The sequence below is a fragment of the Solanum dulcamara genome, chromosome 8 (genome assembly GCF_947179165.1).
Source record: "Solanum dulcamara chromosome 8, daSolDulc1.2, whole genome shotgun sequence".
Classification (NCBI taxonomy): Eukaryota; Viridiplantae; Streptophyta; class Magnoliopsida; order Solanales; family Solanaceae; genus Solanum; species Solanum dulcamara.
In genome coordinates, this window is record NC_077244.1 from 57,806,836 (window position 1) to 57,878,326 (window position 71,491).

A 71,491-nucleotide genomic window follows, 5' to 3' on the forward strand; every position below is an offset into this window, starting at 1 on the left:
ACTCCACCGTCTGGAGGCTGTATATAGAAAATATCGTCCAAACTCCACCATATGGAGGATGTATATAGCAAAAATTGTCCAAACTCTGTCGTTGGAGGCTGTACATAGCAAACGTTATCCAAACTCTGCTGTCTGGAGGATATACATAGCAAACCTCATCAGACTCCACCGATCAGGATCATTCATACAATATTGTCGTACATCTACAGTTAAATTCCATATTACAAGCTTTACATCATCGGATACAGGCATTACATTACAAGCTTTATATCGCCAGATACAGGAGTTACATTACAAGTTTTACACCGTGGGATACAGGCGTTACATTACAAATTTTACACCGCCGGATACAGGAGTTACATTATAAGTTTTACACCACCAGATACAGACGTTGCATTACAAGTTTTACACCACCGGATAAAGGCATTACTGTCACATTCTGAGAGGGTACCCTAGGTATGGCCGACACTCAAAAACTATCTCTGGCCTCCAAGAGAACATCTTGGTCTCATCACTCATTCGTTCATCAGTAAAAGACTTAAGTGAAAATAAGAATACTAATGTGGGATTGCCATTATCAACATCAAAGGAAAAACAATAATCCTTAAAAGAAGTGGTTTCAAAGGAAAACTACTCCGAATGTTAGGCATTATTTTTTAAGAGACAATATTGAGAATGGAAATATTTCTATGAAGTTTTGTAAATCTGAGGATCAAATTGCTGATATATTCATCAAGGCTCTGAGCAGGGATCAATTTGAGAAGAACAAACTGAAGTTAGGGATACTGAAGCAGAACTGATCTGAGATTATCTAAAGCTTACAACCCTCATTGACTATGATTAGGATGCAGGTATCTTTGATCTTTGCATAACACTATTTTATAAAAGTCAGTCTTGTACCTAAGCAGATATACACTCACAAGAAATGAACTTGAATAAAAGGAGAATTAGAAGAGCAGGATAAATCATTCCTAACTTGTAGAGAGGGATCTGGTCCTATATCAAGGTTAGTATTCCTTACATTGCATTATTAACTACTTATGTGAACCGTTGTGATTGTCTCATGTCAGTGATATTGTTATAACCCATATTTTTCCACATTAGGACATTTTGAGGATAATGGTAACAAGGCTATGTTGGATTTTGTTGGATACAAAATTCTTATGACTAAATTAGGATGTGGAAATATTAGAAAAGTTTAAGGGTAAAATCGGAATCTCTCATGTGGAAATACTATAAAAGGTTAAGGACAAAATTGGAATTTCACATATGGAAATACTACAAAAGGTTAAGGACAAAATTGGAATTTCAACTTGGGAATATTAGAAAAGGTGAGGGGCAAAATGGTAATTTCACCTAGGGGTCTTATATCTTCCAACTCCTAGAATGTTCAAGAGAATTGGAAGAAGATAAAGGAGCCAAAAACACTAAGGAAAAATAAGAGAGAGTTCGGCCAAGGCAAGGAAAACATAACTTCTTGAAATTTCATCCCAAAAATTACTTTCTCTTAGTATTCCTATTATATCAAGGGTCCTTTATAACATGGTAAACTTATTTTGGAAGATAGGAAGCTTGTTTGGTTGATTTGAAGCTTTGGTTAAGTGAAGAAGTTAGAAGAAAAAGGTAAGAATTAATCCAATTTCTTTGTGTTATGAAGTTTGTTGATGTTGTAGTAAGTAGGGGTGTGTAGAATTTAAGGAAATATGAAAGTTTGTATGGTAATATGGTGCCATGTATACATGTTCTTATATGAGTAAGATTTACTCTATTTTTGTGTAGTATTTTTGGTGTAGTATTTGAATAGTAGTATGATAAATATTTGATGTTGAAAATGGAAGTTGGATGAAATTAATTGAAGTTGGAAATATGGGTTAGGTGATGAGATGGGAAAAATTAAGGTTGTATAGCTTGTTAATTATTGTTGTGATTCTTGGAACAAAAGGAAAGCTTAAATGGTTTAAGTTGGTATTAAAATGGATTGTAGGGAATTATGTATTTTTAGTATGATTTTATAATATTATGGAAGTAAAGTTGTTCAAGTATGGACTGTTGTTGTTGATTATGAAGTTGAAAGAAGGAAATGAATTTGAGTATGAAGTTGAAAGAAGAAAATGAATTTGAGTATGAAGTTGAAAGAAGAAAATGAATTATAATATTTTGTTGTATTTATGAAATTTTTGAGTGAAATATGGAATTGATGAAAATTGGATAGCTTACTTGGAATATTTTTCACCTATGTTGGAATGAGTTGAAATTAATTATGGACATGAAATATTCATATTTACTTGGAAATGCAAAGTTTGGTTGAAAGTTGTTGCACTAGTTGGAAAGAAACCAATTAATGTTATAGTGTGTTTAAATTGATTATTGATGGTATTGGTGTTGTTGTTGGCTTGGTTGTTGATATTGTAGCCGAGTTGTAATCTCGGGGTTGTCATATATATAGGGGAGATGCTGCCGAAATTTTTGTAGACAACTATTGGAAAAATTGAATTCTTAAAGTCTTGTGAATAGTAATTGGTAAATGTGACCAATTGTAGATTTTAATGAAAACGGAAATTGAAGTTGGACAACCGTAAAAAGCCGATAAGGTATGTAAAGCTTTACCTTTTCTTCACTTGGCATGTCCTAGATGTTATAGGAGTGGATACGAGCCTCGGGGATCACTCTATTCTTCGAAATTGACGCTCAAAATATCCCCTTTTCTATTCAGTAGAATTGAATTAGGCATTTATGAATATTTTTGGAAAAATTGTCTAAACTTCTAGATTTAGCACAAATGAATTCTGACTACCTTAAAACTCTTATAAATGACGTTATGAAGTTTAACGCACCTAATTTGTGTACGCCACCTCATTTGACCGAGGTGGGTCCCACTATTCTGAAATTTTCTTTGTTATTCCGTTTGGCTTATGTTAGGTAGTATTTGAGAGAATTTTTTTGCTACTCTTCCAAATATTATACGACTAATTATTCCGTTAAGTTCCGTAATATATTTTGAAATATGAAGACGATTCCAGAAACTATTTTGACATAGACTATCTTGATGTTGGAAAGATTTGCGCTACTATTAGTATTCAAGTTCTTTTATATATGACATGTTATCAAAACCATGCTATCGAGTTTGTATAAATATTTTAAATTTTAAATTGCATTTAGTTTCTCACTACTCCACTCGTGTATACTGTAACCACTCTTTCACTGAGCCTGGGCCAAGATATATTTTCGTGCGTATTTCTCTGCATTGTTCGTCGTGTCCCGACGTGAGGGGGCAGGTATGACATGTATATGGGGTGGTGTATGTTATGCCACGGAGTTATGTTGTGCCATGTACACCTATGTTTGGGATATGATATGATCTGATATGATATGATATGATCCGATATGTTATGATCTGATATGATTTGATATGATTTGATATGGCCATCTGATATGATATGATTTGTTATGGAGATATTTCCTACTCTGGTGTTATGCTGTGCCGTGGCATCGACGATGGAAGGGCGACCATATTTTGTTCACCGAGTCCCATAATGGGGCCGAATATGGCATATGTTTTTGCATATATGATTTGAGATTATGATAAGCATATTGAAATACTGAACATTTATTTTGTATTCTGTACATACTATTCAGATTATGATTTTATCTAGTATAGTCCATGCCTTACATATTCGGTATATTTTTTCGTACTGACCCCCTTTCTTCGGGGGCTGCATTATATGCCTGCAGGTACCGAAGTTTGATTTGCTGATCCGCCGGTTTAGAACATCTGTTGTGTTATTGACAGTGCTCCCTTGTTCGGAGCTTGTATTTTGGTACTGACTTTATCTTTGTATATTTGAATATGTTGGTCAGGGGTACGACGAGGCCCTGTCCCGTCTTATGACTATGCTATCATCTTTAGAGGTCTGTAGACAGAGTTATGTTATGGGTTTTGTACATATGTCTTGGATTTTGTTTGTTTCATGACGGTCTATCGGCCCTCGTGCCTATATCTATTTTTGTGATCTATTTAGTGATCTTTCCTAATTACTACCTATGTTTTCTTGACTAACATGCTAATTTGGGGTAAGGGTACATTTGGGTGCTCAAATTGAGCACCAGTCACAGCCTACGGGGTTGGGTCATGACAGATATGTCTTATGACCATTATCCCATCAGTTAAAACTCAATCGTTGTGATCTTTTCGAAGGGACATGACACACCTATTCTTTTTTTTTATATACCTTCACAAGTTCCTCATTTCCAAAAATCAAAACCCTATTATGTTCTAAACAATTTATCTCTCTCTCTAAAAAAACTTCATATTTTATTCTTTGTCTTCAAATCCTAAAAATGAATAACCCTAGTTTGAACACTCAGGATATGCCTGGTGCTCTTAAAGACATTGATCCCTCTGCATTTACAGGTAGTTCCAACATCCCTCCTTCTACTTCTCCTTCAACCCTTCTTGCGGGTGAAGTGACTGAAAATCTTGCTACTGATGTCTCTATTCTAGTAAGTGACCAAGGATCCCTCATTGTATCTCATACTCTGGACTTGAATGAGCCTTAGAACATGTCTCTAGAAGATTATATTCAGTCCAAACTTCCTTTTGAACCTGAGTTATCATTGTCTTTATCTGGTCTGCCTTCAACTAATGTTATAGAGCAACACTTTGAAGGGGATCTTCCTGAAATCAAAGGAAATGAGTCAAAAATTCTAGCAATGAGCGAGGAACTGGTAGCTAAAAACTTGGCTGCAAAGAGTCTTGCAACCATGAAGGACAAAGTTGTTCCTTCATTCTCAGAAGAAGAACCGGGTAATGCCAATCTTCCTCCTTCTGAAGAACTTTCTTCTAACTTGGAAGAAACTCCAGAACTTGCCCCACCCTCTATGAGTGTTATTGATGATGAAGATGATGAGTACAATGTGCCCCTGTCTTGGGAAATTAAAAGAAAAATGGTGCCTATATCAAGCAAATGGAAGGAAAAAGTGATTGAGACTACAGGATCTAAGCCAAAATCTCATCCTACTACAAGGAGCTCGTCAAAGAAACTGTTGAGTGATGCTATGAAAGTAAGAAAGGCAAGAACCACTGAGAGAAAGAGAAAAAGATTGTCAATGATTGATGAGACAGTCATACTTGATGAATGGGAAATCATTGAGGTGTCCAAAGGAAATAGTGACAGTAAGATTGAGTCATATAAGGTTGAGGAAACTGTAGACAAAAAACCAAGGAAGGCTCCTTTTAAGGGCAAAAGAGACACAAAGCTAAGGATAAGAAAGGTCTCTGCAAAAAGGTCGGTTAGCAAAAAGAGGAAAGGAAAAGAAGATGAAGAAAAAGAAGCAAACCAAACGAAAAAGAGATTCATCCCCAGAACAATCTCCAAAAAAGAGAGAATCATGAACTATATACAGATGAGTTGTTTGCTGCATCTGAACCTAAGCCTGACAAGGGACCAGGTTCTAATAATAAAAAGATAAAGATTGAGAAGGAACTGTCCAAATAAGAAAGAGTTAAAATTTTGAGGACTCAAAAAGTGTTAAATGGTAGGGTATTCGACACTGATATAATAGACAAACCAGGGATGAGTGAGTTAGTTGATGCATCGGAGCTTCAGGGGTGGACTCACCTATTTGTAGATCATGTTCTAGTGTTACATGAATCACAGGTCCGAGATTTTACTATAACACTACGATTAAGGATGATAGATGTCTTTACATCAAAGTTAAAGGTTTCGATATTTGTTTGAATGAATATGTTCTTGGTGAAATTATAAAAGTGAAATCAGAGGGGATCAGATCTGTCACAGGAATGGGTTATTCAAAGAAGTTTGTTCAGGAGTGTGGAGAACTCCAAAAACTGAATACAGCAGGCATTTTAAAAAAGTTTTTAAAGGGAGTATACCGGTTGTATTTTGAGTCTGTGAATAAGGTGATACTTCCCAGGTCTAAGAAGAGGAGAGTAGCATCTGCTGCTGATTTGCTTATCATGAAGCTTTGAGAAAGTTTGATGCTATTAATTTGCCAGCTTTTATCTTGGAGCACATGCACAAGATAGTCATTGCTAAGGATGGCAAACATGGAATGGGGTGCTGGTATTTTCTTACTTAAGTTTTTAATTATTTTAAGGTTCCTCTGAGTGCAGATGTAAGAGGAACTGTGAAACAGTCTTTCTCTATGAACACTTTAGTGGAATGTGAGTGTGTAGAGGGAAAGACAAATCGGTGGGCAAACTATCTAAACTCCTGATTGAGCAAAATCAGTTGAAGCTCCAATTATGACAACACTGCTGAGTGCTAAGGATGGGGAAATTGCTAGGCTCAAGGCACAGCTTGTTATGGCAAAAACAGAGGGACCAGATTCTTCTGAAAGATAGACCCTTAAGAAAGAAAATGTTAGGCTTGCTGCACAGGTCTCCATTCTTAAGGACAAATTGCTTCAACGCCATGAGAGATCTGTTGATCATCTGTCCCTTATTCTCAAGTCTCTCACTCAGAAACCCCCATCCTCTTAGTTTCAACTCCTGAAACTCCCTCGATTTCCTTGATCTAGTCACAATGGTTAACATTTGTAGTTATTTGTAATATGTTGAATACTGTCCTTTAACTTGTTTTGAATGAATGATTCTATTTTTTTAACTTCTTAATTCATTGCTGATTGGTTTGTGGTTGTGTTGCTTTTAGTGGCCTTGGCTTTTCTAAGAATGTGCATGCTCTTCTCTTAGTTTACTGCTTTTCCTTTTTATGATATCAAAAGGGGAATTTATTGTAAGCTGCAGAATGATCTTAAAATCAATATAATTGTTGAAAAAGAGAACTGGTTTTGGCTTATGAAGGATGTTGGTGATAGGGGAAATTGCTTATACAGGACCTGGATCTGGTCGAAAGGGGTAATGCTAGTGAAAGGGGGAATATTGGTGATAGGGGGAATTGCTTATGCATGCGACTGAACTGAACTGAAAAGAGTTTGTGTAAATAGAACTTGGGTTTGTCATCATCAAAAAGGGGAAATTGATAATGCTTGATATTTTTAGTTTTGATGATTTAACAAACTAAGGGAACAGGTAAGGGACTTGATCCCTTTGAGGACTCTAAGATTGATACAGACAATAGTACAAAAAGGATCTGCCAAATCTGCAGGTTTGTTGTGTGCATGCCCGAGTCCTTTTGCAGGAGGACAGTTGTCTATCCAATAGAAAACGTCCAACACAATGTATAACATCTATATATACATTCTCAACAACATTTCCTACTTGGCTTTTTGGGAATCACTGAAAAAAAGAAAATCTTGAAGCTCTTGTTCTCTGAAATCTACTCTCTAAGAAAACGAAGGACCTGGTAGAGTTATCAGTCGTTTGTTCTTGTTTTAGAGTCTTGATTTTGTGGTCTTAATCTTTGTAAGATCTATTCCTAATTCATAAAGGAATTAGATCAGTTATTTGTTTGCTTGTCGTGTCAAAGTAACTAGAGTTAGTTATGAAGACTACTTGAAGTCTAAATTAGCTAGGGTGTTGATTTAGTGAGCAATAGAGTTACTGCTTAGATCTGGTTGCAACGAAATTGTTGTAGTGAGGAAGTAGAGATTGGAAGTGCAATTCCTTGATTGCAAGAGTTTGTAATCTAAATCTTTGGCTCATTTGATTAGTAAAGTTGAAGGTAATATCCTATGAGACAAGTTGTGGTTTTCTCCCTTGAGCAAGGAGTTTTTCATGTAAAATCGTGTGTCTGATTTTACGTTCTTTTTCTTTAATTTTCTGTATTATTTTCTCATAAGGGGCCCTGTCCCTGACGTTTTGGTGGACGCATACTTTTTAACAATTATTAACTTGTAATGTTGCTAAATGATCGATTAATTCTATGGTTTTTGTTAAGGAAATCGCATTTGAGAACCTGAATTTTGTAGTGAACGTGTAATGAATTTGTTACAATTTGAAGCTTATGAAAGTATTGTTGATTTTCTTTTTAGTGCTAAGAGTTGAAGATAACTAGATGATAAGAATTTGAGAAAGTGCTACTAAAAATAAAACAAAAATGATAATCTTCTAATCGATACTAAAAGGGCAATTCGATGTACTAAAACTCTCGCTATGCGCAGAATTCAAAAAAAAGCCCAACCATAAAAATCTATTCTAATCGATACTAATTGGATAAAAAGACTTGATTCTTTTCAAATGCTTATAAAATAATACGAACAATTGCTTTAAAGTCTCCTCAGGAGAAATAAATTTAGTTCTAAATTCTTAAGATCAATAATGTCTCAACAGAGATTGAATAAATTATGCATATTATCAATTGAAAAAGAATTATCAGAGAAGTCGATTATAAACCAATTACTCATAAATTAGAAAGTCCAAATAAGTTGAAAACTGCATTTCAAATAAAATATATATATAAAAGATTCTTCTTCTCTTTCTTTTTTTCCTTGAGGAAAGAAATTAAAGCTTTTAATTAAATTTTGGTATTAGACCACCAATAATATTGAGCCGTCCGTGCCGAGATGTTAATTTTATGTATTCCTAGTTTCATCCAGCTCAAGAGACTTGGGAAGGAAAGTTGAGATATACTTATTTGGCATTACAAGGATGACTTGCTGGTAGAATGCAACTGCTGAATCACGATAGAATTAGCAAATCCAAGAAATGTAATCAACATTTGAAAGTAAAAACGTCTGCAAAGCTGCATTCAAAAGCAGAACTATACAAATATGCCACACTGGATTCCTTCACTTTTACACGTAGAGTTGAGAAATCAGAATTTTCATTGAGGAGATTCAATATATAGAAAAACGAACATACAAAAAAGTAAAATATATATATATATATTTTATTTTTGACCCATTTACATATTGTAATTTCCTGAAAGTGACAAAGGTTGCTCTGCCTCTGCCTGCAGCATGATACAAACCCAGCAAAGAGGATTCTCATACAGTAAAACTTTGAGTATTCCAGAAACATTCAAGAAAATAATCATTCTAAAAGCTAAACCAAACGAATAGATATATGGTCTTCCATAAACACTTAAAACCAAAAGTTCAACCATACAATATCATTAAAGAAGCTAAATCCGTGCTGGCACCTGAATATATAAGGAACTAAAATGTCATCTCTGCTGGCTCAACCTGTTGATGCATCAGGATTTTTCCTTTTCTATGACTGATGTCCAAGCCAACTTTCGCACACCTTGACTAATTCCACGGAGACATCTACCACCTCACCTCCCACCAACAACAAGTACCAGGTATTTTTGTTGGGTGATGCTTTCCTCATTTCCTTTTAGTTATAATAATAATCTATTTGGATTTCCAAAAAAAATTCATCGCCTATGTATTTTCTTGTTTTTTCTCAAGTATTTCATTCACGCAGCAAATGTCCACTCACTAGTAAAAATTAAAGGCAATCCATTGCTTTTAATGGAACGGGAATCCTCATTAGAATTAATAAGATAAGATCCTAATCTCTTTTATTTGTACTTATCCCTGTTGAGAATTTTTTCTTTATTAAAAAAACGAACATTCTATCTAGTGGTACTGCCTAGTGGTATCAATTCGCTAAAGAAAAAAGTAATGGAATGAGCAAGCTGCACAAACTTTCAACCCAGAGCATATTGAATATATTGTCATGACCCGCCACTTGATAACGAAGGAGGAAGAATCTAGAGGCAATGGGATGCCTCTCTTGCATTAATACCTGCTCTGTAAATTTCAAGAACACTATTAAGCCCTGAATGAAGAAAATAAACAAATGGCAACCATAAAAGTTTAAGATGGATGTTATGAATTTTTTCGAGAAAACCACTTTTTGACTATAAGAGGGAGATCATTCAAAATGCGTCGGCTCCTGAATGGGGGACCCTGAATGGGGGACGGGGAATCCAGAGGAGATGGCGCCCACTATTTTTGCGCCCTCATAGCCATAGACCAACCACAAAAGGATGATACACACATTGAAGGAAATGGGGTACTCTATACGAACAATAGTAAGTGCTTTCATAGACTCCAAATAAAACACTACAACCGGCGCCGACCCCCAACCACCCCTCCCAAAATAGTTTCTCGGGCACCAACCAGAAATGCTCTATTTGGAGAAGGTAACCGAAGGTCCAAAACCATCAAGAAATGGAACCATGCGAAGGCACATATACTTTCTAGCAAGGATTGTTCTCATCAACCTTAGGGTAGCCGACAAGTAGGTTAGTAAACTGGTGAATCAATAGACTTTGCTCCTGCCTTCGCTTCCAGGAGGAATTCTATCATCCATTGCGAAGATATCATATAATAAGAAAAGGCTGACTTTGGGCTGACTTTTCAGAGTGATCTTTCTCGATTTCGGAATGGAAAGGCGTGGTTGAAGGCAAAATTCGGTGTAATTCGCCATTTTTTAAGAAAAGAAAATCAGGGTAGAAAAGTCTCCAGACCTAAATGACAGCAATCAGACTATCAAAATTGAAACAAAAAGCCACCCAGTTCTTTCATCAACAGAGCAGAAGTTAATGGATCACTAAATAATACCCTGGAATGTCTATTTCATCAGAAGTGGTTTAGCGAATTTAAAAAGGAATTCAAACGATTCATGGCATGATCAAACAAGCAACTCTTCAAACTGCTAAGCAGCAAGTCCACTTAATATTAAACGGTCATTCTAACATGCTATACGCAAGATTCAAGTGATATCATCTCACGTCCATCCAGATTTGAAATTTAACAACGCATGGGGTCCAGTAAAGTTGAGGCAGATAATTGAGGTTGAAACGAAAGCTAAACACTTTGTTAGCAACTATCACTTACTCCCCCCAATAAAGTAAAACACAGCAATTTCAAGCTGATCCTAACGAAAGCACCCGATTAGAGAAACACGTCGCACACGAAACTCCAAAGCCGGCATAACATCTCTAAGTATTATAAATCTCCAAGCTTTTGGCAAGTCCTACATAGAAGTATAGTTCCACAATTTAGTTTGATTTATGAACTTTGTACCATATGTTATGGCCATCGATAATAAAGGGTCAAGCACACCGAAGTCTAGCATGTCACCTGTAAATATGCATAGTTTCAACGTTTTCGGTGATTCCCTCCACCTGACCTCGCACCAGGGTTGCGAGAAAATTGCAGCCTTAAGTTGACTGGATCACGCTCATGCTCGTCGAATTTATAACCTGCAAGATTTAGTTTTACTACTACATCGCAAATTTCTCTTTCACTGACGACTCGAATGTACACCAGCAACATGTGATACTGTATACATTGTCCGACAATTGGATCTAGGTTTGCTTTCAAGCAGAAAAGGTTCAGCATGCAACCAACTCATGAAATGACGAGGTATTCACCAGGCTAGTGACAGAGTCAAAGGCACATGCAGAGCTGCGCAAGAGAGCAGCTTGCAGATGTCTTTCAACTTCTATGAAAGTTTTTTCCCTTAATATTGCCAGAAGACCAACATTTTAACATGCAATTCACACCACTAAATAAGATGAAAGGGCTACAGAAGAAGTGAGAAATTAACCACTAGATGTGTGGAGGGAGTAAGCCTAGTTTCTACGATTGACCTTTGGAGACAGCACCGCCAAGACAAACTAATCTTGTTCAACGTGTATAAGCACTAGCCTTTGTCCAGAAACAGCTCCACATAGTAACTAAGGGTTCGGCAATTTACAGAGCTACTATTTCCCCAGCACTGCACCACCTTAAAGAATTTAGAATACTCACAGAACACTGATTTTATTTCGTGCTATCCTGATGATAAATTGAGGATTCGCCAAAACCAGCACTCAATAATGAGGTACCCATGTTAGCTCTAAAGAACACATGGAGAAGTTTTTTATCAAGAGCTCTGACAACAAAAAAGGAGAACTGGTCAAACCACAATTTGCACTTTGTGAGGAAGTAAACTACATTCAAAGGAGATCTACAGAAAATTCTGAAAAATGGTTTAAGGATCTCCATAAATTCAGGAGGTGGGTGTCACTTCCCACGTACAAATATTCCACAAAATACATTAGAGAACAAGTTGTAGAGGAGACAAGTTAGTCTGGCACTCAAAAGGCTGGAAAGAATAAGGTGAAAATGAAACCGAGTGCGAGGAACCAGCATCGTCAGGAAAACTACAAAGAGAATGTCCCTGGTAACCAAACTCGGGAAAAGAAAGATACCAATCTACTTAGACTTGCCAATAAAAGATATGTTCCTATTGTCCATACAAAATTTTCACTTTTTTTCAAAAGAAAATTTCAAAACAGTTGGTTATACATTTGGAACAATTTTTTGAAAAAGAATTTGAAGATGAGTTTCAAATTCAAAAAAGTGGTTTTGACCAGGTTTTTAAGAGAATCTTTTTTCCGCTCATAGAATTCCAACTTTTTTCAAGTCAAATGCATGTCCAAACACAACTCAATTTTTAGATACCCTTTTTCAACCTTTTTTCAACTATCACATTTTTTATGTCCAACCACCTACTTAGAGTTATACTTCTATGGATCGTCAATAAAGGGTGCGAGTGTAGGTGTGTGTAATCTATTCTAGAGTTTTGCAAGTAAGCACAACTTTGCGCACAATTTGACAGGATTGCATACGAATTATCACATTTTTTATGTCCAAATGCCTAAATAGAATTATAATTCTAATATTGCAACTTAGAAGCAAAAATATTTGTTCTTGCCCTCGTTTAAACTTTGAAAACCTCAATCTTATATCACTCTATCCCAATTTATATGGCACACTTCTCTTTTTCGGTGGCAAAAAGAATGTCACATTTTTACATTTACTAAAATTTAGAACTCTCATTTTACCATTAATGAGAACTTTGACTCAAGTCAAACAGTGCCACATAAATTGGGACCGAGGGAGTACTTTTTTCTGCAGGCTACCAAAAGGGGCAAGAATATGGAGGCTAACTGTATTACTAGCAGTCACAAAATAAGACTACAGAAGGGTATGTCCAGCTCACCTTGTAAGGCATCCATTGCAGTAGCTGCATGAGGCGGACTCGCGAAATCAACAAAGCAAAGAATCAAAGGATCGCCTCCAGCCTGCATAAGTCGATAGAGCAGTGAATCCAAAATAACAGTACACAGAACAAGACGTTGATAAGATGTGAAAGGTATTCTTACATGTCTTGATCCTTTTGTTACCAGCCTAACTTCTTTGTAACCTACAAAAGGGCGGAATATATCTGCAACAACTAAAGTCAAGGGAAAAACTAGAATGGACCATATAACAATAAGAACAGAAAAGCTTGCCACACAAGGATACGTGACACCTCTCTTCTTGTACAATCCGCAGGCAAACCCTCTACAAACAACGTACTGCTAGCATCCGGAGGAAGGGTAACTTCTGGTCTGCCACCTACCATTCCAACATTCCTGCTTTTAAAAGCTAGCAGGTCAGATCCCCCAATGCCCATAACACGTGGATCTTCAATAGAATGGCCATTAATTCCACTATTCATGGATCTTGCAGACTCACCAGCAACATGGGAGGAAATTTGCTAGAAATTTTACCACTATATTAGACCTATACAGTATAAAGGAACCAAGCTCAAAAGGAAATAAAAATTAAGTACCCCACTACGGAGATAGCGCTCATAGGATGCTTCGATAGGATCTGCGTCTCTGATGACTCGAGGCATTCCCCTTTCATCAGCACGGCCATAATAGCCAGGATATTCAGGACCACTTGGAGCATCTAAAAGGGGGAAAACACCAAAAGAAATTAATTGCAGAAAGAGAGAAGGAAGCGCTAAATTGTATGTCAGACTGCTAGCAACTTATATCTTTTTCTGGTAATATATGAGCACAAACAAACAAGAAAAGAATAGTAAACTTAAGCTGATTAAAGTGCACAAATATCAGCATGAACGTGAGATAAACCAAACCTGAAACTTGAAACTTCTTTTTTTGAAACTAGTAAAGAAATCGAGTCTTTTTCTGCAAAATCAAAAACCTAGGTTATAAAATCCTAAACCAAACCAACTGAAAAACCGGAAAAGGAAAACCAAAATTTCAGTTCAACCATTTTTCCGGTTAAAAACCATCACTACATTTAAGATATCTTGGTCCAATATCATAAAACTTATTCACTCTGGCACTAGAAGTACTCTCCATTTTCTACTGAGACATAAACCTCTATCAAGACTAAAAGACTGCTAACAAACATTAAAAGTTTTGATTGCTAACGAAGCAGTAGACTCCAGGATTAAGCAGAACAAAACTAGCATTCTTTGCAAGATAGACACAGAAAAAGCGTTACGATCATGTTAACTGGGAGTACCTGATGAAGATCTTAGAAAGGATGGAATTTGGACAAAAGTGGATGAATTGGATCTTGTTTTGCATCTCAACAGTAAACTTTTCTGTACTAATCAATGGGTCTCCAGCAGGGTTTTTCAGCTCCCAAAGAGGGCTCAGGCAAGGTGACCCACTATCACCTTTCCTGTTCTTAATCACTATGGAGGGTCTAAACAATATGATTAAAACAACTAACACAAGACGATGGTTGGAAGGTTTTGATGTGTCCAGAGATGGAACAGAATGCTTGGAAGTTACACACCTTCAATATGCTGATGATACACTCATCTTTTGTGGAGCTGGGGAAGATCAATTGAAATATTTAAGGGTAATTCTGATCTTATTTGAAGGGGTATCTGGCTTGCACATTAATTGGAGGAAAAGCTTCATGTATCCCATTAATGAAGTCAATAATATGAACTATCGGGCCTCAATACTTGGTGGTGAAGTTGGCACGTTGTCAACAACTTACTTGGGCATGCCTTTGGGAGCAAGTAATAAGACTGAAATATTAGCATAAGAGGGCTATATATGATCTGGAAGGAACATCTCTGCTAATGCTATGGATACAGAAAAATGCACTTACATTATCAAATATTATTGAAACATGAAAAAGAAAAGCAATTGATAAAAATGACACAGTAATGATAAGTATATAAAATTGTTTGAGATCAACATTCAAGATTATTCATAATAGTATGAGTATTAATTACAGTTGATTAATTTATTTCTCATAGTTTTCTTGAAGCATTTAAGCTTTTCCCTATAAAAAACTGTGAAAACGTAATATTTGTCAAAATCACTACTCTATGTTTATTTTGTCCCAATAAAATAAAATAAAACCTTGACTGAATTAAGAACATAGAAGTTATATTTATGAGCCAAAAGCAAATGTGGGAGTTTACCACTCAATATATACATTGGTTCAACTCTTGTTGCCTCCTTATTAAGTTACACTGCCCTTTAAATTTAAGAATATAACAAATAGGACCTTTTCTTTATTTGAAAGAGTAACTGTTGATATTTTGTGCAGGACTTAAGTATAGTGCCACATGGCACAACGACTTGAATTCTCCAAAGGTGGTTTGTATTGTTGGGGCAAATAGGTCAACTCATCCAAACATTTCTATGGGAGATAGAGTAAACCACCATATCAGCCAATAGAGCTGCTCCATTTCGTTTGAATCACATAATAACCCTTATGACTCGAACTGCAGCCGGATGTAGCTCTATCTTTACCGGCGGCAGCTCTATCTCTCCCTTATTAATTAATAGTAAGTAAAGGAATTGATTGCACAAGTACTTATGACATTAATTGTCTCCTTTCCCATACAATGCTTAATGAAATAATCACATCCCAACTCGCCTTACCTCTACGACTTTATCCTAATTCCTACTTCTACAATAACAATCACTTGTTTTCCATTTTGTCTATCCACAATACCTCAATTTATAACACGTGCTACAAATCTCTCCAACCTTTTCCTCCTTACATTCAGTTTCTTGTAGGCATGCAATACCAATTGTCCTTTCTTTTACGGTCTGGTTCATCGCTTAAAGCGGCGAAGCGACCCTTTCTCGCTGCAACTACCTGAAGCGGCCATAGAGAAGAAAAGCGACCGCTTCTATGGCGCAAGTTGAAGTGCAGAAAAGCGTCACTTTTGTTTCAAACCTTTTAAAAGTTTGGTTTTAATTAAAAATATAAGTCACGACATTATCTGAAGTCCTCAACATTTCAGAGCCTAGGGTTTTGACACAATTATGCTGCTTCTAGACTCAGGTAAGAGATCGATCCTTCTTTCTTTCTGCTTCTTCTTCTTCTTTGCTTTACGCTAGAAAAGCGTCACCTTTGTTTTAGACCTTTTAAAAGTTTGATTTTATTAAAAATACAAATCGCAACATTATCTGGAGTCCTCAACATTTTAGAGCCTAGGGTTTTGACACAATTTTGCATTATCTGGAGTCCTCAACATTTCAAAGCCTAGGGCTTTCACACAATTCTGCTGCTTCTAGACTCAGGTAAGAGATCGATCCTTCTTTCTTTCCGCTTCTTCTTCTTCTTTGCTTTACGCTAGAAAAGCGTCGCTTTTGTTTTAGACCTTTTAAAAGTTCGATTTTAATTAAAAATACAGGTCGCAACATTATCTGGAGTCCTCAACATTTCCCAGCCTAGGGTTTTGACACAATTCTACTTCTTCTAGACTCAGGTAAGAGATCGATCCTTCTTTCTTTCTGCTTCTTCTTCTTCGTTGCTTTACGCTAGAAAGTGTCACTTTTTTAGACCTTTTAAAAGTTTGATTTTAATTAAAACTACAAGTCGCAACATTATTTGGAGTCCTCAACATTTCTGAGCCTAGGGTTTTGACACAATTCTGCTGCTTCTAGACTCAGGTAAGAGATCATCCTTCTTTCTTTCTTCTTCTTCTTTTTTGCTTTATGCTAGAAAAGCGTCACTTCTGTTTTAGACCTTTTAAAAGTTCGATTTCAGGTAAGAGATTGAACCTTCTTAAACACTAAAAGAACGTCACTTTTGTTTAAAACCTTTTAAAAGTTTGAGTTTAATTAAAAATACAAGTTGCGACATTATCTAGAGTCCTGCTTCTTCTTGTTTTGTTGTTTCTCTGCCTTGTTTTGCTCTTTTTTTGCTTTTTTTTTTCAATTAAAATAGTTGGATTTCAATTCTATCCAAATAGTCCATTTCAATAGATTTTACAAAAATTAAATTAAATTAAAGTAGCTAAATTTTAGTTCTTTTGCTCTTAAACATTGTAAATGACGTCACAAGATCAAAAGAAAAAACCGAGTTGGATGTATACACAGAAAGTTAGCGATACCGACAAGACTTATATTCAATGTCTTTTTTGTAACAAGATCACAATAGAGGGAATTTATCGTCCCAAACATCATTTCATGGATGGTAATCCAAACATTACTGCTTGTCAAAGTTTCCCAGCTCATGTGAAGGAATAATTGCTAAAGTCTATGTTTTATATTGATTTTGCTTGTACTGTGAAGAATTATGTGATATCTACGTATAGATATTCAAATCAAACATTTGCTTTTATATATTGTCGTTGTGGAAGGTTTATTTTGGTCTTTCTTTACAAATTGCGCGCGCTTCACTTCACTCTGTAAGTAAAGCAGGGCTTTATCACTTTTCCCGCTTCACGCTCCCTTTAACACTGGTTCGAACTACCTACCCCAGATTCAAACTCTCTTGGACTTTCGCCTTTTATCATCATCTGTCCATGATAGTCGAAATCATTTCCCATCTTGCGCCACATTGGGGGTGTCAATTGTTCATGATGCAGGAATCCTTGCTCACGTCAAGGTGACAATGTGATGGAATCCTAGCCGCTTTTTAGCTAGTTTTACACCAATTGTCAACCTCAATGGAAAATTATAGGTTCACCCTATTAAATAAGCTCATACACCAAAAAGGGCCAACTAATGTACTAAAAAAAAGGCTGTGGTATTAAGTCAATAAAAAACACCATTTCCCGATTTAGGGGGATTGATTACAAACAATACCCAAGACGTTCTTGGTGAGTACTCCCGTTCCTACCATAACTATATCACACCAGCCACAACAAACAAACCATAAAAATTAAGTTTTTGACTGAAAAAGTAAATGAATAAACCCTAGTTTCTACAAAACCATCCAACTGAGAAAAAACTATGCCGAAATCTCGAATTATTTAAACACAGAGAGAGTTGATTTAGATACCATATTCGCTGCGAGGACGTTTTGCAACGAGAGGAGTAAGAGCCGCCGGCGCCGCCGCCTGCTGCCCACCGCTGGTGTACCTCCAATAAGCATCCGCCATGTTACTCCACCGACAGAGAGACAGAGTGTGTATACTAGTCAATTTCTACTAAATTCGAAGGAGAGAAGTAGCCAATTTCTGCAAATCCGATAAATTTAAGGAGAGACCAGAAAATGAATTGAAAAGAATGATACGCTTCTCTTATCGGCGAAGCAAAAGGAAGTACTTGCTAAAAATGAAAACTATTTATATATGGTATTTGATGAACGTGCATTATGTGCTTCTATATTAAAAAATAAGATATATTATTTTGTAATATTTAATTGTTTCTTTAGTACAAATGATAATGGATAAAGAATATATACAAAAAAAAAATTGATTATTTTATTATGTATAACTAAAAATGGATTTTCTATTATAAAATATACACCGTATATAGACGTTCGCCATAGAAATGAATTCTCATTACTTTTTGTCATGATGTAGTTATTAACTCTCACATTCCCATGATTTTCTGATGATTTTCATGATAAATGTCATGTTTATGGCTATTTTTTATATGTCTGAACGTAACACTATAAATAAAGGCATAAAAATTGATTGTACCGCTCGAATACAGTTCTAAGAATTAAGAAAGTTCTCCCTTGCTTTTTATATATTTCTTGTCTACTTTTTAATATGAAAGTACATTTAAATCATAAGTGAAATATCACATAGATAATTATAATAAGTTGGGTTTACTGTAAACTTGATACTATATAAGTAGAAAAAATGACAAAAACATTATCCACCATAATTTTTGATTGATCTAAATTTATCTCATCACCGATAGAACTTATTGAAAGTTCTTCATTCACTTGAGTCTTGGATTCACTGATTTCTTCAGGAATATCAGGATTACTCAAATCTTGAACTTCTTCGGGGGTTTCTTTTGTAGTATCATTTTTGTTATTCCTTACACTTTTCTTTCTAGGATTTTTATTCTTTGAACCCAATGGTGTACCACGCTTCAGGCTTGTTTGAGATTCAGAAGCTATAATATTAGTAGATGGTCCTTTTGGGACATCAATCCGGATAAGTACATTCACTGCAGGAATATGTGACTTAGTTATCCATTTCAAATCAGTAAATGCATCTAGCATTTGATTTGCTATGTTTTGTAAGTGGATGATCTTCTGGACCTCCTGCTCACATGTGCGGGTACGTGAATCAAAATGAGATAGTGATGAAACCTTCCACGCAATTTCTCTTTCGGGGTCCTTTTTCTCTCCCTCTAATAGCGGGAAAATTATTTCATCAAACCGACAATCTGCAAATCGAGCAGTAAATAAGTCTTCTGTCAACAGTTCAAGGTAGCGAATTATGGAGGGTAAGTCAAACCCAACATATATGCCCAATCTTTGTTGATGCTCATATTTGTACGTTGTGGTGGTGTTACAGGCACATTTACTGCATGGGCTATATTTGGCTCATGACTAAATACTAATTATGATGGAGAGTTTTTTATTATAATATGTCGGTCTAAGACGTACAAGTGCAGCTGCATGTAAGATAGCATAACCCAAACAGTAATTGACAGTTTTGTTTTCATTAGTAGAGGTCTTGCTATCAATTGTATGCGCTTAATAAATGACTCTGCAAGGCCATTTTGAGTATGAACATGAGCAAGAGGATGTTCATTTTTTTATCCCAATTACTAAGCAATAATCATCAAAAGTTTGGGATGTAAATTCTCCAGCATTATCAAGGCGAATGACCTTAATTGAATAATCTGGTAATTGCGCCCTTAATCTTATTATTTATGCTAACAACTTCGCAAACGGCAAGTTGCGAGATGATAAGAGGCACACATGAGACTATCTAGATGATGCATCTATTAGGATCATAAAATATCTAAACAATCCACTATGTGGATGAATAGGTCCAAATATATCCCCATGTATACACTCTAAAATGCCAAGAGACTCGATGCCAACCTTCAAGGTCGATGGTCTGGCAATTAATTTTTCTTGATAACAAGCAACACATGAAAATTCATCATTCGTAAGAATCTTCTGATTCTTTAACGGATGTCCAGTTGAATTTTCAAGAATTCATCTCATCATTATTGATCCAGGATGACCTATTCGATTATGACATAGCAAAAATATATTTAGATCAGTAAACTTCTGGTTTACGATCATATGTGCTTCAATTGCACTAATTTTTGCATAATATAGGTCAGACGACAAAGTTGATAATTTTTTCAAAATATATTTTTAGCCTGAGACACTCTTGGTTATACCAAGATATTCAGTATTTATCTCATTTAATGTCTCAACTTGATATTCATTTCTGTGGATATCTTTAAAACTTAACAAGTTTCTTGGGAATTTAGAAGAGAATAGTGCATCTTCTATAATAATTTTTGTCCCCTTAAGCAGAAATATAGTAGCTCTTCCGGAGCATTCAATCATTTTTGAATTATAATTTCTTCTTCGATCATGACCACGACCACGGCTGGGGCCATGACCTCTTTTTCGTTGGTTATAATTTGCCTGATTCACTTTAGAGAGTGGCAAAGAAACAACGGGCCGACTATCATAATTTTTCATTAATAGTTCATTGTGACATTCAGCAATAAGAAGGTGAGAAAGTAATTCAGAATATTTCCTAAAACCTTTTCGCGATATTGCTGCTGCAGGAGCATATTCGCGGGTGGAAATGTGGAGTATGTTTTTTCAAGTTTATCTTACTTAGTGATTTCTTCTCCACATAAATTTAACTGAGCTATAATTCTAAACAAGGCAGAATTATATTCAGTTATATTTTTGAAAGCCATTAATCTCAGATTTAGTCAATCATGACGTGCCTATAAAAGGATGACCAACTTCAGGTGGTCATATCTTTCTTTAAGATTCTTCCATAATTTAAAGGGATCCTTTAATGTAAGGTACTGTAATTTTAATCCCTCACTGTCACCGTCGCCTCACTGAACTGGCATTATAGAACCGAGGTACTTAAAACTACTTTTCTTTTGGATGGCTTGGTCCCCGAGCCTAACTTCCGCGCCAACCTCCTGAGGTGTCTCACTGAACTGGCACTCTGTCTTAGTCCTACTCAGCTTAAACCCTTTAGACTCCAAGGTGCGTCTCCAATCTTCCAACTTAGCGTTAACTCCGCTACGAGTCTCATCGATGAGGACTATATCGTCCGCAAAAAGCATACACCATGGCACCTCACCTTGAATTTGTCGCGTCAATACATCCATCACCAAGGCAAATAGAAACGGACTAAAGGCTGATCCTTGATGCAACCCCATCACCATCGGGAAGTGTTCTGAGTCCCCTCCTACTGTCCTTACCCTGGTTTTGGCACCCTCGTACATGTTCTTGATCACCCTTATGTACGCTACCGGTACACCTTTAGCCTCCAAACATCTCCATAGTATCTCTCGTGGGACTTTATCGTAAGCCTTTTCTAAGTCGATGAATACCATATGCAAGTATCTCTTCCTCTCCCTATATTGCTCCATTAGTCTCCTCATAAGATGGATGGCTTCCGTAGTTGAGCGTCCCGGCATAAATCCAAACTGGTTCTCTGAAATAGACACGCCTCTCCTCACCCTCATCTCCACCACTCTTTCCCACACTTTCATAGTATGGCTTAGAAGCTTGATACCTCTGTAGCTGTCGCAACTCTGGCTATCCCCCTTGTTTTTGTATAGAGGGATCATGATGTTCGACCTCCATTCTACGGGCATCGTTGCAGTCGTAAAGATGACATTAAATAACCTAGTCAGCCATTCCAAACCTACCAAGCCCGCACTCTTCCAAAATTCTCCAAGGATCTCGTCAGGTCCGGTCGCTCTTCCCCAGTGCATCCTACGAACAGCACATTTAACCTCATCAACCGTAATACTGCTACAACCCCCCAATATCGTGACTCCTTCCTGTATGTTCCAAATCTCCCAACACAATTTATGTGTCCCCACTGTCATTCAAAAGTTTATGGAAGTATGACTGCCATCTTTGTTTGATAAGGGTCTCCTCTGCCAATACTTTTCCGTGCTCGTCTTTAATGCACTTCACTTGATCCACATCGCGTGCCCTTCTCTCTCGGGCCCTGGCTAGCCTGAATAACTTCCTGTCCCCGCCTTTCTCTTCTAGTTCAGCATAAAGGCATTCAAAAGCTTCCATTTTTGTCGTTGCAACCGCCGACTTCGCCTCCTTCCTCGCTATCTTATACAGTTCCCCATTCGTCCACTTCTCCACCTCATCCTTGCTCTCCATCAACTTAGCATACGCCAGCTTCTTTGCTTCCACTTTCCCTTGCACTTCTCCATTCCACCATCAGTCCCCTCGATGCCGTCTACGACTGCCTGTCGAGACTCCTAACACTTCCCTTGCTACAGCCCTAATACAACTAGCTGTCCTATCCCACATACCGTTCCCATACCCACTACTATCCCAGGCCCCCATATCCTTCAATTTATCTCCCATCTCTAGGGCCCTAACCGTTGTCAAACTCCCCTATCTAATCCTAAGTGAAGAACACAAGATAGGGGAGTAAGCTTTGCAACTTAATTTTTATGGTTTGTTTGTTGTGGATGGTGTGATATAGTTATGGTAGGAACGGGAGTACTCACCAAGAACGTCTTGGGTATTGTTTGTAATCAATCCCCCTAAATCGGGAAATGGTGTTTTTTATTGACTTAATACCACAGCCTTTTTTTAGTACATTAGTTGGCCCTTTTTGGTGTATGAGCTTATTTAATAGGGTGAACCTATAATTTTCCATTGAGGTTGACAATTGGTGTAAAACTAGCTAAAAAGCGGCTAGGATTCCATCACATTGTCACCTTGACGTGAGCAAGGATTCCTGCATCATGAACAATTGACACCCCCAATGTGGCGCAAGATGGGAAATGATTTCGACTATCATGGACAGATGATGATAAAAGGCGAAAGTGCAAGAGAGTTTGAATCTGGGGTAGGTAGTTCGAACCAGTGTTAAAGGGAGCGTGAAGCGGGAAAAGTGATAAAGCCCTGCTTTACTTACAGAGTGAAGTGAAGCGCGCGCAATTTGTAAAGAAAGACCAAAATAAACCTTCCACAACGACAATATATAAAAGCAAATGTTCGATTTGAATATCTATACGTAGATATCACATAATTCTTCACAGTACAAGCAAAATCAATATAAAACATAGACTTTAGCAATTATTCCTTCACATGAGCTGGGAAACTTTGACAAGCAGTAATGTTTGGATTACCATCCATGAAATGATGTTTGGGACGATAAATTCCCTCTATTGTGATCTTGTTACAAAAAAGACATTGAATATAAGTCTTGTCGGTATCGCTAACTTTCTGTGTATACATCCAACTCGGTTTTTTCTTTTGATCTTGTGACGTCATTTACAATGTTTAAGAGCAAAAGAACTAAAATTTAGCTACTTTAATTTAATTTAATTTTTGTAAAATCTATTGAAATGGACTATTTGGATAGAATTGAAATCCAACTATTTTAATTGAAAAAAAAAGCAAAAAAAGAGCAAAACAAGGCAGAGAAACAACAAAACAAGAAGAAGCAGGACTCTAGATAATGTCGCAACTTGTATTTTTAATTAAACTCAAACTTTTAAAAGGTTTTAAACAAAAGTGACGTTCTTTTAGTGTTTAAGAAGGTTCAATCTCTTACCTGAAATCGAACTTTTAAAAGGTCTAAAACAGAAGTGACGCTTTTCTAGCATAAAGCAAAAAAGAAGAAGAAGAAAGAAAGAAGGATGATCTCTTACCTGAGTCTAGAAGCAGCAGAATTGTGTCAAAACCCTAGGCTCAGAAATGTTGAGGACTCCAAATAATGTTGCGACTTGTAGTTTTAATTAAAATCAAACTTTTAAAAGGTCTAAAAAAGTGACACTTTCTAGCGTAAAGCAACGAAGAAGAAGAAGCAGAAAGAAAGAAGGATCGATCTCTTACCTGAGTCTAGAAGAAGTAGAATTGTGTCAAAACCCTAGGCTGGGAAATGTTGAGGACTCCAGATAATGTTGCGACCTGTATTTTTAATTAAAATCGAACTTTTAAAAGGTCTAAAACAAAAGCGACGCTTTTCTAGCGTAAAGCAAAGAAGAAGAAGAAGCGGAAAGAAAGAAGGATCGATCTCTTACCTGAGTCTAGAAGCAGCAGAATTGTGTGAAAGCCCTAGGCTTTGAAATGTTGAGGACTCCAGATAATGCAAAATTGTGTCAAAACCCTAGGCTCTAAAATGTTGAGGACTCCAGATAATGTTGCGATTTGTATTTTTAATAAAATCAAACTTTTAAAAGGTCTAAAACAAAGGTGACGCTTTTCTAGCGTAAAGCAAAGAAGAAGAAGAAGCAGAAAGAAAGAAGGATCGATCTCTTACCTGAGTCTAGAAGCAGCATAATTGTGTCAAAACCCTAGGCTCTGAAATGTTGAGGACTTCAGATAATGTCGTGACTTATATTTTTAATTAAAACCAAACTTTTAAAAGGTTTGAAACAAAAGTGACGCTTTTCTGCACTTCAACTTGCGCCATAGAAGCGGTCGCTTTTCTTCTCTATGGCCGCTTCAGGTAGTTGCAGCGAGAAAGGGTCGCTTCGCCGCTTTAAGCGATGAACCAGACCGTAAAAGAAAGGACAATTGGTATTGCATGCCTACAAGAAACTGAATGTAAGGAGGAAAAGGTTGGAGAGATTTGTAGCACGTGTTATAAATTGAGGTATTGTGGATAGACAAAATGGAAAACAAGTGATTGTTATTGTAGAAGTAGGAATTAGGATAAAGTCGTAGAGGTAAGGCGAGTTGGGATGTGATTATTTCATTAAGCATTGTATGGGAAAGGAGACAATTAATGTCATAAGTACTTGTGCAATCAATTCCTTTACTTACTATTAATTAATAAGGGAGAGATAGAGCTGCCGCCGGTAAAGATAGAGCTACATCCGGCTGCAGTTCGAGTCATAAGGGTTATTATGTGATTCAAACGAAATGGAGCAGCTCTATTGGCTGATATGGTGGTTTACTCTATCTCCCATAGAAATGTTTGGATGAGTTGACCTATTTGCCCCAACAATACAAACCACCTTTGGAGAATTCAAGTCGTTGTGCCATGTGGCACTATACTTAAGTCCTGCACAAAATATCAACAGTTACTCTTTCAAATAAAGAAAAGGTCCTATTTGTTATATTCTTAAATTTAAAGGGCAGTGTAACTTAATAAGGAGGCAACAAGAGTTGAACCAATGTATATATTGAGTGGTAAACTCCCACATTTGCTTTTGGCTCATAAATATAACTTCTATGTTCTTAATTCAGTCAAGGTTTTATTTTATTTTATTGGGACAAAATAAACATAGAGTAGTGATTTTGACAAATATTACGTTTTCACAGTTTTTTATAGGGAAAAGCTTAAATGCTTCAAGAAAACTATGAGAAATAAATTAATCAACTGTAATTAATACTCATACTATTATGAATAATCTTGAATGTTGATCTCAAACAATTTTATATACTTATCATTACTGTGTCATTTTTATCAATTGCTTTTCTTTTTCATGTTTCAATAATATTTGATAATGTAAGTGCATTTTTCTGTATCCATAGCATTAGCAGAGATGTTCCTTCCAGATCATATATAGCCCTCTTATGCTAATATTTCAGTCTTATTACTTGCTCCCAAAGGCATGCCCAAGTAAGTTGTTGACAACGTGCCAACTTCACCACCAAGTATTGAGGCCCGATAGTTCATATTATTGACTTCATTAATGGGATACATGAAGCTTTTCCTCCAATTAATGTGCAAGCCAGATACCCCTTCAAATAAGATCAGAATTACCCTTAAATATTTCAATTGATCTTCCCCAGCTCCACAAAAGATGAGTGTATCATCAGCATATTGAAGGTGTGTAACTTCCAAGCATTCTGTTCCATCTCTGGACACATCAAAACCTTCCAACCATCGTCTTGTGTTAGTTGTTTTAATCATATTGTTTAGACCCTCCATAGTGATTAAGAACAGGAAAGGTGATAGTGGGTCACCTTGCCTGAGCCCTCTTTGGGAGCTGAAAAACCCTGCTGGAGACCCATTGATTAGTACAGAAAAGTTTACTGTTGAGATGCAAAACAAGATCCAATTCATCCACTTTTGTCCAAATTCCATCCTTTCTAAGATCTTCATCAGGTACTCCCAGTTAACATGATCGTAACGCTTTTTCTGTGTCTATCTTGCAAAGAATGCTAGTTTTGTTCTGCTTAATCCTGGAGTCTACTGCTTCGTTAGCAATCAAAACTTTTAATGTTTGTTAGCAGTCTTTTAGTCTTGATAGAGGTTTATGTCTCAGTAGAAAATGGAGAGTACTTCTAGTGCCAGAGTGAATAAGTTTTATGATATTGGACCAAGATATCTTAAATGTAGTGATGGTTTTTAACCGGAAAAATGGTTGAACTGAAATTTTGGTTTTCCTTTTCCGGTTTTTCAGTTGGTTTGGTTTAGGATTTTATAACCTAGGTTTTTGATTTTGCAGAAAAAGACTCGATTTCTTTACTAGTTTCAAAAAAAGAAGTTTCAAGTTTCAGGTTTGGTTTATCTCACGTTCATGCTGATATTTGTGCACTTTAATCAGCTTAAGTTTACTATTCTTTTCTTGTTTGTTTGTGCTCATATATTACCAGAAAAAGATATAAGTTGCTAGCAGTCTGACATACAATTTAGCGCTTCCTTCTCTCTTTCTGCAATTAATTTCTTTTGGTGTTTTCCCCCTTTTAGATGCTCCAAGTGGTCCTGAATATCCTGGCTATTATGGCCGTGCTGATGAAAGGGGAATGCCTCGAGTCATCAGAGACGCAGATCCTATCGAAGCATCCTATGAGCGCTATCTCCGTAGTGGGGTACTTAATTTTTATTTCCTTTTGAGCTTGGTTCCTTTATACTGTATAGGTCTAATATAGTGGTAAAATTTCTAGCAAATTTCCTCCCATGTTGCTGGTGAGTCTGCAAGATCCATGAATAGTGGAATTAATGGCCATTCTATTGAAGATCCACGTGTTATGGGCATTGGGGGATCTGACCTGCTAGCTTTTAAAAGCAGGAATGTTGGAATGGTAGGTGGCAGACCAGAAGTTACCCTTCCTCCGGATGCTAGCAGTACGTTGTTTGTAGAGGGTTTGCCTGCGGATTGTACAAGAAGAGAGGTGTCACGTATCCTTGTGTGGCAAGCTTTTCTGTTCTTATTGTTATATGGTCCATTCTAGTTTTTCCCTTGACTTTAGTTGTTGCAGATATATTCCGCCCTTTTGTAGGTTACAAAGAAGTTAGGCTGGTAACAAAAGGATCAAGACATGTAAGAATACCTTTCACATCTTATCAACGTCTTGTTCTGTGTACTGTTATTTTGGATTCACTGCTCTATCGACTTATGCAGGCTGGAGGCGATCCTTTGATTCTTTGCTTTGTTGATTTCGCGAGTCCGCCTCATGCAGCTACTGCAATGGATGCCTTACAAGGTGAGCTGGACATACCCTTCTGTAGTCTTATTTTGTGACTGCTAGTAATACAGTTAGCCTCCATATTCTTGCCCCTTTTGGTAGCCTGCAGAAAAAAGTACTCCCTCGGTCCCAATTTATGTGGCACTGTTTGACTTGAGTCAAAGTTCTCATTAATGGTAAAATGAGAGTTCTAAATTTTAGTAAATGTAAAAATGTGACATTCTTTTTGCCACCGAAAAAGAGAAGTGTGCCATATAAATTGGGATAGAGTGATATAAGATTGAGGTTTTCAAAGTTTAAACGAGGGCAAGAACAAATATTTTTGCTTCTAAGTTGCAATATTAGAATTATAATTCTATTTAGGCATTTGGACATAAAAAATGTGATAATTCGTATGCAATCCTGTCAAATTGTGCGCAAAGTTGTGCTTACTTGCAAAACTCTAGAATAGATTACACACACCTACACTCGCACCCTTTATTGACGATCCATAGAAGTATAACTCTAAGTAGGTGGTTGGACATAAAAAATGTGATAGTTGAAAAAAGGTTGAAAAAGGGTATCTAAAAATTGAGTTGTGTTTGGACATGCATTTGACTTGAAAAAAGTTGGAATTCTATGAGCGGAAAAAAGATTCTCTTAAAAACCTGGTCAAAACCACTTTTTTGAATTTGAAACTCATCTTCAAATTCTTTTTCAAAAAATTGTTCCAAATGTATAACCAACTGTTTTGAAATTTTCTTTTGAAAAAAAGTGAAAATTTTGTATGGACAATAGGAACATATCTTTTATTGGCAAGTCTAAGTAGATTGGTATCTTTCTTTTCCCGAGTTTGGTTACCAGGGACATTCTCTTTGTAGTTTTCCTGACGATGCTGGTTCCTCGCACTCGGTTTCATTTTCACCTTATTCTTTCCAGCCTTTTGAGTGCCAGACTAACTTGTCTCCTCTACAACTTGTTCTCTAATGTATTTTGTGGAATATTTGTACGTGGGAAGTGACACCCACCTCCTGAATTTATGGAGATCCTTAAACCATTTTTCAGAATTTTCTGTAGATCTCCTTTGAATGTAGTTTACTTCCTCACAAAGTGCAAATTGTGGTTTGACCAGTTCTCCTTTTTTGTTGTCAGAGCTCTTGATAAAAAACTTCTCCATGTGTTCTTTAGAGCTAACATGGGTACCTCATTATTGAGTGCTGGTTTTGGCGAATCCTCAATTTATCATCAGGATAGCACGAAATAAAATCAGTGTTCTGTGAGTATTCTAAATTCTTTAAGGTGGTGCAGTGCTGGGGAAATAGTAGCTCTGTAAATTGCCGAACCCTTAGTTACTATGTGGAGCTGTTTCTGGACAAAGGCTAGTGCTTATACACGTTGAACAAGATTAGTTTGTCTTGGCGGTGCTGTCTCCAAAGGTCAATCGTAGAAACTAGGCTTACTCCCTCCACACATCTAGTGGTTAATTTCTCACTTCTTCTGTAGCCCTTTCATCTTATTTAGTGGTGTGAATTGCATGTTAAAATGTTGGTCTTCTGGCAATATTAAGGGAAAAAACTTTCATAGAAGTTGAAAGACATCTGCAAGCTGCTCTCTTGCGCAGCTCTGCATGTGCCTTTGACTCTGTCACTAGCCTGGTGAATACCTCGTCATTTCATGAGTTGGTTGCATGCTGAACCTTTTCTGCTTGAAAGCAAACCTAGATCCAATTGTCGGACAATGTATACAGTATCACATGTTGCTGGTGTACATTCGAGTCGTCAGTGAAAGAGAAATTTGCGATGTAGTAGTAAAACTAAATCTTGCAGGTTATAAATTCGACGAGCATGAGCGTGATCCAGTCAACTTAAGGCTGCAATTTTCTCGCAACCCTGGTGCGAGGTCAGGTGGAGGGAATCACCGAAAACGTTGAAACTATGCATATTTACAGGTGACATGCTAGACTTCGGTGTGCTTGACCCTTTATTATCGATGGCCATAACATATGGTACAAAGTTCATAAATCAAACTAAATTGTGGAACTATACTTCTATGTAGGACTTGCCAAAAGCTTGGAGATTTATAATACTTAGAGATGTTATGCCGGCTTTGGAGTTTCGTGTGCGACGTGTTTCTCTAATCGGGTGCTTTCGTTAGGATCAGCTTGAAATTGCTGTGTTTTACTTTATTGGGGGGAGTAAGTGATAGTTGCTAACAAAGTGTTTAGCTTTCGTTTCAACCTCAATTATCTGCCTCAACTTTACTGGACCCCATGCGTTGTTAAATTTCAAATCTGGATGGACGTGAGATGATATCACTTGAATCTTGCGTATAGCATGTTAGAATGACCGTTTAATATTAAGTGGACTTGCTGCTTAGCAGTTTGAAGAGTTGCTTGTTTGATCATGCCATGAATCGTTTGAATTCCTTTTTAAATTCGCTAAACCACTTCTGATGAAATAGACATTCCAGGGTATTATTTAGTGATCCATTAACTTCTGCTCTGTTGATGAAAGAACTGGGTGGCTTTTTGTTTCAATTTTGATAGTCTGATTGCTGTCATTTAGGTCTGGAGACTTTTCTACCCTGATTTTCTTTTCTTAAAAAATGGCGAATTACACCGAATTTTGCCTTCAACCACGCCTTTCCATTCCGAAATCGAGAAAGATCACTCTGAAAAGTCAGCCCAAAGTCAGCCTTTTCTTATTATATGATATCTTCGCAATGGATGATAGAATTCCTCCTGGAAGCGAAGGCAGGAGCAAAGTCTATTGATTCACCAGTTTACTAACCTACTTGTCGGCTACCCTAAGGTTGATGAGAACAATCCTTGCTAGAAAGTATATGTGCCTTCGCATGGTTCCATTTCTTGATGGTTTTGGACCTTCGGTTACCTTCTCCAAATAGAGCATTTCTGGTTGGTGCCCGAGAAACTATTTTGGGAGGGGTGGTTGGGGGTCGGCGCCGGTTGTAGTGTTTTATTTGGAGTCTATGAAAGCACTTACTATTGTTCGTATAGAGTACCCCATTTCCTTCAATGTGTGTATCATCCTTTTGTGGTTGGTCTATGGCTATGAGGGCGCAAAAATAGTGGGCGCCATCTCCTCTGGATTCCCCGTCCCCCATTCAGGGTCCCCCATTCAGGAGCCGACGCATTTTGAATGATCTCCCTCTTATAGTCAAAAAGTGGTTTTCTCGAAAAAATTCATAACATCCATCTTAAACTTTTATGGTTGCCATTTGTTTATTTTCTTCATTCAGGGCTTAATAGTGTTCTTGAAATTTACAGAGCAGGTATTAATGCAAGAGAGGCATCCCATTGCCTCTAGATTCTTCCTCCTTCGTTATCAAGTGGCGGGTCATGACAATATATTCAATATGCTCTGGGTTGAAAGTTTGTGCAGCTTGCTCATTCCATTACTTTTTTCTTTAGCGAATTGATACCACTAGGCAGTACCACTAGATAGAATGTTCGTTTTTTTAATAAAGAAAAAATTCTCAACAGGGATAAGTACAAATAAAAGAGATTAGGATCTTATCTTATTAATTCTAATGAGGATTCCCGTTCCATTAAAAGCAATGGATTGCCTTTAATTTTTACTAGTGAGTGGACATTTGCTGCGTGAATGAAATACTTGAGAAAAAACAAGAAAATACATAGGCGATGAATTTTTTTTGGAAATCCAAATAGATTATTATTATAACTAAAAGGAAATGAGGAAAGCATCACCCAACAAAAATACCTGGTACTTGTTGTTGGTGGGAGGTGAGGTGGTAGATGTCTCCGTGGAATTAGTCAAGGTGTGCGAAAGTTGGCTTGGACATCAGTCATAGAAAAGGAAAAATCCTGATGCATCAACAGGTTGAGCCAGCAGAGATGACATTTTAGTTCCTTATATATTCAGGTGCCAGCACGGATTTAGCTTCTTTAATGATATTGTATGGTTGAACTTTTGGTTTTAAGTGTTTATGGAAGACCATATATCTATTCGTTTGGTTTAGCTTTTAGAATGATTATTTTCTTGAATGTTTCTGGAATACTCAAAGTTTTACTGTATGAGAATCCTCTTTGCTGGGTTTGTATCATGCTGCAGGCAGAGGCAGAGCAACCTTTGTCACTTTCAGGAAATTACAATATGTAAATGGGTCAAAAATAAAATATATATATATATATTTTACTTTTTTGTATGTTCGTTTTTCTATATATTGAATCTCCTCAATGAAAATTCTGATTTCTCAACTCTACGTGTAAAAGTGAAGGAATCCAGTGTGGCATATTTGTATAGTTCTGCTTTTGAATGCAGCTTTGCAGACGTTTTTACTTTCAAATGTTGATTACATTTCTTGGATTTGCTAATTCTATCGTGATTCAGCAGTTGCATTCTACCAGCAAGTCATCCTTGTAATGCCAAATAAGTATATCTCAACTTTCCTTCCCAAGTCTCTTGAGCTGGATGAAACTAGGAATACATAAAATTAACATCTCGGCACGGACGGCTCAATATTATTGGTGGTCTAATACCAAAATTTAATTAAAAGCTTTAATTTCTTTCCTCAAGGAAAAAAAGAAAGAGAAGAAGAATCTTTTATATATATATTTTATTTGAAATGCAGTTTTCAACTTATTTGGACTTTCTAATTTATGAGTAATTGGTTTATAATCGACTTCTCTGATAATTCTTTTTCAATTGATAATATGCATAATTTATTCAATCTCTGTTGAGACATTATTGATCTTAAGAATTTAGAACTAAATTTATTTCTCCTGAGGAGACTTTAAAGCAATTGTTCGTATTATTTTATAAGCATTTGAAAAGAATCAAGTCTTTTTATCCAATTAGTATCGATTAGAATAGATTTTTATGGTTGGGCTTTTTTTTGAATTCTGCGCATAGCGAGAGTTTTAGTACATCGAATTGCCCTTTTAGTATCGATTAGAAGATTATCATTTTTGTTTTATTTTTAGTAGCACTTTCTCAAATTCTTATCATCTAGTTATCTTCAACTCTTAGCACTAAAAAGAAAATCAACAATACTTTCATAAGCTTCAAATTGTAACAAATTCATTACACGTTCACTACAAAATTCAGGTTCTCAAATGCGATTTCCTTAACAAAAACCATAGAATTAATCGATCATTTAGCAACATTACAAGTTAATAATTGTTAAAAAGTATGCGTCCACCAAAACGTCAGGGACAGGGCCCCTTATGAGAAAATAATACAGAAAATTAAAGAAAAAGAACGTAAAATCAGACACACGATTTTACATGAAAAACTCCTTGCTCAAGGGAGAAAACCACAACTTGTCTCATAGGATATTACCTTCAACTTTACTAATCAAATGAGCCAAAGATTTAGATTACAAACTCTTGCAATCAAGGAATTGCACTTCCAATCTCTACTTCCTCACTACAACAATTTCGTTGCAACCAGATCTAAGCAGTAACTCTATTGCTCACTAAATCAACACCCTAGCTGATTTAGACTTCAAGTAGTCTTCATAACTAACTCTAGTTACTTTGACACGACAAGCAAACAAATAACTGATCTAATTCCTTTATGAATTAGGAATAGATCTTACAAAGATTAAGACCACAAAATCAAGACTCTAAAACAAGAACAAACGACTGATAACTCTACCAGGTCCTTCGTTTTCTTAGAGAGTAGATTTCAGAGAACAAGAGCTTCAAGATTTTCTTTTTTTCAGTGATTCCCAAAAAGCCAAGTAGGAAATGTTGTTGAGAATGTATATATAGATGTTATACATTGTGTTGGACGTTTTCTATTGGATAGACAACTGTCCTCCTGCAAAAGGACTCGGGCATGCACACAACAAACCTGCAGATTTGGCAGATCCTTTTTGTACTATTGTCTGTATCAATCTTAGAGTCCTCAAAGGGATCAAGTCCCTTACCTGTTCCCTTAGTTTGTTAAATCATCAAAACTAAAAATATCAAGCATTATCAATTTCCCCTTTTTGATGATGACAAACCCAAGTTCTATTTACACAAACTCTTTTCAGTTCAGTTCAGTCGCATGCATAAGCAATTCCCCCTATCACCAATATTCCCCCTTTCACTAGCATTACCCCTTTCGACCAGATCCAGGTCCTGTATAAGCAATTTCCCCTATCACCAACATCCTTCATAAGCCAAAACCAGTTCTCTTTTTCAACAATTATATTGATTTTAAGATCATTCTGCAGCTTACAATAAATTCCCCTTTTGATATCATAAAAAGGAAAAGCAGTAAACTAAGAGAAGAGCATGCACATTCTTAGAAAAGCCAAGGCCACTAAAAGCAACACAACCACAAACCAATCAGCAATGAATTAAGAAGTTAAAAAAATAGAATCATTCATTCAAAACAAGTTAAAGGACAGTATTCAACATATTACAAATAACTACAAATGTTAACCATTGTGACTAGATCAAGGAAATCGAGGGAGTTTCAGGAGTTGAAACTAAGAGGATGGGGGTTTCTGAGTGAGAGACTTGAGAATAAGGGACAGATGATCAACAGATCTCTCATGGCGTTGAAGCAATTTGTCCTTAAGAATGGAGACCTGTGCAGCAAGCCTAACATTTTCTTTCTTAAGGGTCTATCTTTCAGAAGAATCTGGTCCCTCTGTTTTTGCCATAACAAGCTGTGCCTTGAGCCTAGCAATTTCCCCATCCTTAGCACTCAGCAGTGTTGTCATAATTGGAGCTTCAACTGATTTTGCTCAATCAGGAGGGACGATAAATTCCCTCTATTGTGATCTTGTTACAAAAAAGACATTGAATATAAGTCTTGTCGGTATCGCTAACTTTCTGTGTATACATCCAACTCGGTTTTTTCTTTTGATCTTGTGACGTCATTTACAATGTTTAAGAGCAAAAGAACTAAAATTTAGCTACTTTAATTTAATTTAATTTTTGTAAAATCTATTGAAATGGACTATTTGGATAGAATTGAAATCCAACTATTTTAATTGAAAAAAAAAGCAAAAAAAGAGCAAAACAAGGCAGAGAAACAACAAAACAAGAAGAAGCAGGACTCTAGATAATGTCGCAACTTGTATTTTTAATTAAACTCAAACTTTTAAAAGGTTTTAAACAAAAGTGACGTTCTTTTAGTGTTTAAGAAGGTTCAATCTCTTACCTGAAATCGAACTTTTAAAAGGTCTAAAACAGAAGTGACGCTTTTCTAGCATAAAGCAAAAAAGAAGAAGAAGAAAGAAAGAAGGATGATCTCTTACCTGAGTCTAGAAGCAGCAGAATTATGTCAAAACCCTAGGCTCAGAAATGTTGAGGACTCCAAATAATGTTGTGACTTGTAGTTTTAATTAAAATCAAACTTTTAAAAGGTCTAAAAAAGTGACACTTTCTAGCGTAAAGCAACGAAGAAGAAGAAGCAGAAAGAAAGAAGGATCGATCTCTTACCTGAGTCTAGAAGAAGTAGAATTGTGTCAAAACCCTAGGCTGGGAAATGTTGAGGACTCCAGATAATGTTGCGACCTGTATTTTTAATTAAAATCGAACTTTTAAAAGGTCTAAAACAAAAGCGACGCTTTTCTAGCGTAAAGCAAAGAAGAAGAAGAAGCGGAAAGAAAGAAGGATCGATCTCTTACCTGAGTCTAGAAGCAGCAGAATTGTGTGAAAGCCCTAGGCTTTGAAATGTTGAGGACTCCAGATAATGCAAAATTGTGTCAAAACCCTAGGCTCTAAAATGTTGAGGACTCCAGATAATGTTGCGATTTGTATTTTTAATAAAATCAAACTTTTAAAAGGTCTAAAACAAAGGTGACGCTTTTCTAGCGTAAAGCAAAGAAGAAGAAGAAGCAGAAAGAAAGAAGGATCGATCTCTTACCTGAGTCTAGAAGCAGCATAATTGTGTCAAAACCCTAGGCTCTGAAATGTTGAGGACTTCAGATAATGTCGTGACTTATATTTTTAATTAAAACCAAACTTTTAAAAGGTTTGAAACAAAAGTGACGCTTTTCTGCACTTCAACTTGCGCCATAGAAGCGGTCGCTTTTCTTCTCTATGGCCGCTTCAGGTAGTTGCAGCGAGAAAGGGTCGCTTCGCCGCTTTAAGCGATGAACCAGACCGTAAAAGAAAGGACAATTGGTATTGCATGCCTACAAGAAACTGAATGTAAGGAGGAAAAGGTTGGAGAGATTTGTAGCACGTGTTATAAATTGAGGTATTGTGGATAGACAAAATGGAAAACAAGTGATTGTTATTGTAGAAGTAGGAATTAGGATAAAGTCGTAGAGGTAAGGCGAGTTGGGATGTGATTATTTCATTAAGCATTGTATGGGAAAGGAGACAATTAATGTCATAAGTACTTGTGCAATCAATTCCTTTACTTACTATTAATTAATAAGGGAGAGATAGAGCTGCCGCCGGTAAAGATAGAGCTACATCCGGCTGCAGTTCGAGTCATAAGGGTTATTATGTGATTCAAACGAAATGGAGCAGCTCTATTGGCTGATATGGTGGTTTACTCTATCTCCCATAGAAATGTTTGGATGAGTTGACCTATTTGCCCCAACAATACAAACCACCTTTGGAGAATTCAAGTCGTTGTGCCATGTGGCACTATACTTAAGTCCTGCACAAAATATCAACAGTTACTCTTTCAAATAAAGAAAAGGTCCTATTTGTGATATTCTTAAATTTAAAGGGCAGTGTAACTTAATAAGGAGGCAACAAGAGTTGAACCAATGTATATATTGAGTGGTATAGGATGTTATAATGACCATGTAATATTAAGTGGACCTGCTGCTTAGCAGTTTGAAGAGTTGCTTGTTTGATCATTCCATGAATCGTTTGAATTACTTTTTAAATTCGCTAAACCACTTATGATGAAGTAGACATTCCATGGTATCATGTAGTGATCCATTAACTTCTGCTCTGTTGATGAAAGAACTGGGAGGCTTTTTGTGTCAATTTTGATCGTCTGACTGCTGTCATTTAGGTCTGGAGACTTTTAAGGTTGATGGGAAAAATCCTTGCTAGAAAGTGTATGTGCCTTCCCATGGTTCCATTTCTCGATGGTTTTGGACTTACGGTTACCTTCTTCAAATAGAGCATTTCTGGTTGGTGCGCGGGAAACTATTTTCGGAGGGGTGGTTGGGCGTTGGCGCTGGTGGTAGGGTTTCATTTGGAGTATATGAAAGCACTTACTATTGTGTATATCAACCTTTGTGGTTGGTCTATGACTGTGACGGCGAAACATTAGTGGCGCCATCTCCTTTGGAGTCACCGTGCATTCTGAATGACCTCCCTCTTACAGTCAAAAAGTGGTTAACTATCTCGGAAAAAATCCATAACGTCCATCTTAAAAATGTGTCTACTTTATCATTTGTGGTTGCCATTTGTTTATTTTCTTCATTCAGGGCGTATTAGTGTTCTTGAAATTTACTGAGCACATATTCACAGGCGACAACTTGGATCCTTTTTTTTTTTGGAAATCCAAATAGATTATTATCATAACTAAAAGGAAACGAGGAAAACATCACCCAGCAATAATTCTACCAATTTTATTTTATTTTTGTAAAAAGAAGTGTTGAATAATTTCTTATTTAAATAGTCGAACAGTGCTCAAAATGAGAATAATTTAGTTTGCCTATTATTAGGAAGTGTCCTGCTAAACCACGTCCTTTGCTTAGTCCAATTAATAAACTCACCAGATAATTCCGATGGGTTAATGTATCCAAACTAGTACTCATATCCATTACTAAATTTAAAATGAACTTCCGTTAGAAGGCAAATTTAGGATTGGACTACGTAAGTAGAAATTGACGTAATCTAATCAGCCTTATATTTACATAGCCCAAGCAAGCCAAAAGCAATGAGTTCAGTTGAATCTGCCGCAAGAAGCTAAAATTCACCTCTTGACTCTCATCTCTATATCCTTCCTATTGAGTACAACAAAATAGCTAAAAGTGATGCCTGATTTCTATTTGAAGGTCTACAGCAGAATTACTGAATATCATTCATGAAGATTTGGCCATGGATTGGAGACAGCATTGGAATGGCAAGAAGTGTGATCCAACAAATACGAAAAGAGCACATTCTGGTAATTAGCACGCAATATTTTAACTATGTTTAGACAACTCCCATATTGAGCTCTGTTAAGCTTTATTTGGATACTTCACTTTGTTTAATTTTAGTCCTGCATCAATATTTGTCTTTTCTCGAGCTAATTCTACCAATTAAAAAGTACTCTCTAATACCTTTGTTTTATTGGTGTTTGTTTAGACCTGTTTATTATATTTGATTTTTGTTGGTTTGAATGTATGTATGTTAAATTTTGTGAGGTTGTGATTGGTGATATCAGAAACTTGTTAATTGTGTAGGAAGACTAATTTGAGTTGAGAGAAACCTTATTCTGTTTGCTATAATTTTAACCTTGTTGGTATGCAGATTGATAGCTTTCGGGCTATGATTCTTCACATCTGTCCTAGCCTTGGTGAACATAGTTACTTGGTACCTGTTGCTGGTGGGAGGTCAAGGTGCGCAAAAGCTGGTCCTGACACCACAATCATAAAAAAAAAATCATGAAGCATCAACAAGTTGAGCCAGCAGAGATGACAGTTTAGTTCCTTGTATATTCAGGTACCAGCATAGTTTTAGCTTCTTTAATGATATTGTATAGTTGAACTTTTGGTTTAAGTGTTTATGGAGGACCATATATCTATTCTTTTGGTTAGCTTTTAAAATGATTAGTTTCACAAATGTTTCTGGAAAACTCAAAAGTTTTACTGTATGAATTCTCTCAGCTGGGTTTGTATCATGCTGCAGGCAGAGGCAGAGCTACCTTTTGTCACTTTTGGGAAATTGCAATATGTAAATGGGGCAAAAATAACATACATGCTATTTTTTGGTATGTTCATTTCTATATGTTGAATCTCCTCGATGAAAATTCTGATTTCTCGGCTCTACATGTAAAAGTGAAGGGATCCAGCGTGGCGTAATTGTATATTTCTGCCTTAAATGCAGCTTTGCAGACGTTTTTTCTTTCAAATGTTGATTACATTTCTTGGATTTGTTAATTCTAACGTGGTTCAACAATTGCATTTTACCAGCAAGTCATCCTTGTAATGCCAAATAAGTATTTCTCAATTTTCCTTCCTAAGTCTATTAAGCTGGATGAAACTAGGAATACATAAAATTAACATCTCAGCACGGATGACTCAATATTATTGATGATCTAAAGCCAAAATTTAATTAAAAGCTTTAATTTCTTGTCTCGAGCAAAAAAAAAGAGAAGAAGAAGCTTTCATATATATTTTATCTTGAAATATATTTTTCAACTTATTTAGAGTTTAAAATTTATGAATAATTGTTTTATAATCGATTTCTTCTGATAATTCTTTTTCAATTGATAGTTATGTCGATTTATTCAATCTCTGTTGAGACATTATTGATCTGAAGCATTTTAGAAAAATTTATTTCCTTTGAGGCGACTTTAAAGGAATTGTATATATTGTTTTATAAGCATTTGAAAAGAATAAAGTATTTTCTTCTAATCAGTATCGATTAGAAGATTATCATTTTTTTTTGTTTTATTTTTCGTAGAACTTTCTCAATTTTTTATCATCTGGTTATCTTCAACTCTTAACGCTTAAAAGAAAATCAAAAATACTTTTATAAGCTTCAAATTGTACAAATCCATTGCACGTTCACTACAGAATTAATCGATCAATTAGCAACATTGCAAGTTAATAATACAGAATATGCAATGCAAAATTAGGATAAAAATTAATTAATTAAATACTTAAACGAGACAGGTACAGTTTGTGCAAGACCTTAAAGAGCATGATTAGTGTGCCAACATGTATGGATCGATTCTCTAAAGCATATATATAGGCATAGAATCAGTTTCATAATATGGGTAAAGACAAATTACAATGAACATAACTGCATCTTTGGGGAAAAAAAATAATTCAAACAGTTGCTTATTATAATCATTAGAAAAAAGTTTTAAACTGGAACTTGATTGTAGTCTTTAGCAACTAATCAATGCATAATCTTTCCTTTTTGGTCAAATATACCAAGCTACAAAGTAACTCATTAGACATCCTAATCTTAGGTTCATACATAAAACAGTTAAAAGAACAGTCATGATATGTGATTTATCTCTTATTGTTGGGTAAGACTACAATCCTTGTGATAATTAGTTAATATTAAGCTTTTTTTTTTTAATTATCTAATCTATTCAACAATGAAAAAGATTTGCACAGAAATTTCAACATTTTGAATATGTATACATGGGGGCGTGTAACTTGGGAGAGTAGTTTACTCTCCCACATCGGCAAATAGAGAAGATGGAGACGGAAGAAGGAAGTATAATAATAGGCCAAGCGGCAATGAGAAACATACTTACCTGGACGGAGTCAATGGGCGATCATAAAGGCCCATTGCTTAGGTTGGTGACCTCATTGCACTTTGGAGGGGTGCTTGCCTAAAGTCGATCCAAGTGGTCGAGCTTACGTCATAATTTGTGACAGAGGGGGCCTGCGTTCGCGCGGCCCCTACCAATTTTAGTTCAATATTTGTGCCCATCCGCCTGTTGGCCCTAATGTTAAATCTTACTTGGGCCCAACTGTTGATGGGCCAAATGTCTTTCTTCTTGGCCCAAAGCTTATACTTGTTAACCTATTATTAGGGGATCAGTTTGTTTAGTAATGGCTTTCTGATCATTATAAGTAAGAATATGCACAACAAGCATCATAGTTAGTTCCCTTCTTCACCTGTCTAATTCTGAAACTTGGGGTGCCTATTGTATCTTAGATTATCAACATGCATCTTGTCTTTTGTAATTTCTTAAAATAAAAAATATATAATTATAAAACTATTATTGTCTCCGTCCTGTTTGTGTTAATTACTAGTCAGTCAAATGTTGAAGTATAAAATTACAATTTTGGAACTTAAGATATTTGTATGAAAAGTTGCATTTAGAAAGTTGTTTGATTTCCGAGTAAAACAAATGTATAGTAAATTAGTAATAGTTTATAGCTTTGGACAATGAAAGAATTCCAAGCAATAAAAAAATAAGTTAAATAATAAGGTTATTAATAATCTCATTAATACCAATAAAACTAAAATTTTATCTATAAAATTTGAAAACCAAAAAGAGCGGACAACTTAAATACTTGATATACATTATATTAAAATAATAATTAAAAACTAATGAAGTTTTATAACCAATTCATTAAAGGATTTCTCTATTGTATTTATGCTTTGAGCAAGTTCATAAGCATAATTTATGAACTTCATCAAGGGATGTGGTGAGACATATGGTACTACTAAAAAAATTACTATTTCCCATTGTAAAATGTTTAGTGATTATTTTCATATATATTTTAACTGAATCAGTGAGAAGAAAAAATAATAGTATTTTCACACGAAAAAATTAAAAAGTTTCGTGGTATTTTAGCAAGAACTTATTTTTCAATATGCTTTTTTTAATGAGCTGATTTGGTAGAAAATAAATAAGAAAATCACGTCAACACAAATTTTTCATTAATTACAGTAGAAAAAAACATTTATTTCTAATGGTATGAGATCACTTCAAAATATCTCAGAGTTGAAATTTATAAAATGAATAAAAAATCAGTGGGGCTCGTGAATTTTGAATACCGTAACAATAAAAAATCACACATGGAGCGGGAACTAATAAATGTAAAGAATAAAACAGACATTAGTAAAGATGTGATGAAAAGAGAAATTTAAAAATGATTTTTCACCTCTAAAATAATGGGTCAATCAAAAAAAATTATACCGCATAATAATAAATAGAACAAAAGTGAATTTTTTATTCTTGTAGGGAGAAAAGAGTGATGACATGGAAAAAAAATGAAATCCAAATAGCCCCACTGCCTTTAAACTATCACCACAAACTCAGATTGCCTAAAATATCCACATTTGCAAACAAAAAAAGAAATCAAAACACATCAAATTTGCATCTTTCCTGCAATAATTAGAATCGATCTAACATTAATTAATATGGCTGCTCTAACTTCTGCTTCTTTGCAGCATGGATTTCATTCTGTACCATATTCAACTCCCAAAGAATTAGTATCTGTTACATGTGGCTTAGCTACCACACTGAAGAGAAGATCATTCTCCTTAAGCTACAGCCCTTCAACCCTCAGAATCAGATGTGCAGCTACTAAACCTGCAAAATCACCAGGTATATATATCTATCTATCTTTTTAAGGCCTATCTATCTAGGATCAGTGGCGGAGCCAGGAATTTGGCGAGGGTGTACAAATTTTCTTCTCAGAGTGTGCAAAAAATTAAATATACATTCATAATTAACTAACATGTCCTTTGCCAAAGGTGGCTCCGCTCCTGCTTATGATTGAGGCAGATAGAGTGAGTTCTTTTTGTGTGTTTTTTAATTAACTATATTTTGTTTTTGGTGGAGTAGCTGAAGAAGACTGGTCAACTAAAAGAGCATTTTTGCTTGAGAAAAGGGTAAAACAATCTCTCTTTGTATGTTATCAACAAAAGGAAACACTACAAGTTATGATCACCAATTAATTAATGCATAAAAGAATTGAGAATCTAGTAGTTTATCATTCCTATTAGTTTCAACTAGAATTTGGCTGGCTATATTTTAGAGGATTTAAAAAAGACATAATATATAATTTCAGGTGAGGAGTGTTGAGGCAAAAGAAGCATTCAGACTTCAAAAAGAGAACAATTTTGTGATTCTTGACGTACGACCTGAGGCCGAGTTCAAAGAGGTACGTACAGTCCCATGAACTATTTATAACTTAACAATGATAGTATAACGAAGGATAAAGGTGACTAATAAATGAGAGTAGATCGATAAATTTTACCCTTTTCCCCTAATATAAATCATGAAACTGATCAATTACTGCCTTCAAGAGAAGACAAAAGCAGAGGAACAAAAACAAGAGCAGCTCAAATATCCCAAGATAATATGATTCTGCTTCAACAAAACAGGAATTCAATTTGAATTAGACTTTGCTAACTGTGGTAATTGCTCTTTGGCATTCAGGCTCATCCAGAAGGAGCTATTAATGTCCAGATATACAGGCTAATAAAGGAATGGACAGCATGGGACATAGCTAGGAGGGCTGCATTTGCCTTTTTTGGCATATTTTCTGGCACTGAAGAAAATCCTGAATTCTTACAAAGTAATAATCCGTGAAGAATACTCTTCCATATGTTTGAATTCTTGGCTCCGCAACTGCATATAGTATCACTTGATAAGTAACATATGCATATAATGTTTCCTTTTACCAAAGAACTAACAATTTGATATACTCAAGCAGTTGTTGAATCTAAAATAGCGAAGGATGCAAAGATAATAGTGGCTTGCTCATCCGGGGGTACAATGAAGCCTACCCAAAATCTTCCCGAGGGCCAACAATCAAGGTTCTTAATCTTCTTCTTCTTTATATTTCTCCTTTTTGTGTATTCGTATTTTACTGGGGTTAACATCTTTATTACTCCTATTTAATCATAAACAACTTAATCAGTTGGTTGTCCAGAAGAAAGTTGATAGAAGAAATTCATAGAACTAGCTAACTACACTCACAAACCGTGATAATACCACATCAAAGGTGGATGGGGCATGTTACAGACCCTTCAACAGTTTTTGCCACCGATAAATTGATATCTCAAGATCTTTCCAATAGTATGAATGTAATGATGAGAATGATACCACATTGGACCGGGATGAGAACCTTGGGCTCCTTGTAAGAATTCGACAATTCTCCTTTTTTTGAGCTAGCTTTTGGGGTGTGAGTACATGGTATTAGAGTCAGGCCAATGTGGCTCTCTCGGACCGTGAGGGTGTGTGAATATACTCCTGATCCATGATTGTACATGCATCAGACCAGACAGTGGAACCCGGGATAAAGAATATTTTGAGCTAGTTTTTGCGGTGTAAGTTAGGCCAAGACCTAGTTTGACAGTAACATTTGGAATTAGTTCAAAGGATCATAAGTACTTTTATGATATGAAAAGTGTGCATTGGGAAGTTTTTGCAACTTTAGCATAACTTATTTCATTTTCATGTGTCTTGAATTCTTTGTTCAACTCTAGAGGAAATAAAGACTTGTAAACTTTGCTCACTTTTGCAGGTCACTTATTGCTGCATATTTGCTAGTTCTAAATGGTTACACTAATGTATTTCATTTGGAGGGAGGAATCTATAACTGGTACAAAGAAGAATTACCAACAGTTTCTGAAGAATGAAGTTCAGTCACCTGAAACGGCCACGTCGGATAAGAATGCTAGCTGTACCATTTTTCTTTTGTATAGAGAAGGCGTTAGAAATCAACTGAGATTGATACTGTAGATTATTAATTTTTGAGAGTTTAATTCATTTGCATTTGCATTGTTGTGTGCACTACCCATTTCTAACATACTCTTCACTGCAAAAGATCTCAGCCAAGTCCTGTCAAGGGTGTTCTGTTTAGCAGCTGTATATTAAGGCATGTCACAAGTAATTAACAACTTTGAAAAATGAGATTAGTTATGCTGGAATTAGTTATAATGAAATAATGCTGAGATTATTTCTTATTGATTGTTTGGTTTATTATATTCAAAATAATATGTATTGCATAAATTTTAAGAACAAGTTGTTTGTTTACAAAAATACCTTTCACTTTATTTAGGTTTTTTATATTTTCTTTGCAAACTTTAGTTATTTATATTTAAAAATAAAATTTTCATCTTATTTAGCTTAAATATTTTTGTGTGTGCATTTTCATGATGGTACCATAGGTATTTAAAATAAAACATTCATCTTATTTAGTTTAAAAATAGAACTTTCATCTTAAATTTGTTAAAGTAAAAAATGATTTATTATTTATATCATTTCATTTAAGTACATATCACTCTTAAATTATAAATTACTAAAGTTTTCATTTTAGTTGATATATAAAATACAAGCTTTCAAGTGACTAAAAAGATATATAATTAAAAATATGTAATTTAGTAGTAGAGAAATCAAAACATAAATAAATATAAGAATTAGTCAAATAAATTAATAAATAAAAATTATATTTGTATAGTTTAATTTTTTTAATTAAAAAATATAAAAATTATCATAAAAATAAGGAGCAGTGAAGATTGTAAATATTATTATATATTGTATTAAAAATAATGTGAATATACATGGAGGTGAAAATGATATATAAAAAGGATATAAAAGGATATTTTTGTCATTTTCTCTATTTTATCCTGGGATAAGTTATCCTGGAATTACTATACCACTCAAGAGGAAGGATAACGTATTCCGATACTAATTATTAATCCCGAGATAAGTTATTCCGGACTTGTCAACCAAATGATAAATTAAGTGACACTATAATTTAATATCGGAATAATTTGATGTTATCCTTTACACCAAACGACCCCTTGGTTTGTGTCACGACCCAACCCCGTAGGCCGTGACGGGTGCCCGAACTGTACACACACGTGTACCCCTGCCAACTATACATAACCCATCTCCTGTTTGTACTCAAAATGCATCAACAGGTAAGAAAATATACAAGCCGACGAGGCTGTAGTAATGTATAGGATTGTTCCATAACACGCATATACGCGAGCCGGCAAGGCCGCCACGACATAGGGAACGCCCCCAAATCATAAGTCATATCAATACAGCTGTACATACATATATATACAACTCACGTACACATACAACCCACATCCGTATCCACAGACCTCTAAGAGTAAGAAAACAGTAACATAAGGCGGGACAGGGCCCCGCCGTACCCGTGAGCAAAACAAATATATACAATAAGGTTTAGTACCCAAAATCAGGCTCCAGCACAATGGAGCACTTTCGGACTGCTGAGTGGGACTCCTATGCTGGCGGATCCCCAAACGGTGTATCTGTACTTGCAGACATGAATGCAGCCCCCCGAAGAAAGGGGTCAGTATGATATATGTATATATACATACGTACCCGGCTCTCTAGTAAGGGACTCAGTGAACAATGCAGTGAGATTAAGCACAAATCTGTAGCCGGCCCGGGACTCGGAGAAAGATATGTTACCGTATATACGAGTAGAGTAGTGATAAATTATATGCAGTTTAAATCATTATTGGAGACTCGACCATATAAGAAGAATAAGCTAGCACTTGAGGATCAGAGTAGTAATGTGATCACCTCACATGTCTTCTAGTTGCCATTTGGGGCTGCATCAATTAGAATCTCAGAGATCCTAGACATGTACTAAAGTAATACTAGCCAGTAGCCACTTATGAAATCGGCAGCACTTATCATCCTATAGTCTTTAAGACTAGGAGTCTGTACATTCATTACTTCCTTAACATATAGAAAGTTCTAGGAAAGTAATTCATCATCCAAAAGTGAATAAGAGACTTAGAAATGAAATTATTTCAGAGATCATATCACCTTTTACCTGCCTCTAAGACATGCCAAAAGAAGAGAAAGAATAGGCCTTACATACCTCTTACGGGTTACTCTTTATCCCGTTCGCCTCGTCGTCCTTTGAACCTAGGTAACACGAAACCAATACGAGTATTAACAACCTTAGACTTTTCAGCGCCTTAGGTTACACACGATTATTCATAGAACTCATCCCCTCGCTCGCATTCTCGACTAGTTCTTTGACTAGTTAAGAAGTTAATGGAAATCGGACAGCACCTCCCCTATAATGTGCCCTATCCGAATCCCCAATTACGTCCTTAATACCTACAGCCAACCAACAACATAACCAGCAGCTCATATATATATATATATATATATATATATATATATATATATATATAACATGGCAACATTACGCAATATAAACTCCAAACGACTCGCTCGAAACTACGATACCAAAATGAGGTTTCTAGTTTCCATTTTGTAAAACTTTTAACCGCACGAAGCGGGGGTCGTGTGGCTGCAAACAGCATCTCCCCCACCTCTTTTAGAACCCATTTAGGCCCTGCAACACACACCACACAACCAGCAGCCGCCTCCAAACACAACGCCTCACTTCGACTATAATTTAACTACGACGACCTCAATTTAGGTTGTTTCTTTTGCTGAGCATATCCATGATTTTTTTTTATACTTTCAGCAGTATAAAAGGTACCTAATACATTTCAAAACAACCCCATAAAGTCCAAATTTAAAGGAGAATCCTTACCTTACCCGAAATTGGCCAAAACTAGCCAAAATTGCGCCTCGGAAACCTCCTTAGCGCAGCTGAAACTTCGGGGCTGTTTGGTAACGTTTTGGGCTACTCCATACCATAAATTTTTATTAATAACACCTTCATAACATCGTGGCTCACCCTAGATAATTAATTCACGGAACAAAATCGGAGACTCACCTTTGTTTCTCCCAAATCCGAGCTCCATCTCTCTCTAGCTTCAAGTTTCTCCCCTTTCTTTTCTCTAGATTTTTCTTGTAGCTTCTTGTTGATAAAGAGGACTTAATGGATAAAGATGACTTAAAAGTCATCAACATATATATATATATATAAAGGCTACTTAACTAATGGGCTATCTTTACAAGACTTGGCCTTTTCTTTTGTTGGGCCTCAATATATATTATTATTATGAGAGCCCAAACTACTTATTGCAATTATTATTTAAGCCCAAAAGCTACAAGTCTTCTCTCTTTTTGCAATTCACAAACTACTCTTCAAAATTCCCAATTTTACCCTCGGCCTTCCTCCGTATTCCCACATCAATTTTTTTTCATGAACATCACCCCGGTACAAACTAGAATAAATAAAATAAATCACAACGTCATTCCTTGCAAATCAATTTTTTTCTTTCTTTTCGAATGCCCAAAAGTGCGGGATATAACATCCCTCCCTTCCTTAGAATCGTTTGATAGTGTCATAGCTTATCCGGCTCTCATGATAATGTCTAAGGAACCTAGGAGACATTCCAAGTTTAAAAGTGAGGGGCGTGTTTGAATATAAGTTATGATGGACTAATTATGACGGGATAAGCTATGGTGAGATTAGTTATGATGGAATAATTTGTGATGGAATTATTTCTTATTAAATATTTAATTTGTTGCATTCAAAATAATATGCATTATATAAATTTTAAGAATAAATTATTTGTTTACAAAATACCCTTTATGAATGTGAAAGTGATGTATAAAAAAGGTTTAAAGGGATATTTTTGTCATTTACCTACTTTATCTCGGGATAAGTTATCCCGAGATTACTATAACACACAAGAGGAGGGATAACTTATTCCGATATTAATTATTAATCCCGAGATTAATTATCCTGGACTAGCCAACCAAACGACAAATTGAGTGGCACTATAATTTAATCCCGAAATTATTTAATGTTATCCTTCACACCAGGCGACCCTTAGTCCCTTAGTATATAACCCTGGGTTCTAGGAGTCTGTTGCAGCCGTGAGTGAAGCCTCAAAGAAACAAGTTGCGGCTGACTGGTCTACAATATACTACTTCCCTTACACTTTTTCCGTTTAGTCAATTCTCAAAAAATGTTACATTTCTATATTTATAACCCCCTTACTCGATTCTAATTTATGTGACACATTTCGTTAATTTTGACTCCTTAAATTTTGTAGTCACTTTCACGATTCTATTGGAAATGAGTCCTTAAGCTCCTACGCCTATTCTCGTGTATGATGGCATCTATAATTGTGAAGTTAGAGGTCATTTGGTAGCTAGTAGAGAGACAACTTATTCATATATTAATTTTTGCATAAGTTATACCATGTTTGATTTGTAATTTAGAAATATGCATCACTATTAACTGAATAATTCTAACCGGCTACCAAATAACACAATTGCAAAGATCTTTGATTTCTTTTGACTTCTTTAGATTGTGGACCCATGCATTGGACTTGGTGTACAATATAGTTAGCCATGTTGGATGGTGCGTCAATTGCCATGATACGAAGCAATAAGGATTGTGGCGGAGTGGTAAGTTCTCTTTCATCCTTAATCAGAGGTTTCGGGTTCGAATCTTCTTGGGTATGGAGTCGCATTTGTTAGGGAGCGGTTTACCTCCCAACGTGGGACTTTTCGACGCAAATCCAGATTTAGTCGGACTCCAATATGGGGGTACCAAACACCGAATGAGAAATCAAAAAAAATGACGATGATACGTCGAGTCTCACCTACTTGTTGGACATTTGGCATTGAATTTATGTTGGGCGAGGTGCAACTTAATTTTGGCCTCCACCTTTGACTATATGATTTGGCATAGGAAATTATCAATATAAAGATTTTTAATTTGTATTTTACTTATTCATCTCTTATTTTATAATCAATAAACGTTGCTTGCTGCTATGTACTGTGACACAACAGCTTTTTAATAGTAATGAACAATTGAAAGGAAAAAAAAAAAGGCCAAAATGATGGGCATGAAATGATCAAACTTCAAAGGAGCTACTTTATGGAGGAAATTGTCCAAGTCTTGTGGAACATATGAATAATACAATTAACTATCCCAAGATGAATGAGTTAATGATGTTCCCCGTGGATTATAGGCTTTGAGCCTTTGAAGAACTGATTCTGTAGTTCATTTATAATTTATTTTTAGTTTGTTCAGATCTAAAAAGATCATTTTTTTCTGTTTATTTTATAAGTGAGCAAGAGATCTTATTTCCTCAACTTTGATAGCTCCTTCTCTCTAGATATAACTAAATGTATATAGTGAGTCAAATTTGACATACGTATTCAGAATAAATTGTTAAATGCAAATAAGCTAGCTTGTTCAACTTGTCAATACTAAATTATATTCTTTTGACGTGTGACCTTTTTGGTTTCACATTAGTACTAAATGAAACGTTCCGAAAGTCTATATATTGGACTCAAGAGGTAAAAATATATATTTTGCAAGACTTTTACATATTAGAGTTAGGAATAGTCAAGTGATGTAAAAGAACTGAATTAACATTATTATTGAAGAATTAATTTAATGCTTCAAAAAGGTGATTAAGGTTCAAGAAGACAATTCTAAAACTCTTTCACTCTTAATTTACTTTTCATTATTGAATTACACTAAAGAAGAGATGATTATCTAACAAAAGGTCCATTAATTGTTGGAGCCCCAAAACTAAAATTCATGTCACACCTAATTGAACAAATGCATTTTTCATGCTAACTAGCTACCAATATCAAGCCTAGAATTTTATTTTTCTGAGGTATCAAAATCTAAAGATTTCTTCCTACTACTCTTTATTCTTATAAGTCCATAAAACTTTCTAAGCTCGTTTACACTTTCCTTGCCAAATGTACCCGATTCCGCCATGGGTCGAACCGATTTAGATTTGATCAATCCTTGTGGATACTTATCCGACTCACCCGATTCCTCCACGGGTCGAACCGATCTAGATTTACTCAACCATAGTGGATGCTTAGGTGCTAGGTCAGCTTCAATGTTACTGTGTATTGTTTCAATTTTATCGGATGTTCTCGAAGGGATGACCTTACTGTTACTCCGATGAGTAGAAATCACCAATTTCAACGCCCTGGTCGGCGAACTCCGGTTTGAAATCATGATTTCACTGATTTCAGCTGGACTCAAAACCGACCCGGTTTGAAAATTTTCCTCTACCTGTGGAAAAAGCTTGTGATCTTTCAATCCCAAATGACTGTTAGCTAAACTTTTGAATGCGTTGAAATCACATAAGGGGAAGTGTATGTGATGATCAATCCTTCCAGGCCTTAGAATTGCTGGATCAATCTGATCTTTTCTGTTCATCGTGAATATCATAATTCGTTCGTCCGCGCAGCATGAAAAAATTCCGTCCATGAAATTGAGAATCGCAGAGAAGCTTAGAGCTGTTGAGTTATTACACAGGTAACTATCGAGATCTTCGATAACAATCAATGACTTATTCGTGCTCTGCAATAGAAGTAGTTTCAGATCTGAATCGTCGGAGACTTTTGATAAATCAATATTGTACACGTCGTAGCTTAGGAAATTTGCCATTGCTGCAATGAATGTTGATTTTCCTGTGCCAGAAGGTCCGTGTAGTAAATAATTCCGTTTCCAAATCCGCCCGATTCGATTATAATGCTGCTTTGATTTTAGGAACGTTTCTAAATCGGCTTTGACCTTGTTCTTCAGATCCTGTTCCATTACGACAGTGTCAAAACTCGCCGGATGAGTAAACGCTACTGATATCCACCGTCGGTCTCCATCCAATTCATCGTTTTTGTTGACAAACAATCTCACCTCCTTTCTCCTCTGCTCAACTTCATCGAATTTCGAGTGAATGTGTTGAAGATAAGTACGGATAATTTGACGCTTGTCGTTCCTACTTATCTTCAGAACAAATGACTTGTGACCGGTTTTTTCATTCTTCTCATTGATCCAAGAAACTCTGGCGCCGAGGAAATTATCAACGATTTTCTGGTTGGCGTTGAGAACGAGGTTGATTTCATTGGGTTTGCTTCCGGAGAAAAGATTGGTGAAATCGGAATCTTCAACACAGGGTAAAGAATTCAGGTAAGTGCTGATTTTTCGATAAAGTTGATTTTCCTGCATGTTGTGGTTGAATTCGGGTACCTTGTAGAACTGGTAAACATAGCATTTGTCTTGTAACGAACGCAACCATTTCTTGAGAATATGAAGTAGAGATGTTTTTGATACAAATTTCACTAGCAAACACAAAGGAATGATTGCTAACAAATACAGAAACATGATTAAAGGGGTGCAAAACCAAATTATTAATTAAAGAATTTAGTAGTAATGTGAAATTGGCATGTTGAATAATGAAAAGTTGGGAGTCTTTTTAAATGGTTTGGTAATTCTTTTTAATTAATGTTTTCAAAAGAATTGGTACGCTTAATTGGTCAAATAACGAATATGGATTTTGTCTTTCATATAGTTTTCTAATTTTCCTGCTCTCTGTACACTAGCGGGCACTAGCCGTGCTTATCTGACTATATATCTATACACTAGATACATGAGCTCGCGCCAATACGAGTCCAATACATGGTACATCTTCTATTTTAATTTATATGATACAGATAAAATTTGGAGAGCCATCTAAATTTTTATATGATTTTTAAATATTTTAACTTGTCAATTATTATGAGAAATAATATTTTTTTACGTTATTTTCAAATAATATATGTTACTTTTGCTATCCCAATTTATGTGACACCGTGAGAGGCAATCAAATTTTTACATGTCTTTTAAATATTTTAAATTGTTAATTATCGTAGTTTATAATAGTTTTACGTTATTTTTAAATATATTAAAAACTAAAAATATGATAAATATATTATAACGGAAAAAGTATATAAATTATATAAATATCCTTGGCTAGAAGCAGGCTCTAAACTCTTCTGTATAGTAATTATAAGAATAATTCTTTTTGAGTTGAAGTAATATGTATTGTCCTCATAAATAATTTTTATACTATCAAATTATATTTATCTGTTATAATAGATAGCATATTTATTTTCGAGATATCAAATTCATGATATTTTGAGAAGACTTTTCTATAAATATTCTTTGAATGATATGATACGATCTATGAAATTTAAATTTAAGTGATATAAAAATTATTTATATCGTCAATGCATTGAACATAAGCTTTTTTTTTCTCCTTGTGTTTTCCTACTGGAAAATTCTGTGTATGCTACTAGTCCTAGTTGTTATATTCTATATTATAGTAGGACAATAAATGTATTTTCTAGTTTCTTTCCTAATAATTAGATGAAAGAATTTTCATTGTTACGTAGCTTATTTGGACCAGATTTTCTTGTGTTAAGTACTGTTATAATACTTAAAATATCCAGTCGACAAATTTGATTGTGACCAAGATGTACGGTAGGAGCATTTTTTTTTCTATTTCAGCAATTATACACTTACTTCTACTTTTTACGTTTCATCACATTTTTTGTATATGATATTTGATATCTTAATTTCCTGCTCATCTGTGTTGTCTATAGTATGTTATATAGTTAAACCAAATTAACGTAAATATTCATGCGTCTTGCTCCAATCATTGGTGCTTTGTTTTTCTTTCGTCACAACAACATCTACCATATATCCCGTAAGTGCGGATTAGAGAACGTGGTGTGTATATAACCTTGTTTCTATCTTGTGAAGGTAGAAAGACAATTTTCGATATAGTAAATTCTCTCTTTACTAGAGTATGTATTTTAATTTTAAGTATTTTTATAACCTATAAATCGTAATTACGTTTAAAAGGGATTGACACTTTTGATATTTAGAATTTTTTTAGCTATAAATTAACTTCTTATTCTATCCTTAATTGCATGCTCTTATAGTTCATAGAATTGTCATCACATGTTTATGACCACAAGTTCTAATGGTAGTTTTGTCATCCGCTAGAAGTCTTTTTCCCCCCCTTAATTTTTCTATTTAACTAGTTAAAACACAATCACATAAACTGAAATAACCCAAATATCACATCACTAAATGGTAGGATGAATTATTTGCTCCTTTTCAACCATAATCACTTTTCAACTGCATGCACTTTAGGCTGAAATGTGGTATAGTGTGTCTGAAATCAAGAAAGATACCAAACTTTTTGCAAATTAAAAAACACCTCTAAAGTAATTTTAAGATGTACATTATGCTTGGATCATAGTTCTATCCATTCCCAAAAAAGTGCCAGACATAAGGGGGACTGTCTGCTTTTGTGTGAGTTAGGCCAAAGTAGGTATTATGCCTCCTTTATAACTTAAGATAGTTAGCCTGACTCTAATATCTTCTTTTTTAAAAAGGAAAAAAAAGTTTAAAATGCCTTTAAACTATTTGAAATGAACAAAAATGTCCTTCATTTATAGTTTGGTCCAAAAATGCCTTTGCTGTTAATATTTTATTCCAGAAATGCCCTTATTATTAGTCGGAAAACACTATGTTAAAGTTCACTATGTCTATGTTCAAAATTTCAAGTGATTTGGAGTTGTAGAGAAAATTCTACCATTAAAGGAGGTTAAAGTTTTGAAATTTTAAAGAAATTTTAAGTGTGCCTTGTTGAGTTAGGTTGAATTCGAGTTTAAAAGAAATTGAGTTTTGATATCTAGCTCGGAGGGATGGTACTATTGAAATTTGAGGTGATTTCGAAGAAGTTGGAAATTTGGAGTTCTTGGTGTAGTTCATGTGTTCTTGGTGTACTTCATGTGTTCTGGTGTTCTTAAAGAAGAAGAAGCAAAAATAGTATATTTGATTCAAAATTCTAATAAAAAAATGTTAAAAGTTGTTTGAGTTGTTTTGCAAAATCGGAGTTAAAAAATAATAGTATAGATGAGCCTTTTCTCAAACGGTAATGGCATAAATGAGCCAAACTTTTAACGAATGACATAAATGGACCTTTTCTGAAAGTTTGATGACAAATTTATGCCTTTTAACATTTAATTTTTATATTACTAAAATGGGTGAAGGATCAAACAATTTTGTTATTCCTCGCAAGGCTTGAGAATTGAGAAAATTTTGAATCAAAATTTCAGCTTGTATGTAGAGTAAGGCATACTGATTGACATGGAGTGAATTAGTTTGGTCAAGCGTCAATAATCACTCAATAGCGTCTTGTTGCATTATAGTCATCGAAAATCCAACAACAAAACCCATGGGTAACTCGATTCACTTCTATTGTGGTATTTGAACTGATTGACATGGAGTGAATTAGTTTGGTCAAGTGTCAATAATCACTCAATAGCGTCAATAAACTATGTGATTTATGTAAGTTACACGTATATTAATCTGATTAAATGATAAATTTGTTGCATGAGATGTCTTGCATTTATTTATGAATTTAAGTTATGTACATTGATAATGCAAAATTATTTTCACTATTGGTAGTAGGGGGGGTGTACATGAACCGGGTTGGTTCGGATTTTTTACAAACCAAACCAAATCATTTGTGTCGGGTTATTAAATCTATAAACCAAACCAAACCAATAAAAGTCGGGTTTTTTATATCAATTTTTCTCGGGTTTTTCGGGTTTTTTCGGGTTTTTCGAGTTTTTCGGATTTTTTTGGGTTTCTCGGGTTTTCATAGTATCTAGTAAAAAGCACAGAGCAGTGCTTCTTAAAAAGAGTTCTAGTACAAAATATCAACATATAAGATGGATGCAGAACACTGTTTGAAGTTTTAACTTTATAATATAACTTTATAAGATGAGCTTTTTTTGTATATTATTCAGATGAGCTTCTCAAATCTAAATCTAAATGTAAGAAAGAAAACAAAAATTATGAAAAAGTTTTAAAAAATATTTATAAATTACATTTTAATAAATATTTTTATGTATAACATAATTTAAAAGTAGTATATCTATAATCGGGTTGGTTTGAGTTCGGTTTGACTTTTTTTAGTTAAAACCAAACCAACCCTATAATGGTCGGGTTTTTTTTTCAAACACCAAACCAAGTCAAACCAAACCACTAGTCGGGTTTTTTTTCGGTTTGGTTCGGTTTGTCGGTTTGGTGCGGTTTATCGGTTTGCCATGTACAGCCCTAATTGGTAGTTACCATTTTTTTAGATTACTAACTATAAGGGTCTGTTAGAAAACTGATTCATAATTAGATTTGGTGTAATTTAATGTAATTATAATGTACTCTTTCTGTCTCAAATTAATTTATCAGAATTTCTAAATATAATTATTTTAAATTATTTGATATTTTAGAAATTCAAGCTAAAATTAATTATTCTTCTCATTTTATCTTCAATAGTGACTATTTTTGTGTGTGTGTGTGGTGGTGGTGGGGGGGGGGGCTATTGGGTAAAGCCTTGGGTGCACTTTTTACAAATATAATTGCATAACTTCTATATAAAAAAGAAATATTATTTTTGAGGGGGGCGGCTATTGGGTAAAGCCTTGGAGGCCACTTTTTACAAATATAATTGCATAATTTTTATATAAAAAAGAAATACTATTCTCTCTATCCTAAATAACTGTCATTTTAGCAAAAAAAATTGTATCACAAAATAAATATTATCTTAAAAGTTCAAAATAAATATTAGTATGTTTTTCAACTATACCCTTATACGTCACCTTCTTAATATCACTCAATTTTCAACAAACATTTATTAATTATAAATAGTTTAGTAAACTATTCATATATTGGTATTTATTAATTTTTTATAAGATGATAAGTAATTATTTTGGAACGATGGGAGTAGATTTTTTCATTGGAAAGGAAAGACACTTAGACTTTGGGTTGGCCAAAACGTAGTCCTAAAATCAGTTTCCTAATGGGAAAAAAACATTAGTAGAGGATTCCATGGATAGAATGTAGAGCTACAACATCATTCATTTAATAGAGGATGCAAGACCTAACTATATTAGGTAACCTAATATATTGTACATTGTATGCTACAATAACAGAAAACCAAGACACAGCAGAGCCATAAAGAACCCCTCAATTTCCCACATATTCATGCAAGTCCCTGACACCACCAAAATGAAGTGAAAAATAAGACTAACCACACCTATGTATAGCTTGGTTATTCGTTAGACATTACATGAGCATATAACAGTTCACCCTCTGCAGTGTACATCAAACAATGATAAAATGACTACTACTGTTATAAATTTAACAAGGTGGATTAACAGCACACGGTGCTTGAAAAGAAAGTATAGTAGCACCCGGCATAACCAAGATATGATTAAAATCTTACAGTCCATAATTACTGTATGGCAATTGCTAGTGGCAGTTAAGAATCCAGGTTCTCTGCCTGGAGATTTAAAATTTGTGAAACCACAAGCTTAGAGAGCTCGTTGATTGCAGCTTGGACTGGATAATCATCTGTCTCTGTTTGCCTTGACAATCCGACAAATTGTGAACGTAAGGAGTTGTATTCATTTGCAGCAACCTGTGTCTTTTTTGACGTAGCTATAACTTTCTCCAAATCTAATACTGATAATGGCCTCGGCTCCTGCTAGAAGAAAAACAAAAATATATTTATCCAAAGAAGATACAATTGAAAAAACAAATATGTTCCCAACAATCCCGTGCAAATATACTGACTGTCAAATTTTCCTGGCAAATCTTCTCAATCCAAATACACAGCTAATAGATGTCGAATAAACAATAATAACAGAAACCAACATCACAAATAGGTGCTACAATTCATCAAAGCTCAAGAGTGCAAGTCCACTAATTCAGGGTCAAGCACCAACTATAACACAGTAGCAGTTGCAAGTTGGTTCTTTTTTTGGGTAAAAGTAGCAAAACAAATATGAAAGAATTCTCCATTTTTTTAATAATGCGTCTCTTTTTCTTCAAGGACATTAAAATCAGAGTTGACGTTAAACGAAATAAAAAAACAAAGAAGAATCAGAGTTGAGGTAAAACGTAGGGTATAAGGTTAGTAGGTAGTAAAGTGTTGCAGCTTATCAAGGCCATGACCTTAAATAGGGGTTTGTGGAGGACACGAATTAAGATAGAAGGTTAGTAGGTAGTAAAGTATTGTCTTGTTTATCCTTCCTTACAAAGTCAGTACTATTTCTCCAATAATTTCTTGTCCTCAGAGATTTCTGTTACTATACTTATTTTTTCAAAATGCTTTGTCATGGTTTTCTTAGTATCTGCTTTTTTATGCTTTTCCGAGGGTCTATTAGAAACAGCCTCCTGAACACCCAAATGACACTCTACCCTCCCCAAACCCCACTTGTGTAATTAAACCGAGTATGTTAAAAGAAAAAAACTTGAGGTAAAACAAAAAGAAAAATGAAAATGCCAGGCATGCACAAAACTATTCTTAATGAACCAGGAAGGGGACATCTATAAGAGGTTCCTTTTCTAGGTATCGATGCCTCCCTCTGTGTCAGTGGTGTACAGACCTGCTCAAACCTAGAGCAGTTCAAGTTAAAGATAAATTTATATTTCAAAGCAAGTTTTATCTTCTTTTTCCCTTATTTTTCTATTTTTTTGGGAACCCTAAGCCACAAGTATAAGCTAAGCCATCGGTTGCTTACATTTCTAAGCCAATACAAATTCAACTTAGAATTTCAACAAAAATTAAATAACACAATACTAACCGTGGAAGGCTTTCCACTTTTCTCGTCATTAAGAAGGTCACGGATAGGAAAGTAGGCAGCTTTTTTACAGAGCTCAAAAAGATCTGAACCAGTGTATCCATCGCATAAACTAGCAATGCGGTCATAGTCGATGTTATCTTCCACCCTCTCTCCCCTCAGGATCACCTTCAGAATCTCTGCTCTCTCTTTGCAGTCAGGGAACCCAATCTCAAAGGCCTGAGGAAGACGTCGAAGAATTGCTTCATCAAGCTCAGATGGACGATTAGTTGCAGCAAGAACCATCACTCGTGCATTCTCTACATCAAGCATTTGACAATGATTAAAGACGACAGAACACTGTAACCACATTAACTTATATAAAGATAGAACATCTCAAATTATGATGGATCCTCAAAATAAAGAAATGGATGGTGACAATTTATATGCTGAAACCAACTATCTTAGAATTGAGGAGTAGAAAGTGATATGAAGTTCACCAATCAGTTCCTCTCTACAGCATATACATATACAGTGCATACACACACAGATTATATACATATATATGTGTGTGTATTTCTTCTGCTAGGTGGGAGAAAACTACTGGTAAGGTATTCAACTGATTCAGCGGTGTACTTACGATCTGTGGTAAAACCATCCCATAAAGCCATGAATTCAGTTTTCATGTTTGTTAATGCTTCGTGATCGGAGGTCTTGCGCTGACCCAAAAAGCTATCTACTTCATCAATAAAGATAATTGCTGGCTGGAGTTTATGTGCCAAACTAAATACGGCAGCAACTGCAATTTTCAGAAGATTATCAATTAGTTAAGTATAACACCATGCTGAAACACTATATAGATTTAAAGGACTTTTAAGACATTACATGACATGAGGGATATAAATTCATCCACATGAGCCATCATACAGAGAATTCAAGTAAGGGTATCCACATCCAATTAGAATTATGATATGATACTTGTGGCTTTAAGGCTTTACATGACCCTAACTTAGGGATTACTCATGAGAAGTTTGAGACATTTTCTACGGATCCTAGTATTGTAGCATAGCAAAGGTCACAACTTCATTTTCCTCTAGATCCATTTTGCTATTAAGACAAAGGAAAGCCCATTAGTTTCCATGGGTTCTCCGTGGACATGCCACCCTAATCGTATTTTTAGCCTGCATCATTTACTCCCTCCTTTATTTAAGTAAGCGCCAGCCTTCTTCATCTGGCCGCAGTGCATTAATATGGATCCAATGATCCATTGGGTGTACATTCAGATATGTATATGGCACTGCTGTACTTGGCTTATCTAGTAGGCTGGTTTTAGCTTTCACATGTCGAGAGGGATTCGGTGAGCAAGAGCTTATTTTATTACTGTTTCTTCAACAAAAGCAATTCTCTTTTCCTACAGCCCTTTCTCCCTCAGATCAATGGTATCATATCTAACTCCATTCTCCCTTTCCACCCAAAATCAAGCTTCAAATCAGCCAAAGAACCCATGGTAATGAATGCTTCACTTTTTCTTACCTTACTTTTTTTTGGATGAGAATGGTGTTTGGGCCAGCTTTTTCGCAATTACTATTTCGAGTACCTGCTACCTCCCACCAACACAGGTACCGGGTAACTCTCTAAGGCTTAGGCAGATAGAAAAAAATCAGCAAACGTTTTTTTTGTCTCAACTAAGATTTCACTAGGTCACACACTTGGGTGCCACTTTTCTTACATTATTTTGGTTTTGAAACAAAAGTTTCCATGTTGTGAGGAAATAAAATTATACGGAGCAATAAGTTGATGACTGTGAATGAGTTATCGCTCTATTGAATGTACGCTGTTGGCTTGACGGAGAACATGGAACTTACAGCATAAACTAATTTCAGCAACAAAACACATGAAGAAACGAAGTATGAAAGCTCAAGATTCATTAGATGGTAAAGAAAAGACAGTTTGATCATCAACATCAAAATTAAATGCTTAAGCCAGGATAAGAGTACTTCTTTTTGATAAGCAAGCTAGGATAAGAGTACAACTGTATCCTAATATACAAGATACTATTCACACCTATATAGCTTAAATTTGAAGTTTCTTTTTTTTTTTTTGAAAAAGAACTGATGCCTGGAACATACGCCATATCCTTCCCTTACTCCAATGTCCAAGTCAGGTAGATTAACAAGGCTATAAAGCATCAAATCCTATTATCTACTTTTTCTGGTAATTCTTGCAACGTTTTCCTCCCAATAATCCTCAGCGATATGGTTTGCCATTCTTGGCACTTAAAATAAGCCATTTGAACAGGCATCATTTTATATAAGGATAACCTTACTGACGCCCAAAGCTCGTAATCTTGCTAAAAGTAAAAAGAGCTGCAAGATAGTGACACTAAAATTCAAACGATATATAAACGTGTGCACAGGCTAATTACATACTACCTGTAACAAAGAAATATAATGAACTAAAAAAAAAGCTACATTACAGACATTTTTAAAAGCTTGAAACGTTCCAGAGTTGGATGATATCAATGCTAAGCCATAATGAATCTCAAATTAGTCTAACTGCCTTCTTTTTTTCTTATTTCCAGATCCATTTGACACATAAACCAAATACCAGGAAATTTCAGGAATTGAATAGAGCTAAGCCAAGAATCATGACCTATCCAAAATTTGATGTTTATGTTTATCTCTCAAAAATCTCAAGCCACTATTGATGACTCAGACAACATTATCTTGAAAGTTTTTCCTAATAAGTACTAGCAAAGTTAGACTCTCATGTTTTTTTACTACTCCAACTTCACTAGTTCATAGCAAAAGAACTACTATCGATCACAAAATCTTGAAAGAGATTTTTAAAATTAGCAGATCATCTCTCATGTTGAGGCCATGCAGAATGTCACTAAAGAGATGAATGCAGAAAGGACCAGTCAAAAATCAAGCGGCTTCCTCATGAGATAGATTAACATGACACAGTACTAATGTTCTTTTGGACAGGGTATAATGCTTGTGGAGCTTCAATAACAAACACTGAAACAAGATTCAGAAAATACAATGCAGTCATGTGACTTTCAGCAAGTCAAACAACACACCTGAGAATAGACTAATGCTGAGAAATGAACCTTGCAAGCTTGAAGGCAAAATCTACACTCACCTAATTTTTGTGCATCACCAAACCATTTGCTCATCAAATTTGATATTTTGACATTAATAAAAACAGCGCCCGACTCTTTAGCAATTGCTTTGGCAAGCATGGTCTTTCCAGTCCCAGGTGGTCCATAAAGCAAGACTCCTTTCTGGGGACCCAGTAACTTCCCGTGAGAAAATAGTTCAGGTCTTCGCATGGGAAGAATTACTAATTCACATAATGCTTGCTTAATGGATTCCAACCCACCAATGGAATCAAATTCCACATCTATATGATCAGGGTTCACTACATCACAGGCTATCACATCCTGTTGACACAAAGTACAAAAGAGAAATAAGTTATCCCATCTCAATACGAGAATGGTTGAATTCAATATCAAAATGATAGTATTTGAAAATAAGTTAGAAGGTTCTACAAAGTCTGATTCTCGAAATTATTCACCGAGAAAGAAATATTCTACTTGAAATAAAATATACTCCTTACAACACTAAATTTTCAGATATCACAGATTTATTATACCGCTAAGTACTAAGTCAAGGAGGGGCGTTAGGGGTGCAGGAAGATCTGACAAATCAATAGGAAAATGATCTTAATCAACAGGAGTAAATATAATGTGCACAGTCCGATACTCTAAATAATTCAGTCCAGTAACAGAAGTGCACAATCGTCTTCAATAAAAAGTTATCATTTAAACCAAATGTCCAGCAAATTGAGTCAAGACTCACAAATACCACAATTTCACAAGAAGTATAAGGGCGCAAGTTCTGAAAGCTACATTACTCTCTTTAACACATCCAACACAATCAATATTACTTGAACAAAAGAGTTTGTCTCACCAATGTAATGAAGGGATTATTCGACATAAATACTAGTATAAATTGATAGCATGTGAGCATCTAAATCTTAATCTTTGCCAAATTAATCAATATGAGAAGACTGAAAACACCGTACAACTTCCATCTGCAAGGGATACTATGCCATGGCTCATAACTTCCATCTCACGGACGAATAAGCAAATGCACGCGGGAAAAGATGGCTCCTTTCAACATAATTAGCTCAAACAAGAAAACCATTTATTCTTTTTAAAAAAATTAAGCTCCAATAGCAATCCAAAAATATCCAAATCAAATTTCCAGCCAACTTTAGGAAGCAAGTTAACTCGTATTCAACTAGCAATTAGATGCAGTAGTTTTACTATCTCACCTACCAAAGCTCTTTTCTCTCGAAGCAGATTAGTATATTCCCATACACTCAAACGGGTATATGTGAAAGATTAATAAGATATCAAAAAAAAATATTAAATTTTGAAACCACAATTCCACTAGTGTAAAGGGTTTAGCAATAAGAGCCTATATATTGAAATTTAAATGCTGAATTGGCCTCTGAACAGCCGGTACCATCAAGAATTAGGAGAAACACAGGCAGAATTCAATGTAAGTTTGCATAATTGCTACTATTATGTGAGCATAAGGAAAGGTGGGGGTAAAAGACCTCATAGGGATTGGTTTGAATGAGGGGTCGACCCAATCGCTTAGCAATTTCCTTCTTGTGTTCAAGAGCCTTCTTGGATGCCTCACGATTCGGGTCAAGTTGCCGGAGCCCGACAAACAAGACGAGGCAACTAAGAGCTGCGCTTGCGGCATAAAGAATCAATTCTTGTAAGATCTTGGTCTCTGATGAACCACTTTTCATCCTAAAGATTTATTTAGAAGATAATTATCTTTTTCAGTTTGGATGAATGAAGAAAGACAGGCGTTTTGGGTGTCAATTTTTTTCCAACTATATAATAGACTCGTCTTGACTATCAAGAAAACTTTCGACGATTCAGACGGTTTGTCTGAGAGGAGAGTAATTTACCTAACTACCCTTTAACGACGATTAACCTGTTCGCGGCGCTCCTTTTGGGCCACAATCACATAATCCACTCATTGGGCTCTCACATGTTCCTAATGGGTTTCTTAAAAAAAAAAAAAAAAACTTTACCTAAATCCCATAGTGAAAAAAATCAATTACAACTTATCCCTCATTTTTCCATATTTCTGATACATTACAGGTTCTTCTGATACATCACGTTTTGGGTGTAGAATAATTAATGTTATTGAAGTATTTATGGATAGTAACGTACTTTCAGTTAGGATTTCTTGTTTCAATCAATTACTTTGCTAAATAAGAGAAATAATCCAAACAAATCGTAACAGTTATGAGTGACGTGAAAAACTCAAAAAACAGAGCATAACATCGAACATAAATTCGAATTTCATCAAGCGAATCGAGATGAATATCCCGATACTACTGGGCGACAATATATCTTACTTGAATCTAAAAGTAGCAATTACTCCTGAATTGACCATGCTACACAGTTTTTTAACAGTTTATGGATTGTATTCTGCCCATGCTACCTTCGACTGGTTGAATTATCTGGTAGGAGTAAGATGATTGTAGATGTACCAAAAGTAGTAAAGCTTCTGATACATGAGAATAGCTGATACATAACCATAGCTGATGCATTCGACGGATTAAGGGTTGATACATTGAAGATTGTTGTATTAGTTTTCAACTGAATTGTGGTTGATACATAACACCTTATATTGATATAGGTTGTAGATGTATCAGAAGCAGTAAAACTTCTGATACATGAGAATCTGATACATAAACTTTCATCTTAAATTCGAATCTAATACATGAAAATCTGATAATAGTCTGCTAAATTGTTGAATATCCAAAAAAAATGATTACTATTGGTACAAAAATAAAATTGTACATTCTATTACTACAAAATTCAAAAAAATAATAATTTAAGATTCCTGATATATAAACTTTGGGAGTGTAGTTACATAAATAGCTTTTTTCCCTCTTTTCTTAAAGCTTTTTCAGAAGGTTCATCAACTTTCGACCCAGAATTCGAATATTGAACATTCTTTCTCTTCGCCATTTGCAGATTCGTTGTCCTTAACAAATTATTCCTCGGAATGGACCTATTTTCTTGAAATCCATGAACATCAACATTAGAAACAAAGGATATTATAGCTAGATTATTTTGAAAAATTAGTTGGATAAGTCTAATACTAAATGATGGACTATTTTACATAGTTATCAGTAAACTTAAGATAATTTTGAATCAAAAATTTTGAACATTAAACAATTGAAACTAAAAATAACAACTGAAAAATAAGACTTGAACTCTTAAATAACTAAAAGTTATGAAAATAGAGAGAGAATGCAGTTGAGAATCAAAAGGAGATGATAGATTGTAACCTCTAATCCATGTGAGTGATTTTAGGCGAGAAATTAAGGATATGCTCAACTAATTCCTTAAAGTTTTGGATCTTGAAAATGGAGAGAGAACGAAAGAAAATGATTTAGAGGAGAGAGAATGTTTTTTGAGTTATGTATCCGGAAGATGAAGGGAAAAACTAAAAATAAGGGATTTTGGTAAATTTTTTAAAGGATTGGGACTTTTAGCAAATATGATAATAAAAGATGTGTAGTTTGATAATTTCTCCAACAAAAAAAGATAAAATTTAGTCGATAAGCAAACATATATTAGTTAATTAGTTAATATAATTATAGTTTAATTAATATATAATTTATATAAATCTCATAATGTAAGGATCAAATTAAATTTTATTTCTATCATTTTTCAATTTACAAAAATCCCTTCAAATTAGATAATTTGGCTGTTACGTTTAAAAAAAAAATTAAAGGTAAAATTAAATATCAATTTCACAAATCACGCTAAACAAATTGATATCAATCTCTCCCAAAACTGTAGGTACTTCACATGATTCAAATTTCAAATCTTCTTCTCCCCAATCTATCCCAAACCGTACCAAATTTTCTTCTTCATACATTTTTTTCTTTTTAGTTTTCCTAAATTTTCTTCTCCCAATCTATTTCAAAAGATGATTTTTTTTATCACATACTTCATATCTTATATTAACGAAACTTGTACTTAAATTTGCAGCAGTTAGGTATCAAGTACAGAACCATACAAATGATATATAGAATTTTATGATTCACAGACCTACGGTTATGTATCAAGAATAACCCTAGATTTATGAATGTACCTGGTACTAAATTGTACTTAAATTTGCACGATTATGTATTAATTAAGGAATTATACACATGATACATAAAATTTTATGATTCACGGACTCAGGATTATGTATCAAAAATAACCTAAAGTTTATGAATGATATTAGAAGAATATATATGTTACAAATTTTTACTTATATTTAAAACAGTTATGTATCAAGTACAGAACCATACAAATGATATATATAATTTTATGATTGATAGCTTAGGGTTATGTATTAATCCTATGTTTGTGAATGATACTAGTTGAATGTATCTGGTACTAACTTGTGCTAAATTTTGCAGCATTTATGTATCTAGTATAGAATCATACACATGATATATAGAATTTCATGATTGACAGTCTTAGAGTTATATATCAAAAATAACGCTAAGTTTGTGAATGATATTAGTTGAATATATCTAGTAACAAATTTTACTTAAATTTGAAGAAGTATGTATCTAGTACAAAACCATACATATGATACATAAAAATTTATGATTCAAAAACTTAGGGTTATGTATCAAAAATAATATGTGAACACGATACATTACATTGGAGTATATACATCAAATCCCTTTGAACTTGGCAACAAAACTTACTTTAGCACTTTAACTATACGAGTATTTAAATACCCTCCTTAATATTTTTCAAGTGAATTAAATATCTCTTTAAGGGGTGACGTGGCAGAGTGAGTGCATTCACTCTCCTAAAAGCGAGTGAAAAAAAATAAAAAAAGATTGAATTATAAAATCGTACAGTTGGCATTTTTTATTGGCCAATAATTAATTAATATTTAAACAACAACAACAACCCAGTGAAATTTCATAATGTGTATGCAAACCTTATTCCTACCAAGGTAGGACGACTGTTTTCGAAAGACCCTCGGCTCAATAAAAGCATAAAAGGAATAATTAATTAATATTTAAATTATTTTTTATAAATTAAATTTTTTAAAAATATGCTAAATTTCTTATTTAGAGGTAAATGAAATTTGTGGGTCTCATTTTAAAAAAAGATATTTAATCTTTTTTTCTCTCTTTATTTGTTGTCTTCCCCAAATTTTCTTCTCCATTAAAGCATTCTTTATACCTTTCTTCTTCCATATTGATTAGCAATTTCTTCCTTCATCTACATCCCCCCACTTTTGTCTACTACTTCCATTCCACCAATTCTAACAATTTCACAAATATAATTTTTTTGAATTTTGAGTGGCCCATTTTAATTTCTATTAGTTGTGATGCAAAAAATGTAGGTCTATTAATCTTCTTATGTAGCCTTCAATTTTTATTTACGTTGTCAAGAAAAAAAATGACTTTCAAAAATATTTATTTCTCAAGGGGCAAATTTATGGGGTTGGGGATGGAGGAGGGAGGGTTCGAATAAGAATTATTTTTTTTTAAAAATGGTGAATGACGAAAAAAAATCAACCACTAAAGTTTGAAAATGGTCGTTGGAAATGATGAAATATTTAAAATTAATGAAAATGGATTCACATTTTAAATTTTAATTTTAGAAAATGCAGTTTTTTAATTAATTAATTAATTAGAGTAATGAATGAATTTTAATAAGTGTTTAAGGAAAAACGTGAATAAGCCAAAAATAAATAAATTAATAACGTGGTGCTTATATGGTTGTGATGTGGTGCTTACAAGGCGATGGCGTGGCGAGTGAGAGTGGTATTATATTCTCAGGGTGATACTTAATTCACTTGAAAGTTATTAAGGGGGATATTTAAATACTCGTGTAGTTAAAGTGGTAAAGTAAGTTTTACTATCAAGTTTAGGAGGGATTTGATGTATTTACTCCATTACATTAGAAGTTGTAATGTATCATAACGCTGAAAAGTAAAGATTATACATGATTTAAAAAGTAAAAAAACCACTAGATACATCAAAAATGAAAACATTTGGTAAAGAAGGGTTTTTCCATAAAATTACAGATCTAACTTTTCTATCCCCTTTTCAGGATTTTTTCCCCACATTGAGTTTAGAAGAAGAAAATACATCATTCTTCGACTTCTCCTTATCAACATTCAGATTCACCATCGCTAATTGATGCAATTGATCGTGCACTTGTTTGGATCTATTTTCAACCCAACCATCGTCATCAGAATCATAAACATGATCAATATTAGCTACGTTTAGCTGGATAGTACCAATGATAAAAGAAGGAACATCATCCATATGTATCAGGACTTTGAATATGCAAGAAAAAAAATATGAACTGTAAGTTAAAGAAAATGAACTGCTTATTGAGGAAGTTGATATAGATTGACTGGAGAGAAAACTAATTTGAGTTTCAAACTTGTAATTAATTGTTAAGATTGTGGGAGTGAAAATAGAAAGAAAACGAAGGAGTGAAAAAAGGAAGAGGAAAATGTGGGTTTGGAGGAGAGAGAAGCAATGTATCCGATATAATTGAGTTTTGGTTTATAAGAGGGATTTTTGAAATATTTTGAAATGGTATGAAATAATAGAAATTATGGTAAATAAAGATGTGTAGACCTATAATTTTTCCTTAATTAATTTATCATTCGTTACTAACTTACAATCATAACTAAGTGGCTCATGTCCAAAATTTTATAATTCGGCTCCCAATTTTATAAATCCAGAATTTATATAATTCGGTTCTTAATTGTATAAATTCAGAATTTTTATATGTTTATCCTAACTTGTATATAATTATCATATTAACACATTTGATTTGAATAATTTCTAAAAAATTTCTAAATGTATAAATACAGAATTTGTATATACTTACCTATTTATATATTGACAGTGAATTATAAAAATAAAAATACTCATAGAAAATGAAACTATAGCTATAGAGCGTAATTAGGCAAACTGTAGCTAAAGAGGATAATTAAAATACTTATAATAGCTCTCATAGTTAATTCTTCGAATAAATGAGCATGAATTCATGATTTTCTTTTAAAAAATGAGCTTAAAATGTAAAGATTGTTAGTCCGTTAAAGATTAAAATTTTATAAAATAATTATATAAAACATTTATAAAAATTTATATTGTATATTTATAATTATAAAATTGTATATATTGTCTCGTGATCACTAGGGATGCACACTAATTAGTTCGGTCCATTTTTTTATTATCGATTTGATTTGTCAATTTTTGATTTGTAAAGACGATAAATCGATAATCAAATCGATAAGATATTTATTATCTTTTTTTTTAATCTTTAACAGGTCAATTTTTGATTTAGCCGATAAGAAAATGCTCATATAATGATATATACACAATGTTCATAAAACAGAAATAATCAAGAATAAAAGTGCAATAAATTTTTCTACATTGATCACTTTTATTTAAAATAAAATTGTTTGAATCCCTTCTAAAGACTCATGCAATGAATTACAAAAATAACATTAATTGTTTGTCTTTGTCACATTCAAATCTAAAATTGATAAGAGAGAAGGTAATAATAATTTGTGTCGAGAAGAGAACATGTGTCGCACTAGAAAGGGGGGAGACTAGTTTGTGTTGCGTAGGACCAAAAAAATTTCTAAAATTTAAGAAATAGAATTCGTACAATTTTAAATAGTAAAACATTAATTTTACTATAATTTTATTGGATTATCGATTTAACAATTAACTAAAATCATAATACTGAAACCTAATCAATAACTCAATAAAAAAAATTACAGAATCATTAACCCAATAACTCAGTACTAATAAATCAAAAGCAATATTTTTTTCGATTTGATTAATCGAAATAAACAGATATTTGAACCCCTAGTGAACACCCCAAATCCATGGGTGCAAAAATAAGATATTATTATTAAACCAATAAGATATTTATTATCGGTTAATCGATTTTTGGTTTTTAACGATTTGATTTTTGGTTTAACCGATTCGAAAATGCTCATATAATCATATATTCATATTTACACTATGTTCAAAAGAATAGAAATCAAACACAAATTTCTACATTGATCACTTTTGTTTAAGACATAATTGTTCGAACTCGTTCTAAAAACTCATGTAATAAATTGAGAAAACAACTTTAATTGTTTGTCTTTATCACAATCAAATCTAAAATTAAGAAGAGAGAAGGTTATACTAGTTTATGTCGAGAAGAGAGAATGTGGAGGGGTTGATGCTAGTTTGTTTTGCCTACAACCGAAAGTAATACTACATTTTAGAAAATAAGATTGGTAAAATGTTAAAGTCATTGTTACACGATAAAGAGTAAAATCGTAATTTTTATATAATTTTGTTGGAATATCAATTTAACTATTAACAAAAATCATAAAATTGGAAACTGAATTGATAACCCCATAAAAAAATTACAAAACCATTTTAAAATTATTAATCTGATAATTTAATATCAATAAACCAATAATATTTCTTTTGGTTCAATTTATCGGTTAAATCGATTTTTACACACCTCTACTTAAATCTGACCAATAAATTTTGAGTACTAAATGATTATAAATAAAAAACTAGTATAAGTATCCGCGCGACGCGCGGTTAGTATTAAGAAAAAATAATTTTCTTTCTTTGTTCTAATATCAGAATATTGTTTGTAGTTAATTAGCTATGATCATCAGCAATATTAATTTTATAAAGAAAAATTTTGAGATTTTATTAGGGCAAGTATTTTTTTTTATTTATGCACAAAAACTACATGATAAATTATTATAAAATAAAAATATACATATATAGATTGCATCATGATTGACCTTCAATTATATTCCTATTTATGATTGTGCACCACATGTATCATTAATTCAATTATTAAATATTACAAATGCTGGAGCAATTTTTGAGGTTTTTTGGCTTTATATTTAAAACTAAATTATGCGGTTTCGCTTACATTTTTCATATGAAATTATAATATATCTTATCATCTCATATTTAAATAGGACTTATTTATCTATATTTTTATGCTAATAATTTAAAATATTTTTATGCTGAATCAATACATAACATTAGATTAGTGATTTTTTTATGTTATTTCATCCTACTTTACCTATTGAATGACGTGATTATCTTTAATTGAACTTCAAAACATATTTAAAGTGAAAATATTTTTGTGAAGATGTCTTATTAGTCTTTAGAACATATATTAACTTATTCACATGAAATTAAACGTGGTGAAACTATATTCTATCTATAAATGTAATTTTATTTGGATATGTAAATAATTATATGCCAAAAAACTTTTAATCAAATACCTCGTGTGTTTTTGTTACCTTATTTTTGATGTAGGTTTTTATTTATTTTTGATCTAATGCAATTGCTTGTTTTCATAAACCTGCAATATAGACAACCATAGATAGAAAATTCAAATGGAGACAAACATAGAAAATTCAAATGGAGAGGTGAAAAAGACAAAATATTTGTTCTCTTTATTTTATTGTATTTTTTATAGAACTCATCAAGCCTAGATATAAACTTCGTCGAGGCCCTAATCATAATAGCAGAGAATGATTTGAACATGCATACCTAATGAAGGTTCATTTTCGAGCTTCATAAGAACACTCTTGTGAGAGGAAAAAAAAAGATCCAACAATGAACGTGCTTCATTCTCCCCTAAATTAATCATCATACACCTACACATTTATAATCAAAATATTTAATCATAAAAAGATGAAAATTGCTTACTTCTGTACACGCAAATTGTTGCGTCCCAAACGCACACATAAGTATATGTGGTCTTAAAAGTAATATAGTGGCTCTTTTTGAGAGCCGGATGTCGAACTCACAGGGAATATGCAACTAGGCTTAGTTAACTTTGCAATGAATTGAATTATTAATGTGTGTCTCAAAAAGTTGAGTTTGTTTATACCTACGAATGATAATACCAAAACTAGGTGAAAACTGCTTAAAAGATGTCAATTAGAGTTATCAATTTAAAGAAGAGTCCTTAGGTTGTAGCAATTTAAGATTTTCGGTTTAACCTCCTTTACCTTGGTATCCAAGGGGTTCCCAATTACTTATTTACAGGGTTGATTTTACAATTATGATCTTCCAATCTCTAATTGTCTATCCTTGTTGACAGGATAAGCATGAACCAACAAAAATGCATTAATCTTTTCATCCTGTTTAGCAACCAAACATGGTGTATAGATATGTGTCACAATCATTCTATACACTAATTATTCTAGACAACTCTAAAACAAACATGCTCCTTATATTCTAGTGTTCTATCTTCCTTTCATCTTCCGAGTTAAGGATAGACAACAAATATGTTTCAATGGTGATCAAGCATTAAAACAATTAAAACAAGAATATAAGAGTAACTTCATATGAAACCCATTTTCAACCAAAGCAAACAAGAATTAAACCTTCATCTTATGGCTACAACCCAAGAACAAGGGAATTTAGCCCCTCATAGTTTGTGAGATATTTTCATGAATCATTTGTAACATAAACTTGAATTTCAGGTGAAAAGAAAGGAGAAATTATCACCAAATTAGGTCTTCTCTCGTCTTCCTTCCGCTGCTCCCCGACAAGAACAAGTGCTACCCTTTTAGAATATGCAAAAGTGTCAATTATAGTGCTAGAAAACGCATTGGTAAAGCAAATGCACTGAAGTCCGCGACGCATACTTGGGTCATTCCAATAAAACATTTTATTTTCCCGCTTTTGGGACAAATTTAGCTTACCCATGTCCAAGGTCCGCGACGCGGACTTATCACGGACCACATTGCCTCGCCAAATAATGTCACACTTCGATTTTTAATCAACACATTTCAAGGTTCGCGACCACACTGCCTCGTGAAATAATTTCATTTCTTCATTGTTGATTCTTCCTGGCGCGGACTAAACTGTTTTGTCCAATACATTCCATATTTTAGAATAAA

General features: G+C 34.5%; 5 protein-coding genes, 2 long non-coding RNA genes and 1 other non-coding gene across 11 annotated transcripts; 4 read left to right on the forward strand and 4 right to left on the reverse strand.

The window, feature by feature from the left end:
* Positions 1-8,742: 8,742 nt before the first annotated feature.
* LOC129899056 (RNA-binding protein 1-like) lies at positions 8,743-18,262 on the reverse strand. Of its 3 annotated transcripts, XM_055973836.1 has the most exons (7): positions 17,992-18,261; positions 13,541-13,662; positions 13,231-13,465; positions 13,089-13,150; positions 12,926-13,007; positions 11,017-11,138; positions 10,553-10,909 (listed from the first exon to the last, which is right to left on the reverse strand). In XM_055973836.1, exons 1-6 carry the CDS (start codon positions 18,089-18,091, stop codon positions 11,035-11,037), a joined length of 705 nt encoding a protein of 234 aa, XP_055829811.1. In that variant the 5' UTR covers positions 18,092-18,261; the 3' UTR covers positions 10,553-10,909; positions 11,017-11,034. The 3 variants fall into 3 exon arrangements, with proteins under 3 accessions (XP_055829810.1, XP_055829809.1, XP_055829811.1); XM_055973835.1 differs by lacking the exons at positions 10,553-10,909; positions 11,017-11,138 and adding an exon at positions 8,743-8,873 and having other exon boundaries at positions 17,992-18,262; XM_055973834.1 differs by lacking the exons at positions 10,553-10,909; positions 11,017-11,138 and adding an exon at positions 8,884-9,678 and having other exon boundaries at positions 17,992-18,262.
* Positions 18,263-22,930: 4,668 nt separating this feature from the next.
* Positions 22,931-29,913, forward strand: LOC129899995 (RNA-binding protein 2-like). Its single transcript, XM_055974983.1, has 9 exons — positions 22,931-23,002; positions 24,611-24,681; positions 26,057-26,218; positions 26,733-26,925; positions 27,001-27,235; positions 27,316-27,377; positions 27,459-27,540; positions 29,328-29,449; positions 29,557-29,913. The coding sequence occupies exons 1-8, from the start codon at positions 22,931-22,933 to the stop codon at positions 29,429-29,431; spliced, it is 981 nt and encodes a 326-aa protein (XP_055830958.1). The 3' UTR covers positions 29,432-29,449; positions 29,557-29,913.
* A 7,661-nt stretch (positions 29,914-37,574) lies between these two features.
* LOC129899089 (uncharacterized) lies at positions 37,575-38,614 on the forward strand. Its single transcript, XR_008769474.1, has 2 exons — positions 37,575-38,107; positions 38,294-38,614. It is a non-coding gene; the product is annotated as an uncharacterized LOC129899089 (long non-coding RNA).
* A 1,256-nt stretch (positions 38,615-39,870) lies between these two features.
* LOC129901865 (U1 spliceosomal RNA) lies at positions 39,871-40,029 on the forward strand. The gene has a single exon (XR_008769964.1). It is a non-coding gene; the product is annotated as a U1 spliceosomal RNA (small nuclear RNA).
* A 1,405-nt stretch (positions 40,030-41,434) lies between these two features.
* Positions 41,435-43,883, forward strand: LOC129900325 (rhodanese-like domain-containing protein 14, chloroplastic). The gene is made up of 6 exons (XM_055975278.1): positions 41,435-41,687; positions 41,928-41,974; positions 42,154-42,246; positions 42,525-42,663; positions 42,802-42,904; positions 43,615-43,883. The coding sequence occupies exons 1-6, from the start codon at positions 41,501-41,503 to the stop codon at positions 43,727-43,729; spliced, it is 684 nt and encodes a 227-aa protein (XP_055831253.1). The 5' UTR covers positions 41,435-41,500; the 3' UTR covers positions 43,730-43,883.
* A 1,136-nt stretch (positions 43,884-45,019) lies between these two features.
* LOC129900326 (uncharacterized) lies at positions 45,020-46,947 on the reverse strand. Its single transcript, XR_008769600.1, has 3 exons — positions 46,834-46,947; positions 46,648-46,740; positions 45,020-46,004 (listed from the first exon to the last, which is right to left on the reverse strand). It is a non-coding gene; the product is annotated as an uncharacterized LOC129900326 (long non-coding RNA).
* A 2,526-nt stretch (positions 46,948-49,473) lies between these two features.
* Positions 49,474-51,623, reverse strand: LOC129899482 (AAA-ATPase At2g46620-like). The gene has a single exon (XM_055974468.1). The coding sequence runs from the start codon at positions 51,151-51,153 to the stop codon at positions 49,636-49,638; it is 1,518 nt and encodes a 505-aa protein (XP_055830443.1). The 5' UTR covers positions 51,154-51,623; the 3' UTR covers positions 49,474-49,635.
* A 4,271-nt stretch (positions 51,624-55,894) lies between these two features.
* Positions 55,895-62,386, reverse strand: LOC129900463 (uncharacterized). Of its 2 annotated transcripts, none has more exons than XM_055975444.1 (5): positions 62,079-62,386; positions 60,594-60,894; positions 58,090-58,248; positions 57,474-57,769; positions 55,895-56,368 (listed from the first exon to the last, which is right to left on the reverse strand). In XM_055975444.1, the coding sequence occupies exons 1-5, from the start codon at positions 62,277-62,279 to the stop codon at positions 56,147-56,149; spliced, it is 1,179 nt and encodes a 392-aa protein (XP_055831419.1). In that variant the 5' UTR covers positions 62,280-62,386; the 3' UTR covers positions 55,895-56,146. The 2 variants fall into 2 exon arrangements, with proteins under 2 accessions (XP_055831419.1, XP_055831417.1); XM_055975442.1 differs by having other exon boundaries at positions 55,895-56,371.
* Positions 62,387-71,491: the final 9,105 nt, after the last annotated feature.

Excerpts from the sequence above, each read along its gene's own strand:
- LOC129900463 (XM_055975442.1), bottom strand. The coding sequence starts at position 62,279 with ATGAAAAGTGGTTCATCAGAGACCAAGATCTTACAAGAATTGATTCTT. Across the intron at positions 60,895-62,078 it reads TTCAAACCAATCCCTATGAG|GATGTGATAGCCTGTGATGT; the intron begins GTCTTTTACCCC and ends TTGTGTCAACAG. Across the intron at positions 56,372-57,473 it reads AAAGTGGAAAGCCTTCCACG|CAGGAGCCGAGGCCATTATC; the intron begins GTTAGTATTGTG and ends TTTTTCTTCTAG.
- LOC129899995 (XM_055974983.1), top strand. The coding sequence starts at position 22,931 with ATGGGAAATGATTTCGACTATCATGGACAGATGATGATAAAAGGCGAA. Across the intron at positions 24,682-26,056 it reads CGTAAAAGAAAGGACAATTG|GAAAGGTGATAGTGGGTCAC; the intron begins GTATTGCATGCC and ends GATTAAGAACAG. Across the intron at positions 27,541-29,327 it reads TGCAATGGATGCCTTACAAG|GTTATAAATTCGACGAGCAT; the intron begins GTGAGCTGGACA and ends TAAATCTTGCAG.
- LOC129900325 (XM_055975278.1), top strand. The coding sequence starts at position 41,501 with ATGGCTGCTCTAACTTCTGCTTCTTTGCAGCATGGATTTCATTCTGTA. Across the intron at positions 41,688-41,927 it reads TAAACCTGCAAAATCACCAG|CTGAAGAAGACTGGTCAACT; the intron begins GTATATATATCT and ends TTGGTGGAGTAG. Across the intron at positions 42,247-42,524 it reads CTGAGGCCGAGTTCAAAGAG|GCTCATCCAGAAGGAGCTAT; the intron begins GTACGTACAGTC and ends TTTGGCATTCAG.
- LOC129899056 (XM_055973834.1), bottom strand. The coding sequence starts at position 18,091 with ATGGCGGATGCTTATTGGAGGTACACCAGCGGTGGGCAGCAGGCGGCG. Across the intron at positions 13,663-17,991 it reads ACGTCCTCGCAGCGAATATG|ATGCTCCAAGTGGTCCTGAA; the intron begins GTATCTAAATCA and ends TCCCCCTTTTAG. Across the intron at positions 13,008-13,088 it reads TAACAAAAGGATCAAGACAT|GCTGGAGGCGATCCTTTGAT; the intron begins GTAAGAATACCT and ends CGACTTATGCAG.
- LOC129899482 (XM_055974468.1), bottom strand. The coding sequence starts at position 51,153 with ATGTTTCTGTATTTGTTAGCAATCATTCCTTTGTGTTTGCTAGTGAAA.